Source organism: Lucilia sericata, unplaced genomic scaffold, assembly GCF_015586225.1.
Source record: "Lucilia sericata isolate MDLA Ls3-8-SP2 unplaced genomic scaffold, ASM1558622v1 Contig000287F_arrow, whole genome shotgun sequence".
Lineage (NCBI taxonomy): Eukaryota > Metazoa > Arthropoda > Insecta > Diptera > Calliphoridae > Lucilia > Lucilia sericata.
In genome coordinates, this window is record NW_023994312.1 from 288,155 (window position 1) to 360,243 (window position 72,089).

The window sequence follows — 72,089 nt, forward strand, 5'->3', positions numbered from 1 at the left end:
AATAACAGCTATAACTATAACAGCTATATAAATGTTGAGTTTTCCCTAATTAATTTCTCACTTAAAAAACATGTTATATATCAATGGAAAGGTAATTTTGTCTATTTTTCAAAACTGTATATAATTTTTGAAAATTAAAAAATTCGCGGAATACTTTTTTTAAAAAAAATTAAAAAATGTTTTTTATTCAGTTTTTGCGAAGATACAAAATTTTCAAATTGCAATAAAAATTTTATTTATGAATATTTTTTGATGAAATTTTACAGTTGGGTAGATTTTTTTACTCAAAATCCAAAATTAAATAAAAATTTCGAATTTTCTTATTAGAAATCCCGGAATTCCCAAAAAAGTTTTAAAAAATCCCAAAAATGGGATTTTTTGGTTTTTTGCCTATTGTATCCATACCATGGGCGGGGTTATCGAAACCCATTACAAAATGATTAAGAACATATTGGGTCATATAAAACAGGTCACTATAATTTGATATCGACTATGCGATTTGAGAATTTTTGCTCAAAATTGAATTTTCCATAAAAAAATAGGGTTTTTTGGATGGACCTGGTCCCCTCGGTATCAAAAATTTTTAGGTTTTCTTTCATTTATCGTATTTTATGTAAAGTCAGCTTTCCAAAAAGTATAAATTCTATATACATCTTCTTAGTAACTTTTTAGATAACTTAAAAAGAAAAAGATACTTTTTTCCCAAAAAAATGGCAAAAAATCGCCTTTTTTAAATTTTTTAAATTAAAATGCCTATAACTTTGGACTCAGCCATGATTTTTACATAATTCTTTCAATGCTTAATATATAAACTTGTTGTTAAGCGAATAAAAAAAATGGCGAAAATCGGGAATATTTGGACCCGCCATTATCAAGAAACTAAAGTAAGGACGGTAAAAATTTTAAAATTTTAATTTTCAAATGCGAATATCTCCTTAACTATAAGAAATAATTTACTGACGACATTTTTTATAGTGCTCGATGAGGAGATTCTATATACGAAATGTTTTTTAAATCGGAACTCAAATGAAGAAATAGCATCGTTTTAAAAATTTAACATAGCCGAGGTGTCCTAATTTGAGGACCCCCGCCGGGCCCCTGGTTGGCCTATAAGGTCCAAATTCAAAACCTAAACTCGACAACACCTCCTCTTTGTGCATACCAAATTTCATCAAAATCGGATTAACCGTTTAGAAGTTACCGAATTATTTCCCTCTTTTTTTTCCTATACCACTGTGCGATGTCACTTTATAACTCCACTTAAAATTTCTATTTATATAAATCTTTAAAAATTTACTTTAAATAACTCTCAATTCGAGAAAAAAAAAAGATCCGTAATCACTCATATTTTTCATACAAAAATATAAAATTTAAATTTATTGCTAAATCGAGATAACAATAAAAATCTGCAATAAGTTAAAAAAACATCATGGTCACTAAGGCTTGTATAAAACTTAGTTGTGCCACTTTTTATCAATATACAGGTATATTTAATATAATTATGAGCTCAGAAGCCATTTTCGGGGGGTTGTGTTGTATGGGGGCTAGGTGAAATAATGGACCGATTTTAACCATTTTCAATAGGCTTCGTCCAAAAAAGCGTGTGCGCCAAATTTCATCCAATTATCTTGAAAATTGCGACATGCACTTTGCGCACAAGGTTTACATGGACAGCCAGCCAGCCAGACGGACGGATGGACAGACGGACATTGCTTAATCGACTCAGAAAACGATTAAGGTGGGTATAGGACGAATATATTTGTATGTTACAAACATCAGCACAAACCCAATATACACTCCCCACTAATGTGGTGTAGGTATAAAAACCATTATATGTATTTGACTACTGATTAGAGTGTCCTGAAAGACAGCACTTTTGCAAATCTTATATAGGTATACCTCTGAAGCAATGCATATAAAGCATTGCTCATATAAAATATGAATGAATTCATCTTTTAATAACTTTTTATACTTTTAGAAAATTTTCCACCAAAAATTCTGCACGTATGCAGCACCGTATTTATTCCAAGCTTTTCAAATTAAATAATGATTTTGAATAATAAGGAGGAAGTGGAGAAAACGGTGGTTTTACTCTTTAATGAACAACTCAAAATTGTTTATCAAATTAAAAGTAGTTTTGTTTTCTCTGTCAATATTCAAGAATTCTTCATATTTTCCTAGGGCAGAAAAAAACCTAATTTTGTTCTTTTCAAAAGAAATTTGAAATCAATGAGCCCAAATTTTTCATACTTTTTCAAACAGCAAAAAAATCAATTGAAATTTTATACGGTTAATGCTACGTATTTTTGAAATCAATAAAATGCCCCCGAAAACACCAGCACTACAATTCAAAGTACTAATTTAAATTGAACAGTTCTTTAAATCTTCTGCACATGGAAAAAATAAAACAAATAATTTGAAAGTGTCCTTAGTGATTGAAGATGATGATTTCAGTATAATTTCTAAAAAAAAAGTTTCTTAAATTTTTCTACAAATTAGTAAAAATTTCCTTATTTCATTTTCAATTTCTACATTTTCAAGGGACTTTTTGGTCCAGAAACTGACTTTAAGGATTAAAAAAGGCAGAAAAATAAAAAAAACTATTTTATCGTTATAAGAAAAATTCTTACATCTATTTCAAAAAAAGTCATTACAGTTAGAAAAATATTCTCGTTACTTTTTGAAGAAACCCGGACAACGCAGCTAGTATGTAAAATATTTACCTAATAGCTACATTAATCACATAATATCAAAATATACGAAGTATGCTCCTACCGCGTCCAGGTCACGATTTTTGAAGAGAAAATCTGTTGTAACTCTGTTTGACTTAAAGTAGCAAGAATTATGTATATAATATTTTGAAGTACAATATGTTTCTACTATTTACCGTTCTGGAATTATAGCTTCATATGTTAAGTTTTTGGCCAAAAATTTTGATTTTTTCAAACTTTGAACGACGAACGTTTATTAATCGAGCTTAAATTTCTGCTATCTCAATATCTGGAAAGGGGAATTATTTGGGGTTACGACGAACAAGATTCATCGACTTTTTGCGATCACTCTAATGTGCATACATATTTCCTGTAAAAATCTAGATAGTTTTTTCTAAACAAACACTTTTTAATGCAAATTACACTTTTTTTGTTCTTTTGATACAATCAACACGAATATATACAAATTTGACATTTAATATCCACAAAAAATAATTAATTACCTACCCACAAATATAATTGTCATTTCATGTAAAAACTTAATTGTAATTTTTTAATCTTCACATATATTTTCTAATTATATAAATTTTTCTAATTATATTAACTTTTACAATCAATGCAAATAAATACATTTTAATACTCCACATACAAATTAAACATTAATTTAATAAATGTACATTAAACATTTATGTAAACATAGCTACACTTGCTTTAAAAATATAAACTAATTTTTTATATTGGAATTGCCTCATTATTTTCCTTTAAACATTTTTAACGCAAATAACTTCAAAAATTCACACAATGAGGATATGATTTTTGCAAATTGCAATTGAAAAATACTTAACACATGTCCTTTTAGCAATAAAACAATAAATTCCAAAATGTAATTAAAAAATAATTTGAAAAACCCAACGAAATTAACCGGAATTCTCAATATGCAAAATACTTAATTGACTTGCAAATTCTGATGAAAAATAATAAAATTCAACAACAAATGCACCAAAATTTGTATTTTAATATTTTTTTCTTGGCTTTCCCATTCTAAACAATCTCTATTTTCAATTGGAAAACATAAATTTACTTTTTACCTGTTTTTTTTGAATTTTATTTATGAACAAAAAGAAAATTCTCTTAAAAAAAGGGAGGCAAAAAACTTAGTTGATTCACTGTATATCTTCAGAGGCTAAACTTCTTCAACCTGCTATTTGCGAAGCTAATCATGTCTTTCACGGATGCGATTTTGATATAGACATGTTCATACAAAAAATTGTCTGCTAATGTCTGCCAATTTTTCCTCTTTTTATACCCTACACCACTTTAGTGGGGAGGGTATATTGGGTTTGTGCTGATGTTTGTAACGCACAATAATATTGGTCCTATATCCACCTTAAAGTATACCAATCGGCTCAGAATCATTTTCTTAGTCGATTTAGCTACACTCCCGCTCACTTAAATAGGTTCACTATTTTGTTTACATTCAAATTAATTTTTTGCAAAAAATAATGCACTAATTGGTTATATTAAAATTTCAATTAATAGCATAATGTCTTATGTATCACTAGATAGACAAACATTAGTGCAATACTTAATATTTTTTTCTAAAACACTACGTTTTTGAACAATATTTTTTTGGCTCATTTGAATAGGTTCATCATCTTTAATTTACAAAAACAACAACAAAATGCATTTTTCAATAAACTTTTTTATTTTTATAAATATTTTTACATGGTTTTAGAAAAGATTGAGTAAGAAACATATCCGCCGTTACTTGAGATAACTTCGAGGTGATAAAGAGTTATTAAGATTCTTAAGTAATGACAAGGAAATTTCGGTCCAAGCCTTTTTAGTTCCTTCAATTTAGGCTTCTTTTGTGTTATACTGTCTACCCGACCTTTACGACTTTACGAGAAAGAATATCCGAAACATTTTCAATAATAAATACGTGAGAAGATTATGGAGGCTATTCCAAAATGCTTACATTCTGGCATCGAATCCATCCATTTACAGCCCTGGTGGTATGGATCGGGGCATTATATTTTTGAAATATCCACGGCAAGGGTTCAAAGATATCCGAAAATGTGAAAAAGCTGTTTCCAGTATGGCATTATAATTATTACAATTCCTACTAGATGAAAGAAATTGAAGCTCACATGTTTCATAATACGAAATTGCCCCCCCAATACATCCAACATCCTCCACAGCTATGTAGACAACTCAGGTAGAGCTCTTAATTTCAAAAATCATAAAAATAATTATTATATCGATCTGGACCTTCTAAATTAAACTTTTTTCATCCGAAAAAACAAGATGTTGATATTGCTTTTTATAACCATGTGTTCATGTGCAAACTGAAGAGGGTTTTTCTTTACGAGTGACAATTGGAAAGGCTTTTATTAATTTTTTTAATATTGTTAAAGCCTTGGCCCTTCTTACAATACGTTTTACTGCAGCTAGGCTTGCTGTAACACCCACTTTTTATTAAATTTTTGCTGCAGAATCACTTGACTTGGAGCCAGATTTTAAGAAATCTCTTTTGTCTTCTTTTGTTATGACTCGATATGTACGTTTATTAATGTTTTCTTAATATTCAGACCGTGTTCTTATAAAATTGAGAATAACATTCTGAATTTGCCCAATTTTTTTGCCAAATTATTCTTCATAAAAATAAATATTTTTAAAAATAGAAATAAATATTTTTAAAAAATATATGTCTATATTCACAGACACCGGAATATGAATAGATTTCTTCCACGGCCAGGAGTAAACTGATTTTATTCGGAATGAACCTAATCAAGTGAACCAAAAAAATATAGGTAAAAAACGTAGTATGTTAGAAAAAAAAATTAATAAAAATCAGCTATTCGGTATTTCGCTAATTTGTGTCTTACTAGTGATACCAAAGACATCATGTTATTATCTAAATTTCACTTAAATGTCCACAATTTTATTCAACAATAAACGGCTTAAGTATGTATATCTAAGACAAGGTATAATTCAACTTAAATGCTTTATTATGGCAGCTAAATCACATTATATTTTTGTCAAAGGTGTAGGGTATTATATGGTCGGCCTCGCCCGACTATAATTTCTTAATTGTTTGAGCTTGTAGAATTTTAAATCTATATATATAAAAATGAATGTGTGTTTTTTTGTATGTTTGAACGTTATAGACTACAAAACTGCTGAACCGATTTTCTTGAAATTTTCACAGCGTATTCCTGTATGTCTGGAATAGGTAATAGGCTACTTTTTATTTTGAAATTTCAAGTGGGCGAGGTGCCACGGCCATATTAGAAAATATTAAATCCGTATATTTGAGATAATATAAACAGTTAGAGTTCTCAAATTTTGTCGGAGCCACTTTAGTGTCAATATGATTAATTAGGACAAAAAGTAGGCGGACTAGCATTAGGGGGCGTGGCACCTCCCATATAAATTAAAAACAAAAATTCGTTTATCTTAGAAACAATTACAGTTAGAATCTTAAAATTTTGCACAAATAACTTTAACATCCATGTTAACATTTTGGGAAATAAATTGGCGGACTACCCATGAGGGGAGCGGCACCTCCCATATTAATTAAATGCAAACATTCGTTTATCTGGGAAACTAATAGAACTAAATTCTTCAACTCTTGCACTAAGAACTTAAATATTCGTCTGAACATTTTGGATGAAAAAGATCGGACTTCCATCTGGGGGGGGCTTGGAGCCCCCATATGAATTAAATAGAAAAACTCGTATATCTGAGAAACTATTAGAGCTGAATCTTCAAATTTTACTTGAAGAACTTTGACATTCATCTGAACAATTAGAGTATAACGGGCGGACTTTCAATTGGGGACTTGGTACCTCCCATATTAATTAAATAGAAAATTTCGTTTATCTGGGAAACTAATAGAACTAGATTCTTCAAATTTTGCACAAATTACTTTAATATTCATCTAAATATTTTGAGAAAAAGGGCGGGCTTTTATCTTGGGGGCTTGAAACCCCCCATGAATTTAATAGAAAAATTCTTATATCTGAGAAACTATTAGATGTAGAATCTTTAAATATTACATGAAGTACTTTGACATTAATGTGAACATTTAGGGTATAATTGGCGGACTTTAAATGGGGGACTTGGCACTTCCCATATTAATTAAATACAAAAATTCATTTATCTGGAAAACTAATAGAACTAGATTCTTAAAATTTTGCATAAATTACTTTAATATTCAACTGAACATTTTGGAGGAAAACGAGCGGACTTTCATATGGGGGGCGTGGAGTCCCCATATAATTAATTAGAAAAAATTGTATATCTTAGAAACTTTTAGAGCTAGAATCTTCAAATTTTACTTGATAAACTTTGACATTCATCTGAACAATTAGGGTATAACGGGCGGACTTTCAATGGGGAACTTGACAACTCCCATATGACTTAAATATAAAATTTCGTTTATCTGGGAAACTAATAGAACTAATTTCTTTCTTCAAATTTTGCAGAAATTACTTCAATAATCATCTGAATATTTTGGAGGAAAAAGATTGGACTTTCATCTGGGGAGCTTGAAGCCCCACATGAATGAAATAGAAAAATTGTATATCTGGAAACTACTAGAGCTAGAATCTTAAAATTTTACATAAAAAACTCTGACATTCATGTGAACATTTAGAGAATAACGGGCGAGCTTTCAATTGGGGGCTTGGCACTACATAAATGAATTAAATACAAAATTTCGTATATCTTGGAAACTATTATATTATTCAAATTTTTCATAGATAGATAGAAATTGGCGAACTTTCAGTAATTTGCTTGGCATCTCTAATATGTAACATATTGTAAATCTAGAGAACTATTGCAGTTAGAATCTTCAAAATCGCTAAGTGGGTTTTTTATTTTCTATTTGGTTATGCTTTTTAAAACAATTTAAAAATCTTTAATAAATTTCAAATTGGTTATATAAATTTAATTAATAGTTGTGTGAACCTTACCTCGATTACAGTGTTGTTTATTCAGTTATAATTGTATAAAATATGTTGTTTTTATAGTTTTTTAATAACTGCAATTAATATTCTATGATAATTAATAAATATTTGTAATTGTAACCGATTTACGAATGATCTGTTTTCTGTGTCTACATTAGAGTGGGTCGGTCTCTATGGACAAAAAAAAAGTTGTGTCAGTCACCCCCTAGGATTAAAGATATGTTAATAACATTTCCAAAAATATAAAAAATATTTTTTTGCCACGCCTAGAAATACCGCCCTTTTTGTTTTTTATATATAACGTCGCCATTTTAAGTCCGATCGTAACATATGATATATCAATATTTATGGCTTGACTGTAGCTATATTTCACTCTTAAAAAATTTTTTAATTCGACGTCATATTCTATGCGTGACTTCTGATATCTCGGATCCTTCCCCAAAATCGAAAATTGTGGCTATACTGGAATAAAGTACATTGAATTATATGAACTATTAGCTTTTAAAATGCTCACTTTTATGCATAAACACCTATTTTATAGATATTTAAAAATGTTCAAGTATTTATCAAGCGTTCCCATAACAAACAATTAATTTGCCAGGAAAAACAGTCGAAATTTTTTTAAATTAACTATATATAACAGTAATCCGTTTTATTTTTTCAGTTACAAACCATTTCAGATCCTACTTCCTTTCAAAATAGCAGAAAGTTAACTATGTATGTACTATATATCAATACAGCAATATAGTGGTTTTGCTATGTCCGTCCGGCTGTCCATCCATTTAAATCTTGTAATCAAATTACAAGTCGTAATTTTCCAGGCTTGTCGTTATTTCCCTCTTAACTCCTATATGAACATAAATCCATCCACCAAATTTTGATAGGATCGGTCTATAATTGATCCTAGCTCCCATATATAGGCTCTTTTTCATCAATAAATTGCTTAAAAAGTAATGGACAAATTTCAATATAAATGCTTTATTAAAAAATAAATCATGTTTTAGATATACTCATAACTGATATCATATGGTCGGCCATTCCCGACTAATATTTTTTTATTAGTTTTTATTTCAAGAACTTCTTTAAAAATATATAATTATTTAAGAAAAGTTAATCTATCATTAAATTTATTACATTTTATAAAAATTAGTATAAACATTTTTGAAAATTGTTTAAAAAAGAAGCAAGAGACATGCAAGTAATTGTATGGTAAAAACAAGAAATATTTTTATAAAATAAAATGTTTAGTTTTTATGTACCTACGTGATTTTGTTATTAATTAATAAAATTAAATAAAATTAAATAAAATTATATTCCTTGTGTTAAGATAAGGGCAGAATGAAATTTGTGTATTGTAAATTAATTTGAAAAAGTAGTTAGCAAATTAATTGTTTGTAGTTAGAACTATACAGGTATTTTTAAATACCTGTAAAATAGGTGTTTATGCATAAAAGTGAGCATTTTAAAAGCTAATAGTTCAAATAATTCAATGTACTTTATTCCAGTATAGCCACAATTTTCGATTTTGGGGAAGGATCCGAGATATCAGAAGTCGCGCATAGAATATGACGTCGAATTAAAAAATTTTCTAAGAGTGAAATATAGCTACAGTCAAGCCATAAATATTGATATATCATATGTTACGATCGGACTTAAAATGGCGACGTTATATATAAAAAACAAAAAGGGCGGTATTTCTAGGCGTGGCAAAAAAATATTTTTTATATTTTTGGAAATGTTATTAACATATCTTTAATCGTAGGGGGTGACTGACTCAACTTTTTTTTTCGACCCACCCTAGTCTACATAATTAATTAATAATTAATTTTTAACCATATTTTTACAGAAGAACAATTAAAATTGGCATACAAGAATATGTACAAAAAATTTCATATGTACAAAAAATTACATATTTTATTACATTTTTCACAAAAATTCGAATTTTCAACTTAAATTTACAAATCCATCTAGAAAATCATTCATATCTCCCCTTAAAATTTCTATTTATATAACTTGTTAAAAATTTACATTAAATAACTCTCAATGCGAGAAAACAATAAAGATCTGTAATCACTCATATTTTCCATACAAATCGAGTTTTATATCAAAAATATAAAATTTAAATTTATTGTTAAATCGAGATAGCAATAAAAATCTGCAATAAGTTAAATAAACCATCCAAAAATTATCTTGATATAAATTCGGATACCATTTTTTAAATGCAGCCCAAATCTAAAAAACCATAATATGTATTTGACTACTCCTGAATGACAGAATTTTTGCAAATCTTATATAGGTAGACCTCTCAAACTACAACAGAATCCTACTATAATACACATTTTGGACTATATACAAATTATGTACTTTCTTCAACAAAACCACTTTTTTTAAACAAAATATAAGTTTACTAGCTTTTTGTACCCGGCGTTGCTAGGGATTTTAAGTGATTTATAATATTAAATCTATAGATTAATGCATGCAAATTAACATTGACTTTGCTTTCTACCCCTGAAATGAATATGTCGAAATTAAAATATACATTCAAAATATATAATTCAGAACAACTTTCACAAAATTTACCAAAAACACACATTTTCCCCATTTTCAAAATTGAGAAGCTTAAACCATAATGTATTTCCTTAAGGGGCCTTCACACGATCACACTTTACGTACGTAAAGTCTAAAGAATAAGTAATATGAAATTCCATCCGTATTTCACAAAAGATAATAAAAGTCGTATATTTTATACTTCTTTTATTTACACGATTGGTATAAAACAATAACAAAGTAAGCTGTTTCACTTTTTTTGAGTTTACATAAAAATACATTCCTGATCTGATGCGACGAAGAGAGCTATACGAATGTCAAATTTTCTATCCGTATTTTCTCTCAATGTGTGAAGGTTACATTCAGGGCTGGCAGATAAATTTTTGAAAAAATCGTCAATTTCCCGATAAATTTTTAAATAATCGTCATTTTGGTTTTCAGAAATCGTCAAAAAAATCGGAAAATATGAAAAGCTTAAAATTTTTATAAAAAATTAAAAATATTGCAATATTTTAAGATGAAATATATTAAAAAATTTATAATATTAATACATATTTATGTAAAATTCGAAAAATACGGAATATTATTGCTCAAAATTCAATAAACTTTAAGTTTTGAAGAATATTCGACAGTAATGTTAATTCTTTTCTAATGTTCTCTTAATGTTTTCAACGTTCTGGCATCTGCTTCTGAGGAAGCACTATTTTTTGCTGTGTAGATATAAAAAGATTAAACTTGGTGAGATTTCTTCGTAAAATTTAGTTATTTTACAAAACTTGTTTGTACTGGATTTAACTTATACAGTGTGAAAATTTGGTTCAGATGTGTCGATCTCTTCAAAAGTTATAAGAAATAATGTAGATACACTGAAAAAAATCCATGCCTAATATATACGAAAAATGTCGTACATTGTACGAATCGTTCGTTGTTTCGCACCACGAAATTTTTTCGTAATATATAAGAAATTGTACGAAATATTTTAGTATAATGCAAAATAATCTTGGAAAAATTAATTTACATACATAAATTGAAAAAAGTGAATTTTGAATAAATATGGTAAAATTTACGAAATATTAATTTATGCAAACATTTTTGTTCATTTTAAAATAATTTTTTAATTTTAGTTCAAAATTATTCTCCACACGAATTTTTAATTTTTTTTAAAGAAAATAATTCGTGAATAATATTATAATTTTTCTTAAATTTTATAAAAATGTAGTTTTATTTAATGGTAATATAATTAATATCATTATGTTTAATTTCGCTTAAATTTAAGAAAAAAATATTACGAAAGGTTTTCTTACTTTCGTAAAAATAGAAAAGAGTTTTATTAAATAATATTTCGTATTATACACGAAATTTTTGTAAATATTACAAAAATAGAAGTTACGAAATTTTTTTCGTAAAGTTGATCATGGATTATTTTCAGTGTAGCATACACATTTAGATGTAAAATATGTTTAAGCTTTGAGAGCTTAAAACTCAAAACACACTTTTTCGACTTAGAATGTTTTATAATAGCTCTTCTAGAATTTAATTTCTAGTTTTCATTATAATATAAATTCTATTTTTACTGAATTCCAAGTTTAATATTAATTTCCTTTTTTCACTGTAAAATAAAAAATATATATAAATCTTTAATTTTTTTAATTTTTAAAAAATCGTCATTTTCAAGGAAAAAATCGTCAAATCGTCACTTTGCTATTTTTGAAACAAAGAATCGTCAAAATGATGATAAATCTGGCAACTATGGTTACATTACATATTGTGTTTAGAGGATCTCATCCGTATCCTTCTACACAAAATTTTGACAGATACAGATAATATTCATTGATTTAGAGAAAAAGTATGTAGTAATTTTTACCCTTTCTGAATTATGTTTCGAAAAATGACTATTAAAGCTTCCCAAAACAGTCTTAAAGTATGTGGTTGCATCACAAAAAGTATCAAAAATACAAATATTTCCTTTGCAGTTTAATTTGTCAAAAATATTGGTATTTATAAATTTAAAATATTGAAATTCAAAAACTTCATATCATTTTAATTACAAAACAAAATTCGTCCCTTTTAACAACATGCTCGAATCTGTAATCTGTAAATTTTTAGTTTATTAAAATATTAATATTTTAACTCCCATTTCCATACAAAATCTAATTTATAAACTGTTTATAAAAATTTTACCAAACGAGATTTTAATCACTAGCTCATTTCAAAATCTTGCCGAGAATTTACATATAGTTTTACTTCAAAAAATTGCATAAAATTAATGAACAATTTTGCCTGTAAAATTGTATAAAATTTGCTAAAAATTTTCTTATAAATTTGTCTAAAAATTTGCCTATAAATTTGTCTATAAATTTTTCTAAAAATTTGCCTATAAATTTGTCTAAAAAAATTTGCTATAAATTGGTCAACAAATTTCCTAAAATAACCTATAAAATTTTTTAAAATTTCATCTAACATTTACCTATAAAAATTTGTCTTAAAGTTATTTGAAAACTTACCTAATAGTTTTCTTTAAACACATGGTTTAAATTTAACTATTAGCTGAACTCTATTTTAAGTAATATGCCTTAAATATCGAATATCATTTATTTCTACAATTAAAACATTACTATACTATAAAATTTTACTTTGAATTGAAATTGTCAAAATAGAATTTTGAAGTATTATACAATATTAAAATTCAAAATGTAAAATATAATGAAATATAACTGATTTCTGTAATTCATATTATAGTAAAAGAATACTCTAATTAAAACAAGTAAGAATGTATAGTAGGGATTGGCCGACCATATGATACCCTACACCAGTTATGAATATTAAATGTGATTTATTTCATAATAAAGCATTTATCTTGAATATTATCTTGATTCCGATTTATTTAAGCAATTTATTGACGAAAAACTTATTTTCTAAAAGAGGCTTTATATAGGGGATCCCGATATAATGGGCTGGATAAATTTGTATTTATATAATACTGGTCTGTGCTAAATTTCATTAAATAACAGTGCTAATAAATGAATTGCGGATATTCAAATCACTTTCTGAAGGGGGCTTTATATGTGGGCTAGGGTCAAACTCATTTCGAAATTCGGCAAGGTCATCAAGGCTTGTATAAAACTTAGTTGTGCGAACTTTCATAGAGATACATTTATATTATACATAATTATTAACTCAAAAGCCCTTTTCGGGGGTCAGTTATATGGGGGCTAGGTGAAATAATGGACCGATTTTAGCCATTTTAAATAGGCTTCGTCCTTGGGTCAAAATAAACGTGTATTCCAAATTTCATCAAATTATCTTGAAAATTGCGACCTGTATTTTGATACCAACGTTTACATGGACACACTGACGGACATCGTTAAATCGACTCAGAAAGTGATTCTGAGTCGATCGGTACTAATATTTTAATGCGTTACAAACATCAGCACAAACGCATAATACCATTCCCACTATAGTGGTGTAGGGTATAATTAAAACAAAAGAAAAGAAGAAACATATAACATAGTATAAACTCATTCATATTCATATATAAATTTCATTAATCAAAACTATTTCATTACATTTCAAATTATCTAATCGAATATAAATCACACGTAATTGTAAAATGTGGAAGAAACCTAATATTTTAAATTTTCTTAAAACTTAATTAAACTAAAATATTATTACAATTTTTCCCTAGTTTATGTATATTTTTTAAGTAACGTAATTTTAAATGATTTCATAATTTTGAATTTATACTATTTAATTTTAATCGTTATTATTTTCCATATATTCACTCCATAAATTGTAATTAACTAATTTTTCATTTCGACCCTATCGGTCCATAGTTGACCCTCCCCCTATATAAGGTCCCTTCAAAAAATTAGTTTAACGCTCATTACTGGCTTAAAAATACTAGTATAACAATGAAATTTGACATAAAAAATCCTATCTCTCATATAAGGTCGTCTTCAGTTAATTTGATGAGTAATATCACCCTGATGTTTATATTGGAGCATTCCTTTTAAGGCATACGGTTTGATGGTGGGTATATAAGATTCGGCACAGCCGAATATAACACTCTCACTTGTTGTGTTTATGTTTAGTTTTATTTTGCAAATCAAAGTGGACGGCCGTATTTTGGTAAGAGTGATCTGTTAAAAAATAATAGTAATTATAATTGTAATAATTTAATACGCATTTGTATTTAAAGTGAAGAGTGATTATAAACAAATATACATAATCGTAATTTTTTTAAATTATTTACATCTATAATTTTTCTTCGGAAGCCACATAAAGATGGTATGTTTAATAAGGTGTTCGTTTTGTGATGAGTCATTTGAATCCGCAGAAATATTTATTTGTCCATTACAACACAATTAAATATTATATTCTAACCATATTTATCGGGAAGGGTGACGTAACCATATGCCCGTTGTTGTGTAGCAGACCAGAGTCTCTGGTGGAAATCGAACATACAACCCCCAGATACACTACCAACTAGCCTACCAAGGCATCCTTCACTGAAATATATTTTGTGCAAAATTATACATAAATACAAATTTACTATTATATAATTTCAGGAATATTATTATAATACAGTCTTTTGTCTTTTAAAACGTAATGAATTTGCGTAATAAATTAGGTAAGATTATACTATAGTAACGATGAAATGGATTATATTGGAGGAAATGTTATAAATGTAGATTTCAGCAAATTGAGGGATCAAAGTCTTTATCCGAGATGTTAAAATTATGTCCTGAATACATAAAACCTTCCGTAAGTTAACTCTTAATACACTAAAAATTAGATTATTTTCAACTAACTTAAATTTTACAGATTGTCATAGATTTTGATCTGAAGCTTAACCAATGAAAACCAAGTGAGTTTTTACGGAAAATATGTAATTTGTTACATCTGCTCAGACTAAAGTACCAAACGTTTCTGTTACAACAATGCTAAAAAATTTGAAGTCGTGTGCAATGATGGTAAGCTGCTACATATATTATTGACTTTATTATAATATTCATTTAACATTTACATGATTACATTTTATTTCTTCTTTTATCAGAATCAAGGATATTTTCTATTCTATATTTCCTACATTACTTGTTTCCACCTCAGCAGAAATTAGTTACTGATAAAGCCGGAGCCCAAACCAGAAAAAAGTTTACCGATACTTTCCGCATGAAATTCGGTGGGATGATTTACGTTTCTATAAAAGTTTCTTAGGTTTTCCCTCATAAGAAACTTACTTATGTCAAAATTCATCTCTATACTCGTACTTTTAAGGCAGTAATGATCGTTAAAGCAGTTATCTAAAGGGGACCTTATATGGAGGGTAGGATCAATTATGGACCGAACCACATAAAATTTAGTAGAGAGTATTTTGGTTCGCATGGAACTTATCTATGTCGAATTTCATCGCTATACTCGTATTTCTAAGACAGTAATTAATTTTAAAGTAATTTTCTGAAGGGGTTCTTATATGAGGGGTAGGATCAATCATTGACCGATCCATATACAATTTGATAGAGAGATTTTGACTCGGATAAAACTTATGCGTGTTGAATTTCGTCACTATATTCGTATTTTTAAGCCAGTAATGAGAGTTAAAGTCATTTTTTGAAGGGGACCTTATATGGAGGGTAGGGTCAATTATGGACCGATTCACATAAAATTTGATAGAAAGATTTTGGTTCTAATGGAACTTATGTGTGTCGAATTTCATCGCTATACTCGTTTTATTAAGACAATAATTAGCGTTAAAGTATTTTTCTGACCTTATATTGCGATAGAGTCAATTATGAACCGATCCAGATAAAATGCGGTAGCGAGCTTTTGGCTCGTAAGAGACTTACTTATGTAAAATTTCATACCTATACTCGTATTTTTAATCTAGTAATGAGGGTTAATGTCATTTTATGAAGGGGACCTTATATGAGGGGTAGGGTCAATTATTGACCGATACATATAAAATTTGATAGAAAGATTTCGACTCACTTGAAACTTAAGTGTGTCGAATTTCATCGCTATATATAATTTTTAAGCCAGTAATGAAGCCATTTTCTGAAGGGGACCATATATGGGGGGGTAGGGTCAATTATGAACCGATCCTCATAAAATTTGGTATTGAGATTTTGGCTCATATGAAACTTATTTATGTCGAATTTCATCGCTTAAAACAGATATATCCATTAAAGTTCTTTTTCGAGGGTCCACTTGTATGGGGGCCATCCGAAAACGTGGACTGATATTAGCAATTTTCAATACCAAACAAACCTTACCTATAGAAAATATTTGCGGAAAATTTCAACTCTCTAGCTCATTTAGTTCGGACTCTATCGTGCTTGCAACAGACAGACGGACGGACATGGCTAGATCATTTTAGAATTTAATAAGGACCCATATTTCGATGTGCTATGACCAATATTTCGATGTGTTACAAACGAAATGACAAAATCAATATACCCCCCATCTTTTTTGATGGTGGGTATAATAATACTACCCATACACAGAAAAAAATAAATATCGTATTTGACTACAAAATTCACAGATCTGAATCCAAAATTATTCAATATCTAGCCTATAAAGATTTTTCTCTCATTGATAAAAAAAAATAATCAAATCGACTAAAATATTACTCAGTCAATTTTTTACTACCCAAAAAACTTTTTATCAAACCAATAAAAGTTTTTGTTAAATTTTTTTACTTATTTTTCGATAAAATAATTTGTTTGTTTGATTACAAAATTTGTTAAGTAATTAGAAAAAAAATAATAATAAAGACAACAATTTTTTTATTGGATTTAATGCCAATTTCAATTAAAAATATCTTTGATTTGATTAATTTTTTTTATCAAACTTGTTTTTTTAGCCCCAAATAATAAAAAATTTATTTTTACTTTTATTTTATTTAAAAATATATATACGTTGTAATGCTATTACAATAAAATATAATATTATATTGTACATTTGAGGATATAAATAAATAAATAATTTCTAAAAGAACATTTAATTTAATTGAGAAATAATTTTTAAGTTTTAAGCAACCTTGGTTGGATTATACTATGTTGAAGTTTAAGGAGTTTTAATTTCATATTCAGCTTCTCTTTGGTTTCTGCAACTATGGCAAACGAATTAAGGGAATCTGTTACAGTAAACTTTTTCTGGTTTGGACTCCGGCTTTATCAGTAACTAATTTCTGCTGAGGTAGGATTCTAGATTCAAATATTCACATGTCAGAGTTGTTAGCGCAAAATTTAAGGATTTTAGCTCTAATATATAGATATACAAATTTTTGTATTTAATTCATATGAAAGGTTCCAAGAACAAAAAATTAATGTCCGCACATTTTACTTCCAAATGTTCACTTTTATGTTAATTTTAAGATTCTACCTCTAATAGTTTCTAGAGAAACGAATTTTTGTATTTAATTAATATGGGAAGTACTACTTCCCATATTGTTAGTCCGCCAATTTATTACCCAAATGTTAAAATGAATGTCAAAGTTCTTCGTGCAAAATTTGAGGATTCTAGATCTAATAGTTTCCAAGATAAACGAATTTTTTATTTAATTCATAAGTGAGGTACCACGGCCCCTATTGCTAGTCCGCCCAAAATGTTCACATAGATGTTAAAGTGCTTCGTGCAAAATTTAAAAATTACAGCTCCAATAGTTTCCCAAATAAACTATTTTTTGTATTTAATTCATATGGGAGTACCATGCCCCCTATTGCTATTCCGATAATTTTTTTTCCTAAGTATTCATGTTGATACTAAAGTGGCTCCGAAAAATTAGAGGACTCTATCTGTTATATTTTCTCAGATATACTAATTTAAGATATTGTCCCCATATGTTCATGTGGATGTTTTGAGGATTCTAGCTGTTGCAGTTTCTGAGATATGTGATTTTAAATACTTATTATATATAAAAAGTAGGCTATAGTTCCCCCAAAATGTTCACAGAGTTGTTAAAGAGCTTCATGCAAAATTTTAAGATTACATCTTCAATAGTTTTCCAATCGATTTAGCTATGTCCGTCTGTCCGTCCGTCTGTCTGTGTAAAACACGCTCACGTTAAAACGAGGCCATAGAAATTCTCGAAATTCACCCAAAACATTCTTTATTACCGGTACATTTTGGTATTGAAAATCAGTAAAATCGGTTCACGACGTTAAAAGTTATGAGTAAAAATTTCAGACCAGCTCAAAAAAAATAACGTTTTTCTTAAATAGTATTCTCAGAAACTACCAAATATATTTCGATGAATTTGTCACACATTATTTTTCTCACAACATTTGATTCAATATTTCCCATAGACCCCGTACAAAGGTCTATATTACCGGAAATTAGTTTATCGTTAATAACTCTCTCAAATATATCGGTATCAACACAAAATTTTGTACATAGAAATATAATATAAATAGAAATCATAGTACCAACGTAGATCTCAGTCGGTTCACAATTGGTCATAGCTCTTATATAAGGTCCACTTCTGAAAATCACCTAAACGCACATATTTCATTGATGAATAAAGCTATTGTGATAAAATTCGAGCCAAATATGTCTTGTATATATACAAATCATTCTACCAAATTTTTTCCGGATCGGACCATTATTGGTCATAGCTCCCATATAAGGCCCACTTCCGAAAATCATTTAAAAGCACATATTTAATTGTCAAATAAAGTTATCTTGATAAAATTCGACACAGATATATTTAGTGTAAATAAGAATCACTTTACGAAATTTTTTCCGGATAGGCCCATAATTGGTCATAGCTCCCATATAAAGTCCACTTCCGAAAATCACTGAAACGCATATATTTCATTGAATTATAAAGCTATCGACTTAAAATTCGACAAAAATATGTCTTGTATACATACAAATCATTATACTAAATTTTTTACGGATTGGTCCATTATTGGTTATAGCTCCCATATAAGGCCCACTTCCGAAAATCACTTAAAAGCAGATATTTTATTGTCAAATACAGCTATCGTGATAAAATTCATCACAAATAATTTTTGTCTAAATATGATTCACTCTATGAAAATATTTTCCGGATAGGCCCATAAGTGGTCGTAGTTCCCATATAAAGTCCACTTCCGAAAATCACTGAAACGCATATATTTCATTGAATTATATAGCTATCGAGATAAAATTCGACACAAATATGTTTTTTATACATACAAATCATTACACCAAATTTTTTACGGATTGGTGCATTATTGGTCATAGCTCCCATATAAGGCCCACTTCCGAAAATTACTTAAAAGCAAGGATTTTTTCCCGATCGGTCCATAGGTCCATGCCTTAGCTCCCATATAAGGTATACTTCTAAAAATCACTTAATTCGTAATTAAATGATTATATTCGGATAAAATTCAAAATGAGTATGTTCTGTATACAGATAAATCATTATATTAAAATGTTTTCAAACTGGCCTATTAATATAAAATTTTCTCGACCTAATTAAAATTAGTTTGACATATGTATAAATGATAGTACCCTCAACACAGAAATAAAAATTTTGCTAAGTTATCTAAAGATTAGATAGTTAAATGTGTTTTAATAAAATGTAGCTTGCTGGTGGAGGGCATTTAAGATTCGGCAAAGCCGAATATAGCACTCTAACTTGTTTTAATTTTGATTTTTTTCTTAAATTTGCTTCATCACTGTCTTCCAAGAAATAAAACTAATTGGGTGTAATTCAATATAAAATGTTAATTTACTTTAAAAAAAATTTAAGTTGAACAAAATAACATGAAAGTCATTTAAATTCCATTAACATTATTTTTTGTATTTTTTTGTGAGGCCAAAATAATTAGGCTGAAAAAAGGAATACAATTAAAATTAAGTTGAAGAATAAAAGAGTAAAAGCATGCAACATAGAATTAAATATTACAAAACGATTAAAATGTTTTTGTAAAAGTTCTAAAGATAATTTCGGCTTATTTTCTACATTAATGAAAACTTATATTGTAATTAAGCACTTAAATTGGAACACGTTATTTTAATGAGAAGCGGAAGAATTTTTAAGCAAATGATATCCTTATTGAAATGCTATAAATCCTAGTTAATTGAAATAAAATGAATTTTCTCTAAAGTATGCAATAATGAAGATAATAAATTATGTAGAATTGTTTTAAAAAATATAAGATTTAACAGTTTAAAAATATATTTTTTTTTTAATAAAAATAAAATACTTGCTTTAAATAAACTGTATATTGCCAAAAGCACTGAACTGCAATATCTTTATAACCACTGAATTTGATAACATTCTCTAAATTTTCAAAGTAAATAACTCATTTAATGCAAATTTTTTTTGGCAACATACTGCCTTAAGAAAGAAAATTGATTTAACTTAATTTCGAAAGACGGAAATATTCTAATAATAACAAAATAAATTAAATAAGGATGTAAAACGATTTGAAAAAGAATTTGCTGAATAAAGCTTTAATCGAATTATTTCCAGCAATTTAAATTTCAAATTCAACTTTAATATCAAAATACTGTCGTATATACTTACAACCTACAAACTGAAATACATACATACGTATGTACGTTTACTTAAATGTAATGTATAATTTTTGATATGAGTATGACTAAAGGAAGGATTTTCACATTCTAGGGATAAATAAACTTTTTTATATAATTTTATTTTCTCTTTTTCGTCCTACTTCTATTCAGATGAAACTACATGCACATCCGTATCTTTGTGTAGTAGAAGAGATACATTGAACGTTTTTTTATAGAAAGCACAACGCAGTGAACATAGACATACAGAAGCGTCTATTACTAATAATAATACATTAAAGAAATTTATCTTGATTCTTTGTGCGTTTATTAGGGTGGTCATTATTTGGAGAAAGTTAAAAGATTCTCGATTGATTTTTATGGTTTTCTAAATTCCACTTTCTTAAAAAAATGTTATTAACGTGAAGTTGCAACAGTACGTCGCATAACCTAACCGTCTAAGCTGATGTTAAAACATACGGGGAGTCGAGTAGCTTATCATGGTTTGTTTGTATAATGCTGGTACATAGTGAGCGAATACCGAAAAAGGGAAATAGATCTGTGTTTTGAATTTGATCTATTAAACACAAGGGTCCAGGGTTCCAAAGTTGAGTACCACGGGTATTTGAAAAGTACAGTTGCACTGCCGAAACGGTAACCACGACAGATACATTGTTACGAAATATGTATACCGACCATCAAAATAGCATTTATCAATACTGCGTTTATTGGCTTTAACATTCCATTTCTAACATATTGATCCTTATTGAATTCTAAAATATGTAATTTCATCCGTCCGTCTATCTGTTAGCTCTGAAGAGCCAAGGCGACCCCCCAATATCTTGTAGCGTTTGCTTATCCTCTATATGGCGGCTAGTTTAGCGATACCTGGCCTAATCTGCAGGCTACTAGCGTTAAAATTAAGGCGGAGAAGGATGTGAGGAAAACCGAATCCACAGAATGACCCAAATCAGCACCCCGGAAAAAAGGTTGCCCTAAAAAGCAGTGTATTGCCTCTGTACTTCAATTTAAGCACTTCGGAAACTGTTCCAGACCGTACAGGCAAAGGATCGGATTCGGGACCTGCGAAAGCACACATCCCCGTTTCTGTTGTACACGAGGGAACTGCTAAAGAGATTTCTGGTACCCTAGCTACACCTCTTCCCGTCAGTGAAAGAACTGTGAACAAGATTTCGGGTTCCCCAACTGTGCCTCCCGTCCATTCAGGCATAAAAAACCCACTAGGAAGATACCACCAGCCAGAAAGGCCTTTATGAAACGACTGCCGCTGACAAATACATTCACCGATGATTTTTGGACTTTGCAAAATCCGTACTTATTACCTGAGCATAAAATACCTCTCCTCACACCGAAAGACTCACCTAAACAGCAACGTTTGAAGATTAATCAAATCAGATCGAGACAAAACGTCTAAGCCTCATATATCGATGGACAGTACCTTCAGTGACAGTGACAGTAACTGGGATTTCGTGCGCAAAATAATGAGCGATATTCTTGCGAGTTCTCAGGGAGAACCCCACAATGCGAAAATGCTGTCTGGTTCTGAGGTATTGTGAAACTAATGGCCTGTTCAAATGATCGGTCGGCTCTGCTGTTAAATCAAACGATCGCTTCTTTCTGATGGTCTGTGGGATGGAGCACATGTGGTCTCTGTAGGCGAGATCTCACGACGGCCTAGATCCACTGCCCTGGTTCCCGAAAAATCTGCGAAATCCGAGCTGATACTGGAGCGCCTTAGGATCGGAATTCCTGACATATACATGCATGTCTGTAATGTGGCAAGAATATACATGGCCCTAAAGTAACTCCAGAAGGATTACTGTTATATTGAACAAGTAGTTCCTAGAGGCGCTTCTCAAGAAACGGGGAAAGGTCTACTACGGCTTCGTGGCAATCTTTCTCCAAGTCTAGCTAGGTGAAGATAAAGACAAAACTGTTCAGGATAACACATCATGGTGTATTGCAATCCCGGGGTAAAGAGGTGCTACCAGTACCTCTAGTCTGCCGGGACGATAAACTGGTGATGTCACTTCACTCCTCGGCTAGTCCTTGGTATGATTTGACATGGGGTCCAACCAGAGAACCACATAATCTGGTACTACAGGTGACCAGTTGCCCGCAGGACAATGTCCTGACTGGGCAGTTGGTTGAGTTCCCTTCGGTTGGTGGCTTAAACCCAAATTCGCGGCGAGAGTAAGTGGCGGTTAAAGGACTGATGTAAGATAAAGTCAATAGTTCGGGATAAGTTCGGTGCTGTTGCCGAAACAACAGATACACCACAGAGGAGTGACTGTGGCACTAAGCGTTGGAAATGAGTTGGTGTTAATTGCATATAGTACGTGATGAATGTGTGGTATAAGGGCTTCACCCACCCGTTTACCTAGAATAAGTGTGTCGTATGTTTATACGCTACACCACTTAAGTGGGGAGGGTATATTGGATTTGTGCTGATGTTTTTAACATACAAAAATATTCGTCCTAGACCCACCTTAAAGTATACCAATTGGCTTAGAATCGTTTTCTGAGTCGATTAAGCTATGTCCGTCCGTCCGTCTGGCTGGCTGGCTGTCCATGTAAACCTTGTGTGCAAGGTACAGGTCATAATTTTCAAGCTAATTGGATGAAATTTGGCACGCACGTTTTACCTGAGCCAAGGACGAAGCCTATTGAAAATGGTTAAAATCAGTCCATTATTTCACCTAGCCCCATAGAACAGAATCCCCCGAAAAGGGCTTCTGAGCTCATAATTATGTTAAATATACAGATATATCGATAAAATACGGCACAACTAATTTTTATAGAAGTCTTGTTAACCCTGCTAAATTTCATAAAGATCGGACCCCATTCGACCCTAGCTCCCATACAAAGTCCCCTTCAGAAAATTACTTGAATGTCCCAAATTAATTTATAAACACAAATATCGCGATGAAATTCAGCACAATAAAATATTATGTAAATATAAATATATTCAGAAAATGTTAACGGGCTTGGTCCATATTTTCCCCTAGCCCCCATATAAAGCCTCTTTCAGAAAATTAGTTTTTCATCCATAAATTGCTTAAATGTATCGGAACAAGGGAATATTGAAGATAAATGCTTTATTATGAAAAATAAATCACATTTAATATTCATAACTGGTGTAGGGTATCATATGGTCGGCCACGCCCGACTATACTTTCTTACTTGTTTTCTCTTATGAATGTGTCGGATGAATGAGAAGTGTGCTGGGTTGAATGATGATGGATGAAAGGTATCATATACAAATGATGCCATAGAATTTTCCTTCCTTGTCCAGATATGTTCAGAGTATACTCTGTACGTATCAGAATTACCACAGTGTGTCACTGTGAGTGAGAACAAAGTCTCGGCTTATTTGATGGATTCATACTTCGGTCTGCCGCTTACGTCTCTAGGTGCTGTTGCCGACTCAACAGAGGCCATCCTATCTGCGTGGTTGTAAAGGGAAATGATGTTTTACATCTCGGAAGTTAAGCAATGGGGCAGCAATGGTCAGAGATTAGATAGCTCAAGTACTTCAGCAAAGTGCTTGTACATGGACCGGCTAAGCCATGTACAAAAATTGCCACCTGATTTCTTCATTGAAGATTGAAGATCAAGTCTACCCAGTGGATGAAAAAGACCACCGAGAGATAGGCCAACACGGCTGGTACTAAAGCACTTCGACATTTTTGTTCGGGATAACTGTAATCCGCTACCAGAAGAAATGTCATACGACGAATCTGCTGGTTCAATTACCGAGGAGAAATCTTTATCTAATTCACAAAAGGTTAGTGAGTTCTTCGAGGGATTGGACATTTGAGTCGCCGACATAGACGGCAATTGACGAGGACTGCCTCTTTACATAGCCCTTATCAAATATTTCAGTGCACTTCTATACTAGTAGTTTCACAGAGTTTCCTTTATTTAGGGGACACTTTTTCATTTAGTGACACAGAGAGAGAGAGAAGAGTTATACAATATGTTGCACTTAAATTACTTCTTTATTTTTACTAATACCACCTTAATATTTGTCAAATTTCACATTTAACTACATTTCTATTGAGTTTATGTATGATGCTCTAAAATATTATAAAAGTACCTTTCAAATTTTACTTCCTTATTTTACTCAAATAAATTCACACAGGCAAAATGTTCATTCGTACTTAGTACATACATACGTGTATATAAATGTAAGTTTTTTGTGTTAAAATTCACATTCACACCCCCATCATGTATTTACATTCATGACATCTTCATATATTTATATTAAAATTTACTGTCAGCATAAAGAAAGAAGACTGTTTTTTTTTATTTCTGTAAATAAGTTTAGCAAATATTTGATTTATTATTTGCTCGTTTTAACACAACATCTGTATATAAAATACAATATACGAGTAACTAACTATTTATGCAATACAATCTTATTATTAAATATTTGGTGTAAATATGTATGTATGTTTGTATCTGTGTCTCCATGAATATGTGAGGTGCGTATGTGAAGATATTTTAAACATATGGGATATTAATTTTTAAAAATTAGTGTAGTTTTAAAACTAAAAAATAAATTGTGTAAATAAAATACAGATTCAGTTAAAATTTGATAATATGTAAACAATTTACATTTTTTCAAATTTAATTAAAATAAAATCTGGGCAACTGCCTTTGTATGTATTAAAATTATATTTCAAACATTAAAATTATTTTCATTACTATTTTGCAATATTTAAAATTTTATTAAAACAAATCTCTGAAACCCCCATATTTGCTCTGTCAACATCAGTTATGCATTTCACTACTAGCATTTATTTGTATATGTATTTGAAGTTCAAGAAAAACAAACAAAACAAAACATAAAATACTTTTCATCTTGAACTTGCTTTTCACATGACACAAGTGTATTTTCGCATGAATAAATTATAAAATTTTATTTGTTTCCAATTTACCCTCCTACATAAATGTGTGAATGTTTAAAATTCCACCTCCTACATACCTTGTGAAAGTGATTTTTTTCTGTTTCATTGAATTCTTGGAAATGTTTATGAAAATAGAAATAAAATAATAAATTTAAAGAGAAATTATAGCAAAAAAACTATTTTGGAAAATATTGCAAATAAGAATTTTTTAATTACTTAGTTAAAAAAAGAAAATGCCAAGAAAATGTTTAAAAGTTTAGGAAAATCGAAATAGAAATGTATGAAAAATTTAATATTACCTAATACTAAATATCCTCCTTGCAAAACTTGTGGTTTTTTGAATTTTGAAAAATTTTTCGGTTAAATAAATATACTAAAACCCAATCGATTACACCGTCCAACAAAAAGGGACCGATATTTCCCATTTTCAAGGCCAAATAAACTGCATCAACTTCAAATATTTATGCAAAATTTCAACTCTATAGCTCCTTCCATTTAGACTCTAACATATTTTTAACAGACAGAAGGACGGTAGTGTCTAGATCGGCTTAGGAGCTAATAAGGACCCAGAATATATATATATAATTTTATGGATATTGGACTAATATTTGGATGTGTTACAAATAAAATCAATATAAATAAAACAGGCATAAGATGTATGTAAGTTATACAAAGATTTTAAATTACTTACTGATTCCCAGAACTTTAAATTCATATGAAACAATAAGTTTAGTAGGGCTTGAGTATTAAATTTCAGTAAAGTAATTAAGCCCTAGGTTAATGGGTTAAAACCACTTCAATCTAGGTTAGTAATTTTCATTTTCATTTTATATAGTTTTTCTTTTAACAATTCTAGGTAAATAGCCAATCAGTAACCAATGAAGCATTAAAATAAAATTACTTTGTGTTATTTATTTGTTTGGTTTTTTTTTTCATATTCACTTGCTTCTCAATTTATTTATTTCTATATAGTTTTTTAACAAAATACTGAACAAATAACATGTAAAAATTTACGGTTTACAAGAACTTGAAAGGGGGGGTAACTGGATTGAATGTAACTATTAATACAAAGCCAGTTGAAGTTTAAATACACAGCATATAATATTAGTATGTAAATATGTATATGTAGTAACAAATATACAAAACACTCCATTTATTTATGGAATCCTGTAGTACTTGTGTACAGGATATTATTATTATTATTATTATTATTGTTACTCGTTCTTGTTGTGCAATTTGAGAATTATTACTAAAACAGAGGAAAAAATAAAATGAGAATGAATGGTGGACCTGACCGATTGAATGCCAGCTTACATGAATGTAGTATAATAATGAGAGCAGTCCTTTTATGAAATCATTGGCCCTTTATGGATCGATTCTTATCAAATACTGAAGTATGATTTTTGCAGATTTTTGAAATTCGATATTGGTGGACAATTTTCGAAACTGAACTAGAACTGAACTAGAACTTAACTAGAACTGAACTAGAACTGAACTAGAACTGAACTGAACTAGAACTGAACTAGAACTGAACTAGAACTGAACTAGAACTGAACTAGAACTGAACTAGAACTGAACTAGACTGAACTAGAACTGAACTAGAACTGAACTAGAACTGAACTAGAACTGAACTAGAACTGAACTAGAACTGAACTAGAACTGAACTAGAACTGAACTAGAACTAACTAGAACTGAACTAAACTGAACTAGAACTGAACTAGAACTGAACTAGAACTGAACTAGAACTGAACTAGAACTGAACTAGAACTGAACTAGAACTGAACTAGAACTGAACTAGAACTGAACTAGAACTGAACTAGAACTGAACTAGAACTGAACTAGAACTGAACTAGAACTGAACTAGAACTGAACTAGAACTGAACTAGAACTGAACTAGAACTGAACTAGAACTGAACTAGAACTGAACTAGAACTGAACTAGAACTGAACTAGAACTGAACTAGAACTGAACTAGAACTGAACTAGAACTGAACTAGAACTGAACTAGAACTGAACTAGAACTGAACTAGAACTGAACTAGAACTGAACTAGAACTGAACTAGAACTGAACTAGAAACTGAACTAGAACTGAACTAGAACTGAACTAGAACTGAACTAGAACTGAACTAGAACTGAACTAGAACTGAACTAGAACTGAACTAGAACTGAACTAGAACTGAACTAGAACTGAACTAGAACTGAACTAGAACTGAACTAGAACTGAACTAGAACTGAACTAGAACTGAACTAGAACTGAACTAGAACTGAACTAGAACTGAACTAGAACTGAACTAGAACTGAACTAGAACTGAACTAGAACTGAACTAGAACTGAACTAGAACTGAACTAGAACTGAACTAGAACTGAACTAGAACTGAACTAGAACTGAACTAGAACTGAACTAGAACTGAACTAGAACTGAACTAGAACTGAACTAGAACTGAAGAAACTAGAACTGAACTAGAACTGAACTAGAACTGAACTAGAACTGAACTAGAACTGAACTAGAACTGAACCTAGAACTGAACTAGAACTGAACTAGAACTGAACTGAACTAGAACTGAACTAGAACTGAACTAATGAACTAGAACTGAACTAGAACTGAACTAGAACTGAACTAGAACTGAACTAGAACTGAACTAGAACGAACTAGAACTGAACTAGAACTGAACTAGAACTGAACTAGACTGAACTAGGAACTGAACTAGAACTGAACAGAACGAACTAGAACTGAACAGAACTAATAGAACTGAACTAGAACTGAACTAGAACTGAACTAGAACTGAACTGGAACTGAACAGAACTGAACTAGAACTGAACTAGAAACTGAACTAGAACTGTACTAGAACTGAAGTAGAACTGAACTAGAACTGAACTAGAACTGAACTAGAACAGAACTAGAACTGAACTAGAACTGAACTAGAACTGAACTAGAGCTGAACTAGAACTGAACTAGAGCTAAACTAGAACTGAACTAGAACTGAACTAGAACTGAACTAGAATTGAACTAGAATTGAAACTAGAACTGAACTAGAACTGAACTAGAACTAGAACTAAACTAGAAACTGAACTAGAACTTACTTCATGTTACAAAAAACATGACAAACTCCTTATGCTTCTTCCACTTTCACAGTGGTGTAGGGTATAATAGAATAAACTGCTCTCTCGGTTATTGGGTTAATGATTTTACTTTATTTATGGAAATATCTGCAATATTTCAGTTTCAGTAGCACTCTTGTTGTTATTTGCGTGTATCTCAAATGTAGCCCAATAGAATTGTAGGTTATAAAGCAATTTATATTAAAACCTATAAAAAACATGATTTTATTTTTATTTATGTCCAATCTACTCTATTCTTGCTGTTGTAGCTTTGTAATTTCTGCATTAAATTTATGGATTTACATCAGTTTGTTTAAACGAATTGTTAATGTGTTTGTGTGTTTTACATGAATTTAATTTATTTTTAACATAAAAAAAATCACTGCATGTTAAATGAATACTAAATTGACCATAACTATTTAAAGGATTTTTAATTGTTAAATATTAGTGTACCAAATATATTTTACAAATGCAGTTCTCAGGAAAATAAAATTTTTTTTATTGAATTTAATTGAATAAATACGTTTCTCAATTTCACTTCTTTGATTTCAGAAGAACAGTTTCAAATTTGTTTAAAATGTTTTTTCTTTTGTATAATTTTCATATCTTCCTTTTTAAAGTTTAGTTAAAGCGAAGAAGAATCACACATTAACATCGAACAACAAGGATCAATCTGCTATTATCATTTCAATTTTTGTTATTGATAGACACCTTTTTTATTCATCATAACTTACTTTTAAACAGCTTAGTTTCTGCAGTATTATTAGCAATGAAGAAGAGATGATTGTTGTGAAAGATATTTGTTACATTTTACGTGTGTAATTTCCAAATAATCTCTTGTAATAATATAATTTTAAGCTAGTATATGAATGTATATAATATGCGATTCTACATACTTTGATACATAAATGTAGAAATATAGAATAAAAAGCATTCTTAAAACAATTACAAGTAATATTCATATATAGTTATGTATACTTAACAATTGCTATGAACTCTACAGTTCAAGCCGAAAGTAGTGACACGATTTCCCACTAAACTTATTTTACATGACTTCTTAAAATCCCGTGTCTTTATTAGTTGAAGAAATTGAATTGGGACAAAGGTTTGAAAATGAGTAAATAATCTTTCGTTTAATGTCTGACTTTTCGCTAAAATTATTGACTTTTTATTACAGATTTAAAAACTTTAATTTTTTTTTTTTTTTGGATAAAATTAAAATCCCGTCTTCACTTATTTAAAACTTTGCTACAATTGTACCTACCATATACAAATTTTCAATGATTCTGCGTATACGAAAACTTTTTTAGTGTAGTTATACATCATTAATACATACATATCTATGTATATGTATGCTCGCTCCTTTATACGGTCTAAATATTTGGATACTTTCTATTTAATCTTAAACCCCATAATAATTACCACAAACATCACAGCATACATTTAGGAGCATGAAAGTTTATATGTAATTGCTACTCTTACCCCTGAGTTAAATTCTTCGCTTTAGTATGAGCATGAATATTATTTTACGAATATGATAACCAAGTATGTTTTTTTGTTCGTTCTATGCAGTATCTCTGTTTAGAAGAAGAAAATTCTGTTAAATTAGGTTATTTAATAATCATAAATAGTATAAACACATCTCAGACATGTAATACTAATATTACGTTTCGCATTAGAATTATAAATTTAAACACGAAGTGAAGGGAATCGTTGCAGTTACACTGAAGACATAACAAGTATGAGTGTTATATTCGGCTATGCCGAATCTTATATACCCACCATCAAATCACTGCAATATAAATAAACTTTGATATTTTGAATATTTTATAATTATGTATCGATATCAATGAGAACATCAGGGTAATAATTGAAATAAGTCTATTAATGGGGGTTCAACTATTGACAGTGCTCTTTCGAATTAAAAATATTAATTTATACAGGGAGTAGGGTTATTTATACATAAGTATATAGACCAATTCTCATAAAAGTCGGTATTATTTCAAATTTCATAGAACTACTTGTACTTTTAAGCCAGTAATGAACATTAAAGTCATTTTCTTAAAAGGACATTATACGGGGTTAGGGTTAATTATGGACCAATCCTCATAAAATATGGTATTCGTATTTTCAGCCAGTTAAAGTAATTTTCTTAAGGGGACCTTATATGGGGAGTAAGATTAATTATGAACCGATCATCCTTAAATCTCGTAGAACGATTTTATTTATACAAATCATATTTAGTCATTTTCGAAGAGGTGCTTTATATGGGGTGGGATAATTATGGACTAACCCTCATAAAAATTGGTAGAGAGATTTCGGTTACTATAGAACTTATCAGTATACTCGCATTTTTAAGCCAGTAATGAGCGTTAAAGTATTTTTCTGATGGGGACCTTAAGTGGGGGGTAAGGTCAATTATGGACACATAAAACTTGGTGGAGAGATATTGGCTTGCATGAAACTTATGTGTATGGAATTTCATCGCTATATTCATATTTTTAAGCCAGTAATCAGCTTTTTAGTCATTTTCTAAAGGGGACCTTATATGGGGGGGGGGGAGGTGGGTAGGTCCAGTTATTGTCCTATGTCCGCCATAATTCAGAATTTTATTTCAGAAGACAAAAAACTGACTTATGCGAAATTTTGTGGCATTTGCTTAAACAACGAATTTGCGAATGTTTGAAGGTCTTTATACAATATTCCGGCTATGTGAAATCGTTGACCGATTTTGCCCCTTTTTCAATACCAAAAATTTCTGATCAATAAGAAATATTTTGGAAAATTTCATCTCAACAACTTTTTTGTGGACGCTATCGTGCCAACAACAGAGAGACGGACGGACATAGCTAAATCGTCTTGGAATCGTACGAGGTCCCAGAATATATATACTTTACGGGATCTGTGAACAATATTTCGACGTGTTACACACGGAATTACAAAATCAATATACCGCCCATCTTTTTTGGTGGTGGGTATAAAAATACATTAGAGTGATAATAAAAACCCACTTTACGATTTTTAGGATTCGTGGTCTAATACATAGTTTTTCAGATGTCCAACCATTTCATTCATATTTAAATCGATTTATGATAATAAAATTCAACATTAATCGAATAAATGAGAAAATTGTTTTTACAATAACAAAAGTATCGATTCATCACGAATTCCAAAATATTAATGCCCAGTAAAAATTTTCATTACCATGTAAGGGGTTAAAATGCTAAAATTTACTTACACAATAGCATTTTAAGTCATTATTTTAACGTGGTGATGTCATTGGAGGCAAGTACTTACCACAAACGATTACAAGTAATTAGAAAAAGTAGTAATTGTAAATCGCATGAAAAAACTTATGTAGCTTTTATATCTTTACTGGTAAGATGAGTAATGAATTAGATAGTATTTATATAACACATTATTAGTAAGACCTTATTAGACTACTTATATGTAATCCAGACAATATTTAGTAGTCATTGAAAAGTATGTGGTTTGGTAAGTAATTACAATTGAAAGCCATTACACAGTTTTTGCTGGGTGTATGTCGATGATATAAAACTTTTCCTTGATTTGAACCAATCCAATCAATGATCCTTATTCCAAGCAGATCTAAACAATTTTAGCCAATTGCGTAGTGAGAATCTAATGGGTTTAAATTTAAAAAAAAAATAAGTAAATGACATTCTGATACTCATCAACTAGAAAAAGTTAATGTGTGTTGCAATTCCTATATTTTCCAAACTGTTAATAAAGTAAAACGGTTTCTGGCAACAATGGTGAGTATATAAGATAACATCGGCGGCATCGATTTCATTGTTGCAAAAAAGTAATCATTTTCTCAGGGTCATATTTTGTAAACCGTTCGGAATTTTGATTTACATTGTAAAATTGCACTGTTTTTTTTAACGACACCTCTACGTATACGTGTTAATGATTTATTGATATTAAAAATATTAAGTATACGCCTAATTTAGAGAAGCACTTGAAATATTTTTTTAACACTTAAACAATATAATTTTTTAACGATTTTTTGCAATTTTAATATTGAAGATGAAGTTTTTTTGATTTTGTATATTCACAATTTTTGTTCTTTATGATAAGAGCTACTACAATTTTGACTCAGAGAGTAAATAAAAATTGCGAATGGTTTGCTAGATATGAGCCTGTGAAAATGTTCACTTTTTTGTAAAAATGACACCGAGTCCCCAAATCTTTCGGGTCCAGTTTGGGCAAAACTGGGAAGCACGAATTTTTTATCTTTCATCACGTAGTGGTGTTCGTATATGGTTATATTTTTTCGACTTGCACTGTGTCATCAAATTCACTATAAATTTCGGAAGTTGAACTTATGGAACCTATGGACTAAGAGTTTTATGAATTTCTAAAATGTATACTCAATTTTATTATCATATTATAATTACCATAATGTTTCACACAAAAATGCTTTTTGAATTGTTGAAAAACCTCTTGTGTTTACTTAGATATCGTCCGTTAAAATGTTTGCTCTATTCTGAAGGCAATATCTAAAGTCAGTGCACATAAACATCAGCACAGAAAATTAAAAAAAATATACATATAATACAATATTATTCTTCCATTTGTTTGCATAAATTTTCCACTTATTATTAAATTTATATTTTTGAATTGCATTCATTAACAACTCACGCTCTAGTTACACAAAAGGTTGCACAATGTACATCATTTTTTTTCGAAGTTGAGAAAGAATTATGTTCTTGTTGTTGTTGTTTTCAACACTAAATAAAACTACAGAGTCATGATGCGGCAAAATACAATAAATGAAATTATACGAGTGCGTGTAAAATTTAGTACAACTTTACAAGGTTATAATCGACTTTGCAGTAAATTGAAGTTGTTAATACAGATGTATAAGTATGAAAATGTTGTTTAAAATAATGCAAACATTATTCAACAAAAAAATACATTTGAAAATGAGTCAGATATGACCATAAAAATTATTTGCGAAAGTTGAGCTTATATGGAAGTTGAAGCAAACTTATAGGGACCAATTTTCATAAATTACTTTTAATTCTCCTCTCATTTGATTTCTAATGAAATAATACTTTCACAGACTCACTTGAGTCAGTGTAACAGAGTGTTTACAATAAATATTTGTTTGTGTAAGGAGTCGTCTACTTCAAGTTGAATGAATACTTGTTTATGGCCATTCGAATCTATATATTATTTTACATGGGTGTGTATGTATGTTTGTATGTTTGTTTGTTTCTTCACACATAATGGTAGATTTTCATTGTTTTCATAGTTGTTTTTTTGGTAAGTGTTGTAAAATTGTTGCCACTTGCCACACATAAATTTCATACCAAAGAACATAAAAATTAATTGTATATCCACAAAAAAATCCTTCACAGTTTGGTTGAAGAAGCTGGAAAATTCTATTTATGGTTTTTGTTTCCTTTTTTTGGCTCTTGCTGGATGATAATGTAAAACCATTTTTAACCATCTAATCTATTGGTTAACAATAAAAGAAAGTCCAGACGATGATTGTTTTATGGTTGGGAAATAAACACAATGTTATGGTTCTAGATATTAAAACACAAAAGTATCTAGGCTTTTGAAAGTGATATGCATACAATTGTAAGTTCTTGGATTTGAAGAAAGGATTAACGATGATTAGAGAGGGGAAAATTCAATTACATAAAACAATATTGAATACTTTTCAACAATATTACATTTTTCATAAAAAAAAAATATTTGCATATTTTTCATATTTCATATTTTTCAGCCGATGTGTAGAGAAAAAGTGAGTGCATGTTGGTACATTGTTCACTTCTATTAAGATAAACATTAAACTAATTATATTATGTTCGATAATTACCAGAATTATTTAAAAATCAAAACAACTAACAATATATGTATATTCGGCCGACCATATGATACCCTATACCAGCGATTATATTAAAAATGTGGATTCATTTCAAGAATAAAGCACCAAAGTTGTTATACCCTACACCACTTTAGTGGGGAGGGTATATTGGGTATGTGCTGATGTTTTTAATGCACAATAATATTGGTCCTATACCCACCTTAAAGTATACCAATCGGCTTGGAATCATTTTCTGAGTCGATTTAGCTATGTTCGTCCGTCTGTCCGTCCATGTAAACCTTGTAATCAAACTACAGGTCGCAATTTTGAAGATAATTCTGTTATCCTAGGGGCGAAGCCTATTGAAAATGGTTAAGATCGGTCCATTATTTTACCTAGCCCCCACACAACCGAACCCGCCGAATAGGCCTTTAAAGTTCTTAATTATATTTAATATACTCCAATCACGACAAAACACTGTAAAACCAAGTTCTTTACTAGCCTTAATAGCCCTCATGAATTTTATAATTATGGGGCCTCATTTGACCCTAGCCGCTACAAAAAGCCCCCTTCAAAATTTGACTTAAATGTCCCCAACTTTATTCCACAATAAATGGCTAAGTATATCTGAGACAAGGAAAAATTCAACTGAAATGCTCCATTATGAAAACTAAATCAATTGGTATAAAATCACGTTTACAAGAAAGTTATTTATGGTGAATAGTGTGGCCTCCTGTAGGTTCGTGGGTATTGCTCTAGATTGGTGGACCGATGGTCGTGTGTTCGAATCGCACAACATTCAAATAGAGGCCTAAGTGTATTTCTTCGGACATATGTATATAAAACCTCTTTTTAAAACTAACTAACTAACTAACTAACTAACTAACTAACACTAACTAACTAACTAACTAACTACTAACTACTAACTAACTAACTAACTAACTAACTACTAACTAACTAACTAACTACTAACTAACTACTAACTAACTAACTACACTAACTAACTAACTAACTAACTAACTAACTACTAACTAACTAACTAACTAACTACTACTAACTAACTAACTAACTAACTAACTAACTACTAACTACTAACTAACTAACTAACTAACTAACTAACTAACTAACTAACTAACTAACTACAACTAACTAACTAACTAACTAACTACTAACTAACTAACTAACTACTAACTACTAACTAACTAACAACTAACTAACTAACTACTAACTAACTAACTAACTAACTAACTAACTAACTAACTAACTACTAACTAACTAACTAACTAACTAACTAACTAACTAACTAACTAACTAACTAACTACTAACTAACTAACTAACTAACTAACTAACTAACTAACTACTAACTAACTAACTAACTAACTAACTAACTAACTAACTAACTAACTACTAACTAACTCTAACTACTAACTAACTAACTAACTAACTATACTAACTACTAACTAACTAACTAACTAACTAACTAACTACTACTACTAACTAACTAACTAACTAACTAACTACTACTAACTAACTAACTAACTAACTACTATTCAACTATCTAACTATGCTACATTTCATCATAATACGCGGGCATAGCTTAATCGAATCAGTTAGTGATAGTGACATTTTTTTATCTTTTTTGTTGTTACAAATATCAGCACAAATTCGTGGACGATCCTTATTACATCTGAGAGATTTTACCTCGTACAAATCTTATTGGCAGCAAATTTCATCGCTATACTCGTATTTTTAAGCTAGTAATAATAGCAAAAGTCATTTTTCGAAAGGGATCTTATATGGGGATTGGGTCATTTGTGGGCAGATCCTCATAACATTTTGTAGAGAGATTTTGGCTCTGTTGAATTTCATCGCTAAACTCGTATTTGTATAGAAGTTATGACTGTTTTTGACGGGCCACTTGCATGAGGGCTAGGCGAAAACGTGCATCGATATTGCACATTTTCAATATCAAAACTAACCTTATCAATAGATACAATTTATGAAAAATTTCAACTGTCTTCTCCTGTGTGGCCCCTATCGTGATTTCAACAGGCAGATGGATGGAAATGGCTAGATCGTCATGGAATACGTATACTTTTGTGGATCTATGAGCAATTTTTCGATGTGTTAAAAATGGATTGACATAATAAGTATACCTTTTTTGAATGGTGGCTATACAAATACATACATTTACTAATAAAAAGTAGCTTACATTTGGAGGGTATTTAAGATTCAACATAGCCGAATATAGTCCTATAAATTGTTTCACATTTAATTTTCCATTACTGTCCACTGTTATTATTACTTTAATATAAGTACTTCTTTGTCAAACTCACACATAGGTAAATATAATTTAAATTTATTTCGTTAAATGTCTATTTTAAATTACCGCATGTTTATTTATTATTTCGAGAAATATTTGCTTTAGTAAATTTCAGAAAATATTTATTTAGGTTAATTTATACGATGTGCGTTTTTAATTATAAACACAAAAACATTGTTTATTCCAGGAATAAAAACTAACAATAGCTCTCAACTAACTATTTACATATATTGTTTTTGTTATTAACTACTATAATAAATACTTTACACTTACATTTACTACTAATTGCCATGTATCCGTTGTTGGGTCAGAAAATAATTTCCAATAAAATGTAGTTAACTATAAAAATTAAAATAAAATAAATATTTATAGTGTACAGTTTAAATGGCTACCAGAGTCTAATAGAAAATAAACAATAGAATTTTTATATAAAATAACTGTGTATTTATAATAGAAAATCAATATATGAATACAATGCAGCCTATTTAGTTTGTAATTTACATTTATTATGCAATTTAAAAATTTATTGTTATTGTTTGTTTCCAATAAATAATTTTTAAATAATTTATGTTTTTGTTTCACTTTATATTAAATAAAATAGCGACTGAATTTTGGCATTTTAAAAATTTATATTTTATAGTTAATAATTAAAAAAATACTTTTAATAAAATTCGGTAGACAACGTACATATATATAGTGCCTTGTAAATTTTATCCTAATCGTTAGCTTACACTGTAGTATTATCTATAGCCTAGATGCTAATGCAATGTATAGGCTGCAGCCTAGTCTTATATATAGACTAAGTGGAAGATGAAGATATAACTAACCCTAAAAGGCAATATCAAAGTATAAAATTAAAAAAAAAAAAAAACAACTTCAAGTTCAAAATTGCAAAAAGAAACCTAAAACAAGTAAGAAATTATAGTCGAGCGTGGCCGACCATATGATACCCTACACCAATTGCGAATATTAAATGTGATTCATTTCAATAATTTGTTGAATCTTATATAGGTTCAAAATAATGTCTGTTCGTGTATGGTTGTATGCTGACTAGGAGAAATAAAAGCGCGATTTCAATCATTTTCAACTGCCTTCGTCATTGGATCCAGAGAATAGTATGAACCCATTTTAACAAATTATATTCAAAATTGCTAGCTGTTGCGTGCACACAAGGTTTACACGGTCACAAAGCGGACATAGCTTAACCGAAGCAGAAAGTGATTTTGACAAACATCAGCACAGTGTGCCGACTTTTGGATAGATAGTAGTATATTAAATGTAGTTAAAAGATAAAAGGCCCAAATCGGAAGGCTAGGGCAGAAATTGAGCCGATCCTTATAAAATTTATTATTGGGAATTATATTTATATAAAACTTATAATTATACCGATTTTTAGAAAGATTGAGGATAGTCCGGTTGTATAGGGGCTAGGGCAAAAATTGGTCCGATTCTTATAAAATTTAATGTCGGGATAAGTGAATTATGGTAATTCAACTCATTTTCTGAAGGGGACTTTTTATGGGGGTTACGGTCAACAGAGGCCCGATCATGACGAAAATTGACAGTGTTATTCTCGATCAGTATCGACAGTGTTATTTATAATTATATTAAACTTTGTTGTGCCGATTTTTGGAGAGATAGTAGTATATATGACATAGTTATAAGCTAAAAGGCCCAAATCGAAAGGTTCGGTTATATGGGGGCTAGGACAAAACTTGGGCCTATCCTTATAAAATTTATTGTCAGGATTAATGTTTGTATAAAACTTATTTGTGCCAAATTTCATCGTGATACTAGTGTTTATAAGTGAATTGTGGATATTCAAGTCATTTTCTGAAGGGGACTTTGTATGGGGGCTAGTGTCAAATAATGCCCTGTTTTTACGAAAATCACTAGAATTATTAAGACATATATAAAACTAAATTTTGCCAATTTTTGTAGAGATAGTAGATCATTTAACATAATTATGAGGTCAAAAGCCCTATTCGGGGGGTTTGATTGTATGGGGGCTGGGTGAAACAATGCACCGATTTCAACCATTTTCAATAGCGTTTGGACCAAAAGAAGCGCACGTTCCAAATTTCATCAAACTATCTCAAAAATTGCGACCTGTAGAGTGCGCAAAAGGTTTACATATACACACAGACTAATAGACAGACGGACGGACGGACGGACATAGCTTAATCGACTCAGGAAGTAATTCTGAGCCGATTGTTATACTTTAAGGTGGGTGCATGACCAATATTTTTGGGTGTTACAAACATCAGCACAAACGCATAATACCCTGCCCACTATAGTGGTGTAGGGTATTAATATTCGTCTTTCTAACACGTAAAGAAAATATTTCAAATTTTTCACTTAATTAGGCGTATACTTAATATTTGTAATATCAATAAATCATTAATTAACAAAATTAACATTAATTTAGGAAGGTGGCCCTATTTATGGTTCTATATTTATTTATCATTTTGATTTCTGCAGAAATTATGTTATTAAAGACATGCTTATGGCGAATTCCACCGTTAAAAAAATTATATGGGAGCTAGACGAAATCGTAAATCGATATTGCCCATTTTTAATACTAAACAAACTGCATCAACTAAAATTTGAGCTCGCTGGCTACTTCCATTTGGACTCTATAGTGTTTTCAACAGACAGACCGACGGAAGGACATGGCTAGAACGTCATAGAATCTAATTGATTAGAATTAAAAATATTTTATCTGTCCACATGCTAAATAAATAAATTTTTTGGCATGAAAAGTGTTTTTTATTCATTAAATTTAATTATCTTCCTATATAACGTTCATAAAAGTCAACTACTAAACATTCATTAATACAATTACGCTGCCCTAATTAAACCACAGCATTTGTAAACCTAAGTGTCCAGGGCTGATGTTGCAAATTTCAAAACTTATTAGTTAGTACTGCTAATGACATAAAATGTTTCTTAACGCCTCAGTGCACTGTATTGAGTTTGCATTATAATTTCTAGTCCAATTTCCAATTAAGAAACCTCTAATGGATAAAGAATCGAAGTTATGGTATCGAAACCATTAAGGGAACTCTCACTCTAACAATTCGTTAACAATCAATAATATCATATACAGTTGTTGGTCTACTCACCATTAACACAAGCAACAACTGTAGACAATATAGGGCGTTGTGTTATTACAAGAGGATTTGTTGTGGCAAGAGAGTATCCTGTAAGACAAACAAACACACATACTAATAAATTTGCATATTCATATGTATGTAGCTATTTAAGAGGAAGGTGTGCCTAAGCGGTATTCCTTTACATAAGGTTGGGTATGTATAGTAAATTACTCATAGCGGAGGTGGTTTAATAATGTATTATAACAACAATTAGAGGATTATTATGTAAGAATATCACTTGAACTTAAGTTTCCGGAAGTTAAATAAGCGTATAATAAGTGGTTGTTAGATGACATAGACATACATACATACATGTATGTATGTATGTTTATGTATTTGTATGCTGTGGGGGTATTATATATTTATACCCTACACCACTATAGTGGGGAGGGTATTATGCGTTTGTGCTGATGTTTGTAACACCCAAAAATATTGGTCCTACACCCACCTTAAAGTATACCAATCGACTCAGAATCACTTCCTGAGTCGATTAAGCTATGTCCGTCTGTCCGTCCGTCCGTCTGTCTGTGTGTCCATGTAAACCTTGTGCGCACTCTACAGGTCGCAATTTTTGAGATACTTTGATGAAATTTGGAACATGCACTTTTCTTGATCCGAGGACGAACGCTATTGAAAATGGTTGAAATCGGTCCATTATTTCACCTAGCCCCCATACAACCGGACCCCCCGAATAGGGCTTTTAACCTCATAATTATGTTAAATGATCTGCTATCTCCACAAAAATTGGAAAAGTTTAGTTTTATATATATCTTAATAATTCTAGTGATTTTCGTAAAGATCGGGCATTATTTGACCCTAGCCCCCATACAAAGTCCCCCTCAGAAAATGATTTGAATGTCCACAATTCACTTATAAACAGTAGTATCACGATGAAATTTGGCACAAATTAGTTTTATATAAACATAATTCCCAACAATAAATTTTATAGGGATCGGACCAAGTTTTACTCTAGCCCCCATATAAGCGGACCTTCCGATTTGGACCTTTTAGCTCATAACTTTGTTAAATATACTACTATCTCTCCAAAAATCGGCACAACTAAGTTGGATATAATTATAAATAACACTGTCGATTTTTATAATGATCGGGCATTATTTGACCCTATCCCCCATACAAAATCCCCTTCAGGAAATGACTTAAATGTCCACAATTCACTTATAAACACTAGTATCAATATGAAATTTACCATAAATAGATTTTATATAAACATTTTATATAAAATGTCGACATTAAATTTTATAAGGATCGGACCAATTTTTGCCTCTTAGCTCATAACTACGATAAATATACTACTATCTTCCCAAAATTTGGCACAACTAAGTTTGATATGTAATTATAAATAACAATGTCATTTTTCGCCATGATCGGAAATAAAAAGTAGCCTATTGCCAGACATACGATTGTGCTGTGAAAATTTGAAGAAAATCGGTTTACAAACATATAAACACACAAACATACAAACATATAAACATACAAACAAACACACATTCATTTTTATATATGTATATAGATAATTCCCAATAATACATTTTATAAGAATCGGCTCAATTTCTGCCTTAGCCTCCATACATCCGGACCTTCCGATTTCGGTCGTTTATCTTTTAACTACGTCTAATATACTACTATCTATCCAAAAGTCGGCACAATGTGTCGGTGATGTTTGTAACACTCAAAAATATTTGTCCTTATTAAGCTATGTCCGTCTTTGTGACCGTGTAAACCTTGTGTGCACGCAACAGCTAGCAATTTTGAATATAATTTGTTAAAATGTGTCACATACTATTCTCTGGATCCAATGACGATGGCTGTTGAAAATGATTGAAATCGGTCTTCTATTTTTCCTAGTCAGTATACAACCGAACATGAACAGACATTATTTGGAACCTATATAAGAAATGCTTCATTATTGCAATTAATCACATTTAATATTCGCAATTGGTGTAGGGTATCATATGGTCGGTCACGCCCGACTATAATTTCTAACTTGTTAATTCATTAAAATTGTATAAGAAAATTATAAATTACGGTTTGGCATTCGCCGTATCGTACTAATTTTGAAATTACTGTCTTGGTACATTAAAGAAAAGTCTTATATTAGATATTATCAAATTAGAAGATAATTTTCCAGACATATTTTAAAAATAATCTGAATCAAATGATATTCAAATAATATGATTTATTTTATTAATTTCAACATAAAGCTCCAACACTATAAAGTTTTATGTAAATTTAAAAAGGGCCTACCCTAATACTTATACAATTGAATAATATTTTGCTTGCGAATATGTATCTCTCATACATGAATGTTTCCAAATTATAATTTCATGAAATGATTAATTCTCCTTTTTCCCACCATCAGTCACTGTTCTCTCTACCACAATGCAAATCATATACAAACATTTATAATTTATGATCAAACATAATTTTACGCCTTCTCAACTTGGAGTGAATTGTTATATTCTACACCATTATATGTAGTAGGCATAGTATACTGAGTTAATGCCTTAATGTACGCATACTGAAATCGATGTGTTATTTCACTTAAATCCCATACCGACATAAGAGGTTCAGGGTTCATATAAAACTCAAAATAAGCAACAGCAATTGCTCCCCCTATGATGGTATGTCCTTTCAAAAAATAACTTTATATCGATGTAGGATATTAGTTAGTCAGGATTGGCAAACAACACTTTCTTATTTATTTTAAATGTGCTTTATTACCGTATGCTGTTTTTTGAACAAGATTTCGGTTTTCAAATTTAAGAAGTTTGATATTGAAACACTAAAATCAAACTTTTCTTTTGCCATTTTATACTAAAGAAATGTATGCATATGTATGTAATTTTATATTTTTTTTAACATTTAACAACAATTTCTATATAGTTCAGTAAAACAAATATTTTAAAATGCACATCTGTAGGCAAAAGATATTGTTTTTTTTGTTTTGCAAAAAAAGAACAAATGTTCAATTTATGCGTAAACATTTTTTATGTAGTACGTACATATGTATTTAAATTAAAAGCAAAAAAAAAAAAAAAAAACCAAACAGTTATTTCAATGGAGGTATTGTTAAGTAAAGAACAAAATAGAACATGTCGAGAAAAATTGTTTAAATCTCTTAACAATTAAGAAATGCTGTTGAAAGAATGATAGGAATACTCTGAAGGAGCTAAAAAGTGGCACATAGTTAGTAAGTAAGTTAGTTAGTTAGTTAGTTAGTTATTTAGTTAGTTAGTTAGTAGTTAGTTAGTTAGTTTTAGTTAGTTAGTTAGTTAGTTAGTTGTTAGTTAGTTAGTTAGTTATTTAGTTAGTTTTAGTTAGTTAGTTAGTTAGTTAGTTAGTTAGTTAGTTAGTAGTTAGTTAGTTAGTTAGTTAGTAGTAGTTAGTTTAGTTAGTTAGTTAGTAGTTAGTTAGTTAGTTAGTTTAGTTATTTAGTTAGTTAGTTAGTTCGTAGTTAGTTAGTTAGTAGTTAGTTAGTTAGTTAGTAGTTAGTTAGTTAGTTAGTAGTTAGTTAGTAGTTAGTTAGTTAGTTAGTTAGTTAGTTAGTTAGTTAGTTAGTTAGTTAGTTAGTTAGTTAGTTAGTAGTTTAGTTAGTTAGTTAGTTAGTTAGTTAGTAGTTAGTTAGTTAGTTAGTTAGTAGTTAGTAGTTAGTTAGTAGTTAGTTAGTTAGTTAGTTAGTTAGTTAGTAGTTAGTTAGTTAGTTAGTTAGTTAGTTAGTTAGTTAGTAGTTAGTAGTTAGGTAGTTAGTTAGTTAGTTAGTTAGTTAGTTAGTTAGTTAGTAGTTAGTTAGTTAGTTAGTTAGTAGTTAGTTAGTTAGTTAGTTAGTTAGTTAGTTAGTTAGTTAGTTAGTTAGTTAGTTAGTAGTTAGTTAGTTAGTTAGTTAGTTAGTTAGTTAGTAGTTAGTTAGTAGTAGTTAGTTAGTAGTTAGTTAGTTAGTTAGTAGTTAGTTAGTAGTTAGTTAGTTAGTTAGTAGTTAGTTAGTTAGTTAGGTAGTTAGTAGTAGTTAGTTGTTAGTTAGTTAGTAGTAGTTAGTTAGTTTAGTTAGTTAGTAGTTAGTTAGTTAGTTAGTTAGTTAGTAGTTAGTAGTTAGTTAGTTAGTTAGTAGTTTAGTTAGTTAGTTAGTTAGTAGTTAAGTTAGTTAGTTAGTAGTTAGTTAGTTAGTTTAGTTAGGTAGTTAGTTAGTTAGTTAGTTAGTTAGTTAGTTAGTTAGTAGTTAGTTAGTTAGTTAGTAGTTAGTTAGTTAGTTAGTAGTTAGTTAGTTAGTTAGTTAGTTAGTAGTTAGTTAGTTAGTTAGTTAGTTAGTTAGTAGTTAGTTAGTTATCGAACTCCCCACCTTCGGTCTACCAGGCTAGAACCCTACCCACTAATACACCGGAGACCACCAATAGTTCCATATACTGTAACCACATTTAAAATTTTTCTAACTACATATTAGCAAACGCAGTCTTTCTTTGACCGTGACATAGTGTAGACGTACATACATATATTGTGTTAAACCTTTCTTCAAATAAAAAAAAAAAATATCAAAAACAATTTAGTTATTCAAAAACAATTATTTTGCATACTTGTGTGTAAAAATCAACAACAAAAGTAAATTCTTTTGTAAATTCTTTAATAAACAAACAAAACAGTGTAAACAAAAAAAAAAAAAAACAACAATATAGCTTATCACTGCTTGCAGTATGGGCAGTGATAGCGAAGAAACTGATTCTAGTGACACTGACAACTGGCAGGTAGTCAATACAAGAAAAAGACCTAATACAGAATCGCCAAAAATTCAACGCAAACGAATAGCAACAACAAATGATCCATGCACCAGTGGTAATATGTTTAAATTACTTACAAATAATAATAATGATGATGATAATGATAATAATGATGATGATGATCAAAACAACAACCACGATTCTGTACCAAAACCACCTCCAATATTCATTCCCGACGTTGCAGACATTAAAAGTATGATAAACAATTTTTTAAAGGTAATCAAATCAGAAGATTTTACATATAAATCTTTAAAAGACGGCCAAATTCGATTAATGGTAAAATCCGTCGATTCATATAGACTTTTAGTAAAGTATCTTGATCAAAAAAAAATAAAGTTCCACACATACCAATTAAAACAGGAAAGAGCTTATAGAGTAGTAGTTAAAAACCTGCATTTTTCAACACCAACCGATTTGCTCCAAAAGGAAATAGAGAATTTAGGACATAAAGTAAGAAATATTGCAAATGTTAAAAGCAGAATAACGAAAAACCCGCTTTCAATTTTCTTTGTTGATCTGGAGCCAGATACTAATAATAAAAACATATATGACATAAAATCTCTTTTTAATGCAATGGTTAAAATTGAACCACCCCTGAAAAACAATGACATCGTACAATGTTATAGATGCCAACAATTTGGCCACACTAAAACATATTGTAGAAAGATATTTAAATGCGTCAAATGCGGCTTAAATCACCATACAATTGAATGCAAAAAAGATGAAAATACTCCCCCACAATGCTCTAATTGTTTACAAGCACACACTGCTAACTATAGAGGATGTACAATTTACAAGGAACTCCTAAAGAAAAGAAATTTTATTAAAAAACGTAATAATAACTATTATACTGATCAAGAACCAGAATTTAACATTAATTCTCAAAATTTTCCAAATATTAATGGTAATCATGGAATAAATAGTAGTTACAATGATCACAATCATAACACATATCAATACTCTTATTCTCAAGCTGTTAAAAATAACAGCAATCAATACGAAAATCTATCTACTTCTTTCCAAAGAATAGAAGCACTAATGGAAAAACAGATTGAAACTACCACCACTCTATTAAACATGATGTCTACACTTTTAACGAAACTATGCAATTAAATCTACGTATAGCAATATGGAATGCAAACGGACTTTCCAACCATATCCGAGAAATAGAAATCTTCCTTAATAACAACTATATCGATATACTTTTAGTTTCAGAAACTCATTTTACGAGCAGAACTTATTTTCATATTAGAGGATATGAATTAGTTAACACAAACCATCCAGATAATCGTGCACACGCAGGTTCGTGCATCCTAATAAAATCCTCAATAAAATATGATATATTGAGTGAAATTAAAGAAAACTTCCTGCAAGCAACTAATATTAAAGTAAAGTGTAATAATTATGATATTATTATTAGCTCAATATATTTTCCTCCGCGACATACTGTAACATGTTTAGATTATAATCGGTTTTTTGGTACACTGGGTCAAAGATTTATTGTTGGAGGTGATTTTAACGCTAAGCATCCATGGTGGGGATCACGACTTTCAAATCCAAAGGGAAAAGAATTGTATAAATGTTTAAGAAATAATAACTATTCAGTACTGTCCTCTGGATCCCCTACATATTGGCCATCAGACCCACGAAAACTTCCGGACTTGTTGGATTTTGCTGTCTATTCAGGGATACCAAGCAATCAATTGGAAATAAAAGATCTTGATGACCTAAGCTCCGATCATTCTCCTTTACTTATCAATTATAATACAAATGTAAATTTAAGGTCCTTTGATAACAACATAATAACATCACAAACTAACATTCAATCATTCCAACGCTGGCTTGATCAGAACATTAATTTAAATACGCGATTAAAAACCGATAGAGAAATAGATGATGCAGTAGAACATTTTACGAATCTCATCCATGAAGCTGCTAATTTTGCAACACATACCAATCCTAGAGTTCAAACGAATCGTATGCAAGTATCAACAGAAATAAGACAGTCTATAAGAGAAAAAAGAAGACTACGTAGAATTTGGAAAATAAGTAGAAATCCCTTGGACAAGAGACTGTTTAACAAAGCATGTAAAGACCTGAAAAAATTACTATATGAACAAAAAAACAATGCTACTGCAGAATTAATCGACAAAATCAACAACTCAAAATATGACGAACATCTTCTGTGGAAATCTACTAAGTTCTTAAAGAGGCCAACAAAACGTAAAACAATGATCAAGAACACAGATGGCAGTTGGTGCAAAACAGATAAAAGCACATCAGAAGCATTTGCTCTTTATCTATCAAATATTTTTAAACCTTATAAGATTAATAGTATCGAAGAACACAACGAAATAAGTGAATTTTTAGATGTTCCATGTCAAATGGACCTGCCCATAAAACACTTCACTCCGAATGAAGTAAAGTCGGAAATACAAAAGCTAAATAAAAACAAATCACCTGGATACGACCTGATTACTGCAAACGTTGTAAATAAATTAACTCGAAAAAGTATAATATTTTTAACATTAATATTCAATTCCATTTTGAGATTGGACCACTTCCCATCACAATGGAAATGCGCTGAAATAATTATGATTTCAAAGCCCAATAAACCTGAAAATATGCTAACATCGTACAGACCCATAAGTTTACTTGCAATATTTTCCAAAATATTTGAAAAAATATTTCTGAGAAGATTGTTGCCAGTTCTAGAGAGAAAAAATATAATCCCAGATCATCAATTTGGGTTCCGACATAAACACGGAACCCCTGAACAATGTCATAGAATCGTGAATGTAATCACCGACGCCTTTGAAAACAAACGATATTGTTCTGCGATTTTTCTTGATATTCAACAAGCATTCGATAAAGTATGGCACGATGGATTACTTTTTAAAATAAAGAAAGTTCTACCAGCTCCATTCTATCTATTTTTTAAAAGCTATCTCTCTCAAAGACATTTTTACGTTAAATGTAAAGATGAAAGGTCAAGTATAAATGAAATCGAAGCAGGTATACCACAGGGCAGCGTACTAGGCCCAGTATTATATACAATTTTTACTGCAGATATTCCGATTACAGATGACGTGGTGGTAGCAACATATGCAGACGACACAGCAATAGCTGCAACAAGCCAATCTTCAACAGAAGCTTCGCTACTTATCCAAAATTATATCAACCATCTCGAAAAGTGGTTAACTAGGTGGAATATTAAAGTTAACTCTGAGAAATCCAAACACATAACATTTGCACTTAGAAGAGGAGACTGTCCAAGTGTAAATATATATGGAGAACAAATACCAAAAGAAAATACAGTAAAATATTTGGGAATGACCTTAGATAGAAGATTAACATGGAAACAACATATTAAATGTAAACATACTAATTTAAAGTTAAAAATTCGGAAATTGTATTGGTTACTGGGACCTAAATCAGAATTAAACTTAAATAACAAACTAACAATCTATAAAGCTATCCTAAAACCAGTCTGGACCTACGGAATTATGTTATGGGGAACAGCAAGTAAATCGAACATCGATATTCTGGAAAGATACCAATCCAAAACACTTAGACTAATTACTTCTGCGCCGTGGTTTATATCAAACAAATGTATACGTAGAGATTTAAATATGCGCTCCGTAAAAGAAGAAATTCAAAGACTTAGTGAAAGCTACCTTCAAAGATTAAGTTACCATACAAATCCTCTTGCTGTTGCACTCTTAGATGACAGCATTGAAATCCGAAGACTGAAACGAGCACACATATTAGATTTACCATTTAGATGCTAATCTGAATATCTTGTACATATGTAAATTAATGTTAACTATTTTTATTGTATAAAGTTATGTAGTTCGTTGGAACTGCCTAACTCCTGTTATTTTACACTACCAAATTTGCTTATTATCTTGAATAGATAGATTGCAAATAAATAAAGAAACTATATAAAAAAAAAAAAAAAAAAAACATATTAGCAAACATTTTCCATATTATTAAATTACTACAAAAATATTTTACAAACATTTAAGATTTCAACAAGTTTCGTTTGTATTTACCCTAAGTATGTATGTTACATAAATTGCAAATGTCTATTTTCTTAACATAAAAGTTTCTAAGAGCAAAACAAAATAGCAAGTAGTTTTCTTCAAAAAAGTGTTCACTGCTTATGCTGATTAGAAATTCATACTAGTTTGTATGATATAACTAAAACTAAAAAAGTTAGAATATTACACTCGGCTATGCCGAATCTTTAATACCCTCCGCCTATAATTGAATTTAATATCAAATTTAATATTTTCTTAATATTAAGTATTTCATGCATTTTACTAATGCCACAGTGGGGCAGAATGGAAATTTTTTGGAAATAAATCTGGCATTTCTAAACCGCTGATCCGATCGGGATAAAATTTGGCGTGAGCGTAGCCAAGGAGTATTCGAATTTAAGTTTTGAAGATGAACCCTGCAGATGCCCCAGGGACGGCGCTGTGGCGTCTCAAAGTAGGGTACCTACGACATGTAAAATTTTTAAACTCGTGCCATTTTTTTGTTTTTCACCCAAATACAAAGATTTTTATATTTTGTGAAAGCGCTCGACGAGATCTTGAAAAAACATGCTTGGACATACTACTTATCTCTTATAATATCCGAGTTATAGGCATTTAAAAATTTAGTGATACAAAATTTACCATACCTTGGTCCGCCTTTTTTTGAATACCGGGCGTAATTTTGGACCAAATGGACTAAATTTTTTTTGTTAGTTAGACAACAAAATTTCCAATAATATACAAAAAATTTCAGATCAATATCGTTTACAGATCCAAAAATATATATTTTTTAATTTAAAAATTCAAAAAATTTTAGATTTTTGGCGTTTTTTTGCCAAAAATGTGTCTTAACTCTTTTATTAATAAAATAAAATTTTTATTAAGAACATATCACAATTTTATAGTTTTCTAAAAGGTATCTTTACGCAGAACGCTTTGGCGTAAAAAACTTGTCCTATTTTTTGAAAATGTTGCCACTGCGTCCTTCCGAATATGACCTATTTTTTATCAAAACTTCAACTTTGGGCGACATGTTCTAAAATCCCAAAGCTGGGATCAGAAAACTGAAAGCAGTTTTGGAAACCTCAATATGTTTTCTATTTACTCCAAAAGTATTTTCCCAGCCCTGAAAGAAATGTGGACCCTATGGGCAAAAAAGTAAAAAATCACATTTTTGGGATTTTCATTCCTATTTTTGGGAATTGCGGGATGCCCTTTGACCTTTTCAATTTTTTTTTTTGCATATTCTTATTTGAAATGACAAATTTAACAAGCGTTGAAAATTTCATTGAGTTTTGTTCATAAATAAAGATTTTGTCATATATTACATATTTGTTTAATTTCTAAAACTATGATTTATATCAAAATTTTAATAGGATCGCAGATAGCTACAACAATTTAGTCCATATTTATCCCTTAATATCATTTTTTAGTTAGATATGGAAATTCTCGATTCTTTACAAAAACTTTCAAGCCAATATCTCAATTACATTCAAAAATATGTTCATTTAAACCAGTGTCCTTTAATTTCATCTTTTTCATATTTTAGTATTAAGTATGACAGAACATACATTTGGTGTTGAATAAAATATTTGGACAATTTTTAAAAATTATTTAGTTAATTATTTTATTATAATATTGTATATAAAATAAAAAAAATTATAATTTTATTATGAGCCACGCACAACAACACCTAAATCACCCCACACAAATTACCTTTCCCGCCCACCGAAATATAAAACACAATTTAATACAATATCATCCGTTAGTATAATAGCTTTTTTTATTTGAACTGTTTATCTTAAACATAATACAATTAATTCTTACAACCTACTTATATAGTTAATTCCTAACACTACTTATTTTCTATAAAATAATCTGTCATATCGGTATACATATCCAGAAGGTAATATAAGTCCTTTAAATCTTCCTTGTTTTGAGATGATAGAGTTTCATAACAAATCCATCTTTTTCGCATAGTTGAAAGAACAGGATCAGAAGATAGAAGTAAACTATTAAAAATATCTTCATTCTGTGATTGCCTGGAGCATTTTCTTGAGCTGAATAGTTGAAAATGCTTAAAATCTCGATTCCTCGCTTCCTGGGCTTCTTCTGTTAACTCTCCAAGTGGAAGAATATTCGATTCAATTATTATTTGACCATGACACAATACTTTGTGTACTGTTGGTGTTAGTTCCCTCCATGGATACAGAGATACAAGTAATTTAGAAATTTCAGATGTGTATTCCCCAAATCGATTTTCATTAATTTTATGTTTACTATTCAGTGCCATTAAAATAGTTTTAACTCTTCGAAGCAACTCCTTGTCGATTCCAGTTATTTTTGAAGTAATTTCAAAATCACGAAAAAACCTTCTCGACGTATTACCGTCATTTGTACTACCGCAACTTGAAAGTGGTTTGTCGATGTTTAATCCCATCTGAACTTTAAATTCTTCTTGGATTCTGCTTTTTTCCGCAGCTCTCAGTTCTTTCAATTCTTCATTATTTTTTGTTGATTTAGTAGGATAATTTGTTTTTTTTTTCCTGGATCGCCTTGTATGATGGTAATATATTATGTCCTTTTTCATGCAGAGCTTTCCTTAATATTTGGTACTTATTTCGACTGAGACCCAGTTCCAACATAAGCGCTATTGCTTCCTCTTCAGTAAAATTTGATTATGATGTTGGAGTTGGTATACTTTCCACAATTCGCTTAAGTCGTTTTGGTGATGCATTAGGAAGAATAGTTGCAATATGTACGACATCCATATGTTGGTTTTCCTTTTTCATCATTTCGTTAAATGTATCAGCAATTTCCTCATTTGAGATTGAAAAAAGTTTTTGTGTGACCCTCTTTTTTTTTACCTTGAACATAAGTCTTCGTATGACTTGCAAGGCGCTCCTATTGATGTGTTGTAAGTTGAGATTTCCGTAGTAGTTTCCATCCAACTACAAAATTTTAATCGAAATTTCTTTTGATTTCCATCCACAGACTTACTTTTTACATCAAAAGGTTTTAAAAAGTTTTCAATTTTTGGTATGCCTGTTTTGTCTACTTTTCTACTATATGTAGTTTTTATATAATTTGAAATGTCTTCAATTCTTTCTGGCCCTTTTGAAGATATACTCCATAAAACGGAACACAACTCTTCGTACTTCAATGTAATCTTCATTGTAGATTTATTAAATATGGTACTTAAAATCTGAGAAGTTTACTTATATACCAATTCTTATCATTTCCGATACAGGTATTCCAAAGTAAAAAATTACGAATTGTCTACCTATTAACATTTAGGACTATATTACTATAACCTGTAATTCAGTCATTGATATTTCTTATTAGTGAATGAATCGAAATTATCATTACCTGTATATTTTTACCTACATGATCATAAACGAAACAGAACGAAATGATCTGTCGAAAAAATTTAGGTAAAAAATAGTTATAAATTTTTGAAAATTTAAGCATAAGCATTATAAGGATAAGCAAACAAATAGAAAATAGGTAAATATAAGATTTAAATATGTGCTGTCATACTTAATACTAAAATATGAAAAAGATGAAATTAAAGGACACTGGTTTAAATGAACATATTTTTGAATGTAATTGAGATATTGGCTTGAAAGTTTTTGTAAAGAATCGAGAATTTCCATATCTAACTAAAAAATGATATTAAGGGATAAATATGGACTAAATTGTTGTAGCTATCTGCGATCCTATTAAAATTTTGATATAAATCATAGTTTTAGAAATTAAACAAATATGTAATATATGACAAAATCTTTATTTATGAACAAAACTCAATGAAATTTTCAACGCTTGTTAAATTTGTCATTTCAAATAAGAATATGCAAAAAAAAAAATTGAAAAGGTCAAAGGGCATCCCGCAATTCCCAAAAATAGGAATGAAAATCCCAAAAATGTGATTTTTTACTTTTTTGCCCATAGGGTCCACATTTCTTTCAGGGCTGGGAAAATACTTTTGGAGTAAATAGAAAACATATTGAGGTTTCCAAAACTGCTTTCAGTTTTCTGATCCCAGCTTTGGGATTTTAGAACATGTCGCCCAAAGTTGAAGTTTTGATAAAAAATAGGTCATATTCGGAAGGACGCAGTGGCAACATTTTCAAAAAATAGGACAAGTTTTTTACGCCAAAGCGTTCTGCGTAAAGATACCTTTTAGAAGACTATAAAATTGTGATATGTTCTTAATAAAAATTTTATTTTATTAATAAAAGAGTTAAGACACATTTTTGGCAAAAAAACGCCAAAAATCTAAAATTTTTTGAATTTTTAAATTAAAAAATATATATTTTTGGATCTGTAAACGATATTGATCTGAAATTTTTTGTATATTATTGGAAATTTTGTTGTCTAACTAACAAAAAAAATTTAGTCCATTTGGTCCAAAATTACGCCCGGTATTCAAAAAAAGGCGGACCAAGGTATGGTAAATTTTGTATCACTAAATTTTTAAATGCCTATAACTCGGATATTATAAGAGATAAGTAGTATGTCCAAGCATGTTTTTTCAAGATCTCGTCGAGCGCTTTCACAAAATATAACAAGTAAGAAATTATAGTCGGGCGAGGCCGACCATATAATACCCTACACCTTTGACAAAAATATAATGAGATTTAGTTGCCATAATAAAGCATTTAAGTTGAATTGTACCTTGCCTTAGATATACATACTTAAGCCGTTTATTGTTGAATAAAATTGTGGACATTTAAGTGAAATTTTGATGGGGGCTTTTCATAGGGGCTAGGGTCATATGAGAACCTATTTTTATGGAATTCGTGGGGGTCATCAAGTCTTGTATACAACTTGGTTATTGCAGCTTTTTGTTGAGATATGAGTATATTAAACATAATTATGAACTTAAAAGCCCTATTCTGCGGCTTTGTACCTGTTGTTTGATTACAAGTTTTAAAAGCCCTATTCGAGGGGTTCAGTTGTATGGGGGCTAGGTGAAATAATGGACCGATGTAAACCATTTTCAACAGGCTTCATCTACGGTACCATAAAAGATCATGTGCCAAATTTCATTGAATTATCTCCAAAATTGCGACCTGTAGTTTGATTACAAGTTTTAAACGCCCTATTCGAGGGGTTCAGTTGTATGGGGGCTAGGTGAAATAATGGACCGATGTTAACCATTTTCAATAGGCTTTGTCTACGATACCATAAAAGATCATGTGCCAAGTTTCGTTGAATTATCTCCAAAATTGTGACCTGTAGTTTGATTACAAGGATTACAAGCCCTATTGGGGGGATCAGTTGTATGGGGGCTAGGTGAAATAATGGACCGATCTTAACCATTTTCAATAGGCTTCGTCCCTGGCACAATAGAAGATCATGTACCAAATTTCATTGAATTATCTTCAAAATTACGACCTGTAGTTTGATTACAAGGTTTACATGGACGGACGGACGGACGGACAGACGGACGGACAGACGGACGGACAGACGGACGGACATAGCTAAATCGACCCAGAAAATGATTCTGAGCCGATTGGTATACTTTAAGGTGGGTATAGGACCAATATTATTGTGCGTTACAAACATCAGCACAAACCCAATATACCCTCCCCACTAAAGTGGTGTAGGGTATAAAAATCTTTGTATTTGGGTGAAAAACAAAAAAAAGGCACGAGTTTAAAAATTTTACATGTCGTAGGTACCCTACTTTGAGCCGCCACAGCGCCGTCCCTGGGGCATCTGCAGGGTTCATCTTCAAAACTTAAACTCGAATACTCCTTGGCTACGCTCACGCCAAATTTTATCCCGATCGGATCAGCCGTTTAGAAATGCCAGATTTATTTCCAAAAAATTTCCATTCTGCCCCACTGTGTAATGCCTTAAAGCATGCTATGCAATATAAAGTAAGTTTCTAAAGGGGCCTTTTACACGTGTATGTATTACTTAACAATCCCAGTGCATAAAATATAAGTCGCTAGATCTTTCCTTTCGGAATCTTTCGCGCTTTCAGCAGGCAGAAGTACACGTCTGGATTCTTTTAGAATCTATATCATTTTGAGATTCAACGGCCAATATTTTGATGTGTAACGAAATGATTGACTAAAACAATAAGTATACCTCCATCTTTCTTGATGATGTGTATAAAAACTAAAAACTTTAAGAAATTTCAAAAGTGTTACATTTCTTTGTAAATAAGTTGAAAATATAAATGCAAATATATGTATGTACATATGTATATATGTATGTACGTGCTTACACGCATATGTACATATTAAGTTAAGTAAGTTTGCAAAAACAAAATCTAAATAATTCTTGAGTTAGTACTTGCTTTTTTTCATAATTTATAACAGTATCACTACATATTATTTAGAAAAACGAAATAAAGTTTTAGATATTCTGTTAATTTTTTTTATTATGAACAATTGCTTTAAAAAAGATCTCAGGAGATTTTGATATAGAAAATTTATTTTTAAGAAAAAAAAAACTTTTGATAACTTTTTCAAAAGACATTTTTAAAGCACTACATGCATCAGTATAAACACATGCTTATAACAATAGCGATAATGTGTTTAAAAAAGTTTAGCTTTATCTGTATGTATGTACATTGTACATACATATGTATATGTACATTGTACTTATATGTATGTTCTATTACTAACATCTTCTTTTCTAAAATTCCCTAATTTTTAGTGACATTTAATTTTACTTTTATTTTTTATACAACTTGTAACAATTGTGTTAAAATTTAATAAAAGTTATAAATTAAAATCTGCTCATGTTCTTCTATTTGTTTTACAACTAATTGCTAGAGTGCTATTAATGTTCATGCACATGTCCAGGTCCTTTTCTTTAATATTTTCTATTTCTTTTAATTTGTTTTTTTTTTCTTTTTTTGTAGAAAAATAGTTACGGTTCGTTAACATGTTCTTGTCTGCCTCATAGTTGGTCATTTGAAATTAAAAAAAGATTTCTATGGTTTACAGGCTCAGAAAACTAAACACTCAAATGTAGCAATATGTTTGTACATTAGGGATAGTAGTAAATTCTGCCAAAAATTTTACCTATCGCTCTGTAATCGTATTTGCGAATAATTTTTTTTTGTCCAGACAACTTTGACATCCAAATCTTTGATTATTCTATTAGATATGTATGCTTTCGGAAATTTTTATATTTAAAACCAGTACAATTGGTCTATAAGTATCGGATATATGAACAAATTTCCGGTAAAACTATAAAATATAGAACAAATTTCAATTCCTACGGGAATTTTTGAAAAAGTATAATTGTGTTTCGTAATATTTTGATTATACGAATATAAAATTGTTTACTTGCAAAAACTAAAAAAAGTAATCACCCTAATGTACATAAATATGTATGCATTTACAAAGGAACGTGTTTTCCTATTATCCATTTTCCTTATACAAACACATAAAATTGTCTACCGATTAGTCTGTGGCGTGCAATAGTGTTGCCCAAAGGATTTTATAGTTTGAATAACTGTTTGATCAAATATCTGTATCCTAAGGGATGTATGTTTTCGAATTTCATGTATTGTTAAATAATGATGTAGTAGCACATTGACTTTTCGTTAGGCAATTGGCCGAGTGGCTAAAATGCTAATATGAGAGATAATTATTTTTCATTATTAATGTAGTTTAGTACAGCTGGAAAGTCAGCAGTTTAAAACAAATAGAAAAGTTTTATAAATTCTTTATTTGTTCTAAATATTTTGTGTTAAATAATTTAAATAATGTAAAGGTAAATTATAAACTACTTGTGAATTTAGTGACTTTCAGATCACTCTAACTTCCTCTATCAGAGAATCTAAACAGATTTTTGAAAAACCACTTGTGAATCTGAAACTTGCACAACATTGTCGATAGACTAGATCTTAGTTTTATTTATAGGTTAGATCATGGAATACACACTACGCCATAGTCTGATCAGAAGATTAAATCATTGTTTAATCTCTAGGATAAAGAACAGCCTAATCTATAGGTTAGTCCTTAGTCTGGTCTATAGACCAGATCATAGACGTGTCTTTATACTAAACCAAAGTTTTTTCTATAGACTAGACCGAAGTCTGGTGTGGTTTATAGACTAGATCAAAGACTGGTCTATAGACTAGATCAAAGTCTGGTCTATAGACTAGATCAAAGTCTGGTCTATGGACTAGATCAAAGTCTGGTCTATAGACTAGACTGATGGTGTGGTCTATAGACTAAGTCTGATCTATAGACCAAACTAAGGGTTTATAGACTAGATTAAGGATCTTGTCTATAGACTAGACTAGACGAAGTACCGGGTCTATAGGCTAGACCAGGGGTCGGCAAACTTTTGAGTCGGAAGAGCCAAAAATTACAGTTTACAAAACATATGTTTTAAAAGAGCCACAAAATTGTTGTTTATTAAAACTTTACAAATACTTTATGAATTCACTTCAAAAACATAAACTTGGTTTAATTATCTACAGGACATTCTGCAAGGAATCTTACATATAGATTTTTGACTACAAATACTTTTTGAATTTATATGGGTCATTCGAATGCATTTTTTAAGCACTCGTTATATAAAAATATAGAAGTTTATTAGAGTAGGGCGACAGTGTTATCATTTAAAAGGCATTTGGAAACATATCAGGAAATGTAAAAATCACGAAAATTGATGACGCAGCTAATACAGTATAAAGTAATATATTATTTTGGCGGCAATCGAGATAAATATTTTACCAACCCCAATATTAGGTCATTTTCAGAAAATGACTAACGATCATAATTGACTTAACAGTAGCAATATAGCAGCGAAATTCAAAATATACAAGTTTTATAAGAACAAATATCTATCTTCCAAATTTGATTTTAACGTTCATAACTGTCTTAATAATAGCAATATCATGACAAAATTCAACACAAACAAAACATAATTGACAAATCCCCTTTAAAAAGGTCTACTTCGGAAAATAACTTTAACATTCATAACTGATTTAATAATACATATTAGTATAGCGACGCAATTCGACACAAACAAGTATTATAGGAACGAAAATCTCTCTCCAAAATTTTGTAAGGATCAGTTCATTGTTGACCATACCCCCATATAAATTCCTCTTCAGGAAATGACTTCAACGCTCATAACATGCTTAATAATACCAGCATAGTGGTGAAATTCGTCATAAACAAGTTTATAGGAACAAATATATCTATACCAAATTTAATAAGGATGGATTCAGAATTGACCCTACCCACCCATATAGTGTTCACGAAAACGACGAAAAATACAAGTATAGTGATGAAAATCAACACAAACAAGTAGGGTCCAAAATCTCATTACCAAATTTTGTAAGGATGTGTCGGTCCATAATACACTGTAAAACGTTTCTAAAACGCGCAATATTTAAATACTGAAGTTTTTAAATAGAACAAGTTTTTAGTATTTACCCAGCCAAAAATTCGGTAATGGGTTGTACTTCCATAACCACTTACTTTTCAATGACTACTACTTACCGTCTGCATTACTTAGAAGTATTCTAGTAATAACTTTCTTATAATCTGATATAGAAGTACTTTATTTTCGGCATTGTCATTTTTTTTGTCGTTTTAAGTATTGTGTTTTACAAAAAATAAAACAAAATTAATTTTGATGTGAAAACCATTATTTGATGCGCAATAAAATAGCTATGCAGTGTGTAGAACATTTGACTAAAAAATCGAAGTCCCTGGTTCGTATCCTAGCTGGCTCTTTTTATTATTAAAAAACAAAACAACTTACTCAACAACTGTTTTGTAAGAGAAATTGCAAGTACTTTTTTAACTTCCTATTAGTAAGCGTGCGTAGAAGTACTTGCCTCCAATGACATCACCGTGTTAAAATAATGACTTAAAATGCTAATGAAGAAGTAGTGAAAAGAGGTTTTATTAGCTTTTTAACTCACGACTTTTCAATGTAAGTTTTTCCTGGGTAACTGTGTCCAAACTCTCTACATTATTAAGTAATTATTTAATTACTATATTTTCAATTTCCAAAAAATATTTTTTAATTCGAAAAACACGAAAATTTCGGAATGTATGATCATGTTTTACATTTTATCTAATGGCACTTCGTAGGAGCGCTCATGATACCCCATCGTTTATAGGGAACTTTTCAACTAAAAATTTAAAGAATTAAACATTTTCTTACAATACTAACTTGTACATGGAACAAATTCAATAGGAGAGATAGGTTTGTATAGCTTTAGAAAGTTTGGATCATAACTTGTTGTTTAAAGTTTCACAAACGACTCTAAACTTTCATTTGTTAGTTGTCTCACATGCAGAAGGATTAAACAAAGTTGAAATGTTGTGTATATTGTAGAAACGTATGCGAATTGTTTTGTTAGTTTTAACAAACACTGCTCGTTAATCTATTCAGAAAGATTTTAATATATGTATATATTTTTTTTATAAAATAAAAAAAAATACGTATGAAACTAAAGAGCCATAGCTCCACATCCAAAGAGCCGCATTTGGCTCGCGAGCCGTAGTTTGCCGACCCCTGGGCTAGACTAAGGGTCTGGTCTAAAGACTAGACTAAGGTCTGGTCTATAGACCAGATTAAGGTCTGGTCTGTAGAATAGATTAAGGTCTGATCTATAGACTAGACTAATGGTCTAGTCTATAGAAGACTAATTGTTTGGTCTATAGACTAAGGGTCTTATCTATAGACCAGACTAAGGGTCTATAGACTAGATTAAGGGTCTTATCTATAGACTAGACTAAGGGTTTAGTCTATAGAAGACTAATAGTTTGGTCTATAGACTAAGGGTCTTATCTACAGACCAGACTAAGGGTCTATAGACTAGATTAAGGGATTTGTCTATAGACTAGACTAGGCTAGGCTAAGGTCTATAGACTAGACTAAGTGTCGGGTCTATAGACTAGACTAAGGGTCTGGTCTATAGACTAAACTAAGCGTCTGGTCTATAGACTAGACTTTTAGTCTGGTCTAAAGACTAGACTAAGGTGTGGTCTATAGACTAGACTAAGATCTGGTCTATATTCTAGATCTATATAGTCTGTAGAATAGATCAGAGTCTAAGCTATAGACTAAAATATCTGATAAATAGTCAGGTGTAAAGACTAGAATATATGATCTACAGACATAGCCTGATCTGTAGACTGGAACAAGAAAAATGTTCATTGGGAACATATGGTAACAACGGCAAGGTTAACAAACGCTATTAGATAGTAGAAAACTTAATTACAATGAAATGATTCAATATGAATACAGATCATGATTTATGGCCCTCATACATTTTGCAGTTTGTCCCTTGCAGCTGTTTATTTTCTTGTTTTTTCCAATCTATTTTCTATATTTAAACTAAATATAATGGCTTTCTGAACAAGTAGACTAAATGAGTTTTACTGTTTTATTATTATTATTTTTTTTTTTTGCCATTTGAGTTTTAATCTACGAGTACATAATTGTAAAATCTCAAATTGTAAAATCTCAAAATGTGACCTTATAAATATGAAGAAAATATATTTAGTTTTTCAAATAATACAAGTAATTAGTTCAGTACGGTTAGGACTAGCTTTAGAAAATTTAGCTATTTAATTTACAACTGAATTGAAATTTTTGTTTAAAATTTCATGAAAAGAAATACATTTGTGGTGATATTGCTATAAATTAGTTTTGTGTTTATGGGTGTTTTTGATTTTTACAAAATGAAATTTTAACGACTAAACAACCAGTAAATTCGATAGTTTGCGCACAACAGAAACCAATTAAAAAGAGTTGGTATTAAAAACATTTTATTTAATATAATTAGTTGGTTTGTTGTCTAAATATATATACACAATTCAAGGTGGTACCTTAAAATGATATAAAATCTGAATGTATAGATCTGAGAACATTTCTTAAAAGGTTTCAAATATTCTAAACTTCTTCAAAGATATTATCCTCTAACCTACCGGAGGCCATACTATTATATAAGTTTTGTTAAAAACGAAAAACTTTTCTTATGATCTATCTGAATTTAGTTAATTTTTCTAAATAATTGAATTTAAAACTTGATAAGATTCATATTGTATCCACTATAAGGTATTTATTTATTTTTGTTTTTCCCTTAAATAAACTTTAATAATACACTCAATGTCATGTGTGGCTTTTAAATTTAATAGAAATTTACCGCCTTCTAGTGACCACTTCTAAACAGTTTTTGTAAACCTTGGAAAGCAATAAAAGAGTTTACATCCTTTACAAAATATTTCCTTTAATAATATTTACAGTAAAGAAAACTTTTTTAAATTTAATGTTTTATTACGGAAAAGTTTTACATTTCCCTTTCTTCTCTATCCAATGTCTATGTTTGCGCTAGAGATGAAGAATATAATACTTAAAATAAAATAAGGTCAACAAAACTTTTATTTTTATGCATATTTTTGCTAAACAAAAATCTGGATTAAAATTCTAGCAACTTTTTAGGGTGGGGATAATTATTGAAACTTGTTAATTTGTTTATTTAGGAATACTAGCAGATACAACTAGAGATTGATCAGATGTTAAGGCAGAAAACGAATTAATTTCTTATCAAAAAGTTAATCTTTAGTGTAAATAAATTTTGTTTGTAGTGCTACTGAAACTTCTATAATTTCACCCGCCATTGTTGCATTGTAAATGAAAAACAATAAGCAACAACACATTTTTTTCTCTGTACTTGTAAACGCATTTCCCATCTATGTATGTATGTGACTATGTCAGTGTATAAATGATGTAAGACTTACTTTTTTTTGTTTTCCCCCTTTTGTTTATTGTTGTAATTTCTTTCTTTTTTAACATCTTTCACAATTTTATCATTTCATCATTGTATGTAGTTTTATCACTATATATAACAGAGGAAAGAACAAAAAGCGGCATGCAACAACATACTTTCTGCTTTAAGAAAAGGGACAAAAGAATAAAGATGTTGTTACGAGCTGTTGTTCTTTGGAGCTTTTGTGACTTTATCTGAAAGCTGTAAACAAAATGTAAAAACAAATAAATAAAGAAAAACAAAAGTGAGAGGAAAAATTAAAGATATATCTTTTAAAAGATACAACAGATATATTATGTCAATGTGAAATACAATTAAAGTTTGCTGCCGTTAACAAGTTTAAATTAATACTTAAGTAGTTAAATGAACGTTAAACTATTAAATCAAATTAATTGGAAATACTGCCTACATAGCTGTTCATTGGCCTAAGCAAACGCTTTCTGAACAAATGTTACGTGTATACAGGTGTTGTATGAGTAACAATTAATTTCGTAAAAATTAAATATTACTCATTCGCATAGAGATCCTATGTATTATCGAAACCAACCATACATACATACATACATACATACATACATACATACATACATGCATACATACATACATGCATACATACATACATACATACATACACATACATACATACATACATACATACATACATACATACATACATACATACATACATACATACATACATACATACATACATACATACATACATACATACATACATACATACATACATACATACATACATACATACATACATACATACATACATACATACATACATACATACATACATACATACATACATACATACATACATACATACATACATACATACATACATACATACATACATACATACATACATACATACATACATACATACATACATACATACATACATACATACATACATACATACATACATACATACATACATACATACATACATACATACATACATACATACATACATACATACATACATACATACATACATACATACATACATACATACATACATACATACATACATACATACATACATACATACATACATACATACATACATACATACATACATACATACATACATACATACATACATACATACATACATACATACATACATACATACATACATACATACATACATACATACATACATACATACATACATACATAACATACATACATACATACATACATACATACATACATACATACATACATACATACATACATACATACATACATACATACATACATACATACATACATACATACATACATACATACATACATACATACATACATACATACATACAATGTGGTATGAGCTACATTGTGACCTAAAAGAAATTGTAAGGCTTTTAGTTTAATTTGTTTATTGATTTAAAATTCTTTTAAATAAATTACAATTTGTTTACAATGAAAAGAAAATTCTGCATATTACAATAAATAAAAATAAAATAATTAAATATTAAAAAGCACTTGGAAACATGATTTAATTAAAAAAAAATCTTCTAAAACACTATAACAAATATCTCCACAATTCATTCTTCTTACAAACTAATGGCAAAACTATTTTCAATTCCTACACAAGTAGTGAAAACTTTAAAAATTCTTTTGATTTAAATTAACACCACTTTGCATATACATACAAGGTTTCGGCAACAATCACATCAAACTATGAAAAAGTTTGTTAAATGTTTATGACAGTCAATCAATTCATCACTTTTAGATTCTATTGTGCTGGCAGCCTTTTAATGTCATCCTTCTTTTTTTTTTGTATTTTCTCCAATTCACCATTTTATGACACTTCAAAACAAAACACTTCATACTATTCTCGATGATATTGTGTCAGTGGCTTAAAGTGGTTTTGGAAATATAGTTGAGTTAGTTGAGCTACTATATAACAAGTGCGAATAATATGTGAAATGTCAACTTAAAAGTGGTTGAGATTTTTTTTTTGAAAATCAATGGCCTAAAAATATATCCCATAAAATTCTGCAAATTTAGAATACTGAAAATTGAATATAAAAGAGACAACTTTTGCAAAGTGAAAGTGCGGTTTAAATTTTTTGACTCATTAATCTAGATGACAAAAAATATTCAGGAAATATCAATTTATTTAACACTAATGAATAATTCGCCAATATATCCACAAAATGTCAAAAAAGAAAGCTTAGCTAATTGGAATAAAATGGAAATCTGTTTTACCTCTTTAATAGATATATCACAATGACGTTAAACAAGTGAGAGTGTCATATTCGGATGTGCCGAATATCATATACCCAACATCAAACTGTATGCTGTAAAAGTAATACTCCCCTATTTTATTATTATAGACCGAGCTCTTTTGAATTAACGAAATGTTTCAATTCAGTCATGAGCGTAATCTGAAGGGGACCTTATATGGGGAGTAGGTTCAATTATGGACCGATCCTTATAAAATTTTTAGAGAGATTTTAGCTCATATGAAACTTGTGGACCAATATTGCCCATTTTCAATACCAAACAAACTTCTATCTCTTTTCGTTCGGACTCTATCGTGCTTTCAACAGACAGACGGACGGACGGACATGGCTATATCGTCTTAGAATTTAATAATGACACAGAATATAAACACTTTTGTGAGTATATGATTTGTTACTAATGGAATAATAAAATCAATCATTTTTGATTGTTGGGAAATACTAGGCTCAAGCTATTCATGTGCATCTCAATCACGTTTAATTATAAGAAAACAACTAAGAGTTCTATATTCGGCTGTACCGAATGTTTTATACCCTTTGGAAAATGAAAAAGTACCAAAAAGTTCACTTTTAAAGATTTTCACACAATCGGGACGCTGCGTGATTATTTCTATGTTTTTTTAGGCTTAAAAAAGTTTAAAAAAGTACCAATTAATGAACAAAAAGTCCCAAAAAGTTTAGTCAGTTGAATGACATAAAGTACCGAAAAGTCCCTATAAAGCCCATGATAAATAATACCAATAATAACTCACAGCTGCATACTTGTTGTAGCTGCTCTGTTATAAACACACACTGTAGCCCCGGGCATGATCTTCTCTCATTTTGATGTGAAAATAGGTGGTACCAGTATCTTTAGTCTTCCGGGACTATAAACTCCATCTTTCCTTGGAATAATTTGACCGGAGTTGAACCAGAGAGTTATATAATCTGCTACCCCATGAAAGGTTTCTGAGCTTTTGTCCCGGTTATTGGAGAAGTTGCTTCGGGGTGAATGTGGTTTAAACCCAAACTCGCGCGGGATAAGTTCGGTACTGTTGCCGAGACAGCAGATACCCTGCATGGAGTGACTGTGGCACTTACCTGATACGGAATGGATGTAGGGGTATGCGGGCCTTAACCAATTGTATACCATGAGTGTGTTTAATGTTTTTCTCAAGGAATATGTCGGATAAATATGAAATATGCTGGGTTGTATGGCAGTTAAATCAGGGTATATTCGAGGTTTACTGTATTCAGATACCAGACATGTTACAGTATGTTTCTGTGAGTAAGAGATTAGTGCTTGAGCAAAGTTTTAGGACATAGAACGGCAGAACTATAAAAAAAATCGACATCCAGTTGTTGTAAAAGTACCGCCGTGAAATAAGGTTAACATCGCAGATATTCTTTGATCCAACACAGGAATAATTTCTTAGAACTGAATTTCCAATTTTGGGCCACACTTCTGATGTGTTATGTATGATGTGTGGTAAATATTTTATATTGTTGAGAATACCATACCAGATGTTGTTATCACAAATAGTAAATTCTTTCTAATTTATTTTTCATGATAGTTATATAATGTTTAACTAAAACTTATCAATAAATCTCCTATATAAAATGAAAAAGAAGTAAAAGTGCAGTCGGCCAAGTCCGACAGTAAAATATCCTACGCCGATATAAATAATTAAATAATTTCAGAAAATATGGCTTATAATGAATTATTTATATATAACTAATTTTAAAATTAATTTTTATCGATAGTAAATGTATTTTTCAAAGTTTGGGGGCTAGGACCAATTATTGATCGACTGTGATTAAATTAGGTACTATGAGCATTGTGTGTACAAATGTATTTAATTCAATTGTTTTGAATTAATGTAGGGAAAATAAAATATTAGAAAGATACCCAGTAAAAACTTTCACTACCATGTAAGGAGTTAAAATGCTAAAATTTACTTACACAATAGCATTTTAACTCATCATTTTAACACGGTGATGTCATTGGAAGCAAGTACTTACCACAAACTTTTACAAGTAATTAAAAAAAGTAATCATTCTAAATCGCATGAAAAAAACTAATGAATTAGAAAGTATTTATATAACATGTTATTAGTAAGACATTATTAGACTACTTCTATGTGATCCAGACAATATGTAGCAGACATTGAAAAGTATGTTGTTAGGTAAGTAATTACAATTGAAAGTAATTACCTAGTTTTTGCTGGGTATGTACACATAAATATTTCAGAAAAAAATTATAGTTTAGTTGGTACAACATTAAAAACTTCAGAAAAAAAAACTGTCCACATTGTATGTATGTATAAGTAGTAACAGTTAGGAGCAAAAAAAAATTAAATAAACGAAAATTTTTTAAATAATATATTTTTTGGGTTAAATTTTCTTAGAGCTTCAAACTTTATTAACACACTTTATTCATATATTTTTAAAAAATACCAATTTGTGAACTAAAATTTAGTTAAATTTTCCTCCCCATTGTAGATTTAAACATATAAATGGACGAAAATAAGTAATATTTTATATAAACACACTTGTTAATAGTATCAATATAAATGCAGATACAAATATAAGTAGAATCACAATACTGTTGAAAATCTAAACACAATACAATAAGCATATTTGTATGTGGTATTCTAGTTTGCATATTTAAATATTTATTCAAACAAAAATACTTTTGAAATTTATAATTCCATAAGAGCTTTTATTCAAAGGGATACATACATATTTAAAATATAAACTAAAATAAATAGGAAGGTATATGTATATATGTATATGGTACCCTATGATAGCTATGAGTAAAGGGATTTCTATGAATTGTATTACTTTTTGAACATTCCCAGTACTTTGACAATTACACACATTAATGGTGATAGTGGGAATATATCACTTTGTCATCCTTGTGAAATTCTTTCTTAGTCGAGAAAAAAGCTTTGTTAGTCTGTTCTACTAAGCTCTGTGTGCCCTGGATGGATGGCTATCCATATAAACCTTATGCGTAAGTTATATTTTCATGATAATTTTATTAAGTTTTTCATGTACTCGTTTTTTTTTTTTTTTTTTTTGAACTAAGAACTCATACAACCAAAGCCCTAAAATAAACATATGGTCAATTTCGTGTCAAGTGGCCCAGCTCAAAAAATCGATTTGGATGAAATTTGCACCATGGTAAGTATAGTGCAAATATTAGACACAAATTTTCACCTCTATTGGTATAGAACTGGCGATCAAAATTAGACATTTTGGTAATAAAGGGGTTTATTAAAATGAGTGTAACTTTTCACCTATTGGTCAAAAGACCAAGAGCTTTGTGGTTACTTTGTGTGATATCTATAAAAATAACATTTTAACTCAAAAACTTTGCTTTTTTTCTTTACATAAGCCCCTTGCATCTCACTAAGTAACCACAAAGTTCTTAAAGGAAATGGTCTAAGCTTTCTTCTTCTAGGGTCAAATAACGCCCGATCATTATGAAAATAGACAGTATTATATTTATATCAAACTTAGTTGTGCCAATTTTTGGAAAGATAGTAGTTTATTTGACGCTTAAAGTCCCAAATCGGAAGGTCTGGTTGTATGGAGGCTAAGGCAAAAATTGAGCCGGTCTTTATAAAATTTATTGTCGGGATTTATATTTATATAAAACTTATTTGTGAGAAATTTCATCGTGATACTAGAGTTTATAAGTGAATTGTGAACATTCAAGTCATTTTCTGAAGGGGACTTTGTATGGGGATAGGTTCATATAAGGCCCGTTCATTACGAAAATCGGCAGTATCATTTAGACATATATAAATCTAAGTTTTTCCATTTGTGCCTAATTTCATCGTGATACTAATGTTTATAAGTGAATTGTTAACATTCGAGACATTATCTGATGGGGACTTTGTATGGGGGATAGGGTCAAATGAGGCGCGATCATTAGGAAAACCGGCAGTATCATTTAGACTTATACAAAATTAAGCTTTGCCAGTTTTGTTGAAATACTAAAACATTTAACATAATTATGAGATCAAAAGTTGTATTCGGGGGTCCGGTTGTATGGGTGCTAAGTGAAACAATGGACCGATTTCTATAGCGTTCGTCCTTAAACCAAAAGAGGCGTACGTGACAAATTTTATCAACTTATCTCAAAAATTTCTACCTGTAGCGTGCGCACAAAGTTTACACGGACACACAGACGGACAGACGGACATAGATTAATTGACTAAGGAAGTGAATCTGATTGGTGTACTTTAAGGACGGTGTAGGATCAATATTTTCGGGTGTTACAAACATATATGTAGCTTCAGTACTCATATACTAGCATAGTAAATATACTAGTATTTCTACCAAAATTATCACAACTATAGAAGCCATTATGATGCAGATTTGTATACTTCTTTTATAAGACATACAAATAAAGATATATTGCATTAAATAACAATTAAAACAAGTAACAAATTATAGTAGGGCGAGGCCGACCATATATTACCCTACACCTGTTACAAAAATAAAATTTGATTTAGTTTTCATAATAAAGCATTTAAGTTGAATTGTACCTTGCCTTGAATTATACTTGAGCCGTTTATTGTTGAACAAAATTGTGGACATTTAAGTCAAATTTTGAAGGGGGATTTGTATATGGGCTATGGTCAAATGAGACCCTTTAATTATAAAATACATGGGAGTCATCGAAGCTAGTATAGAACTTGGTTTTGCAGTTTTTTGTCGAGATACGAGTATATTAAACATAATTATGAACTTAAAATCCCTATTTGTCGAGTTCATTTGTATGGGGGCTAGGTGAAATAATAGACCAATGTTGACCATTTTCAATAGACTTTGTTTCCGATACCATAGAAGATCATGTGCCAAATTTCATTGAGTTATCTTCAAAATTGCGACCTGTAGTTTGATTACAAGGTTTGCAAGCCCTATTCGGGGGTTCAGTTGCATGGGGACTAGGTGAAACAATGGACCGATCTTAACCATTTTCAATAGGTTTCGTCCCTGGGACAATAGAAGATTATGTGCCAAATTTCATTGAATTATCTTCAAAATTGTGACCTGTAGTTTGATTACAAGGTTTACATGGACGGACGGACAGACGGACGGACGGACATAGCTAAATCGACTAAAGTGGTGTAGGGTATAAATATTTATATACATATAATAAAATAATATTATAAGTAGCACACTTGTTGATCTCACTAAACACATACGTATGTACATTTGTATGTATGTAAGTTTAAACCAAAAAAAAATATGTAAAACAATAATTTTGAAATTTGAACTGTCCATCCATACACACTAAATATCTAAACTTTCATTTATATGTATGTATGTTTATAAAGTTAAATTTCCTGCTCACATTTACCCTTTTCTTTTTAGAAACATTCCAAGAAAATGACTTTGAAAGGATAATAAGTAAGTAGCTATTTTTTGCCATTTCACTTCAAACTGTTCTTCATTCTAATTTTACTATCGTACGCATTCTTTGCCAAATAAACATAAAACACTTGTAAAGTCTTCATTGTTTTATAGTTCTAAGTAAGGCAGGACTATTTTTATGTTAGTATGGGTACAACTAGATGTATGAGTATATGTATGTATAAGGATATAAGGGTGCATAGAAATAAGAACAACTTTATTTTATATGTGTGAAAAAGACTACATAAGAAGAGCTTAAGTTGCTTGTACTTGTGTAAAAATGAAGTGATTCTTAAAATTATTGTTCTTTTTATTGTGGTTGCTGTAAAAATAGAGAAATGGGGAATTTTAATAAAGTTATAAATGTACAAAAAGTAGAATTTATATATACTTGTATTTTGTTTTAGAACGGATTAAGTTACTTAGTTTTAGATATAAACTATAAACTAAAGAATTACATATAATCAAGCATATGATCTACTATGCAACATACAACAGTGATTTTAAAAAGTGACAATAAAATATAGGATTGATCAATCAATCCTCATTGATAATGTAAAAGTAAACTGGTTCCTATACATAGGAACCATTCTAACGTAAGCCCTAGAGAAGCAAATATTAACAAAAAATATATAGCAACCCTTTAATGCTGCAAAATACCAACCAACAAACATTGCAAATTTCCCTTTAACTAAAGCACGCAATTATAGCAAAATATTTACCCACTAAACCAGAAAAATAATGAAAGAATTAAAAAACACACTTTCCAACAGCCAAACAGACAACAGTGTACACGATGTACAAGAGTGCAACTATGGTTAACCATTTTGATAATGAGTTTTCACTTTACAACTGACCACAAAAACAGAAAAATACCCGTCGTCATTTGCAACAAAATACTCCATCATGCCCCACCAACTGAGAGCCAAAAGAAACAGGAAACGGAAGTCATGGCAATATAAATAGCTGTAGCAATAAAATTAACGGCAACAATTAATTTTTTTTTATTTTTTTCTACCAAAAATTCCACCTGCAAAACTACCACTACAATAAAAAAAGGCTTAAATAAAATTTATAATAGCACGCAGTAACCAAATGTTATGGGCAGCTGGAGTGTAAAAAGGTCAAATTGAGGTATGTTTGTTGTATTAAAAAATATTGATTAAAATTGTTTAAATGATGATCATGTATGTATATTCGAAGGGTGTTAAAAACGGGGTTAAACTTTAATAGCAAATGTATTATATCCTGTAATTAAAATATAATTATTTTTACACACATACATACATAATCACAGATGTTCATACATATGTACATAAATGACTTTAAACGAGACATCTTGTCAGTCTTTTTATAAAATTTGTTTATGTTATTAATACAAATCAGCATGAATATGAATGCAAATAAATTAAAAATAAGACGGTATAGTCGATTATGGCCGATAATGTGATACCCTACTTCAGTGGGTATGTTACCTTAATTCCATAACATTTTAACAAATAGTCATTATGCCAAAACTTATGTATCCACAGGTGGCTCTATAAATGGTCTGAGATAGGGTGTATAGGGCATTCAACAAGATCTCCTAATTTGAAAAAGTTATTATTTCTAGGAATTCTTTCGCAATGCCAAAACTTTTAAAATTATTTATTAACAATAAACTGATTTTCTGTAAGAAGTTTTATTTGGGGATAGAGTCAACTATGGACCAATTTTCATAATATTATTTTTATAGGTTTCGATTCCTAAAAACTTTTTTTGTGATGAGCTTCACAATAAAAGTATATACAAAGTATATTTGGGGGGTAGGTTCAATTGTGGACTGATCTTCTTAAAAATTAGTAGAGAGATCCGTACCTATAAAACTTGCTTATGTAATGTTTATGTACAATTTCATCGATATACTGACATGTTTAAGCCAGCTTTAAAGTCACTTTTGAGAGGGACCTTGTATGGGGGTTACGGTCAACTATAAACCAGGCGTAATAAAATTTAGTTGAAATTAATTTTTGCTCTGGAGCCAGCTATGAGCGTCAAAATAATTTTGTGGAAGGAACCTCGTATTGTGAAATGATAGACATTAGATTTGATAGAGTGATTTCGGTAAATATAAAACTCATTTACGGCATTTTTAAGTCACTTACGAAAGTTAAAGATATTTTCTAAAGGGGCCTTATATGGGAGGTAGGGTCAATTATGGACCTCTTCTACTAAAAATTGAGATTTAAGTTCCTACAGTTAATCATGAGAAAGACTTTCATAGCAAAAGTGGTATTTTTAAGCTTGTAATGAATATTAATGCCATTTTCTGAAAAGGCCTTATATGAGATTGTAAACCGATTTTCTATTGGCTAATATCAAATTTCATCACTATGCTAATAACTTCAAGCCAATTATGAATGGGGACCTGATGAAATAGTGAAATGATATTGCTAAATTTTTTGCATCAATATGTAGGAAAAATTTCAGTTCTCTAACCTTTTGATTTAACAGAATTATTACCTCTAAAGTCCTATTTGGAGGGTACGGTTGTATGGACTTGTGACATGGACAAATTTCATCAAATTGTCTTGAAAACTGCGACCTGTAGCGTGCGTAAAATGTTAACATTAACACACAGAAGGACAGGCAGACAGACAGATGGACATAGTTTAATCGATTGGTATACTGGTGAGTATTTGACCAATATTTTTATGTGTTACAAAGAGTAACGCC